This window comes from Rhinolophus hipposideros (genome assembly GCF_964194185.1).
Source record: "Rhinolophus hipposideros genome assembly, chromosome: 12".
In the NCBI taxonomy this organism is placed as follows: domain Eukaryota; kingdom Metazoa; phylum Chordata; class Mammalia; order Chiroptera; family Rhinolophidae; genus Rhinolophus; species Rhinolophus hipposideros.
Genome location: NC_138058.1, coordinates 13437959 through 13510047, shown reverse-complemented (window position 1 = coordinate 13510047; position 72089 = coordinate 13437959). Strand labels below are relative to the sequence as shown.

Below are 72089 nucleotides of genomic sequence, written 5' to 3'. Positions count from 1 at the left end.
TGGATACCTGATCATGGCATTGTACACCAGAAGCTAAACATTAATGAATGCCAACTATAATTTTATATATATATAATGTGATGGTTCAGTGTGAGGTCGGAGGGATAGTGGATGGGGGGAGGGGGGTTCACAGTGTGAGGGATATAAATGATGAACGTCTAACGTCTAAGTATTACCTTGTCTTGTACACCTGAAACTAATAAATAAATAAATTAATTAATTAATTTTAAAAAATGCAGTTCTAAAAACTTGCATGTTTTCTTTGTAATTTATATTCAGCCTACTTTCCAAAAAAAAAAAAAAATAGATTTTAAAAAGTAGTCCAGTTGTAGTACCATCACGCCATACACATAAATATATTGTCTTCTAAGATTTTAGATCTCATGTGAGAAAGTAAACATTCTCTGTCAGCACATCCACACCTGCTTGAAAAGGGAGTGAAGCATCAGCAACTGAGTCAGGACTCTGTCAACCTTCAGTGAAATGTTTTTGTACAGAGACACAATGGAGAGCTACCACTGTGGTGGACGTTCGGCCAAGGAACCAAGCTGGAAATCAAACGTGAGTAAAATCCAAACTTTCCTTCCTGAGTTGTCTGTATCTGGTGATCCCTGTTTTTATGAAGCTGACTCTTTGAAACAGACTAACATCCTCCCAAGCAAAGATAAAGTCTGTAAACAAACTTGAGAATTGATGGCACATTTTCTATGAAGAACAAGATGGGTAAGAATAATTTATCTAAGTGATAGTTTCCGAAACTCACTGGGGAGCAAATCGTATGTTCTGAACAGAGCTTTGCTCAGTTGTCAGGAAGGGGAACTCAGTTTCTGTATAGGAGGGAGGTTAAGAGGAAACTCTGTGTGTACACTTTCGGCCAGGGGACCAAGTTGGATATCAAACGTAAGTAGGATTTTTTTCAACTGATTTTTCTGTTTCTAGTTAACTTACTTTTTGTTCCTTTTTGTGTGTTTTCATTAGATAGATAGATAGATGTCAAGGATAAAACACATTTCATTCCCAGATTAGGTACAGAGGAATGAAAATTGTTCCAGAGAAAGATAGGTGATGATGAATTTTCAAGATTTCCAAATCAAAATAACTTAATTGGGGGAAGGGGTTTGCTACCCTTGTAGGGCAGGTTTTTGTAGAGATGTAGAGTTAAGAGGAACCACTGTGGCTCACTTTTGGCCAAGGGACCAAACTGGAGATAAAACGTAAGTACATTTTTGCTTAATTATTTGTGAGGTTTTTGACCCATTGTATTTGTGCAAGTTTGTGACATTTTGGTTAAATGAGTCATTCCTGGTAAACCAAAAGTAAAATAGCAGAAAATAGCTGTCTTTTAAGCTGAGTAAACAAATTGTTCAATTTGTGAAGAGAGTAGAGTAGGATTTATGAGGAGAATGGGAAGGAAATAGCTAGATATTTCCCTGACTTAGCCTTTCTCATATGAATTGATTTCTGAAGGAGGTTTTTGTTGAGGTGTTAGAACCCTTACTGTGGCTTACTTTCAGCCAGGGGAGCACGATGGAGAACCAAACATAAGCACACTTTTCTAATCCTTTTTCTTATAAAGTCGTGAAATTTGGGGATTTTCATGTTTGGAATGTGAGTTGAGGTCAATTCTGAAAAGAATGAGATTCTTCCAAAAATCAGATGAGTAAGGGATTGAAAATCAGTTCATCTCAAAGAGCAAAGATCTAGTTAGCTGATGTGGCATCTAAATTGCCAGATTTTCTCTGTATCTGTCAATCTAATGAGGTTAGCAGCAAAAGGAAGTTTTTGTTGAGAGCAAAATAATTGAGCTAAATCTGTGAATCACCTTTGGCCAAGGGACACATCTAAAGATGAAATGTAAGTAATTTTTCTCTATTAACTTCTGAAATTTGGGTCTAAATGCCAGTACTGACTTTTAGAGGCTTAAGTATGAGATTTGTGGAGATGAGTAAATGAGAACACTTCAGATTTATCATCAGTTTCAACAGTTAAACTCAGCTCCGAAAATAGATTTGTAGCCAAAGAATTAATCTAAATGAAATGAATCAAAGAGAAAAAAAAGTATAGATAAAAAGGAAATCTTTGCTGCTCTAAAGAACCAAAGTGAATTCATTTCCATTGACTTTTGTCAAATATTGTATCAATTTTTACTCATTATGTATGATACAGAAGAGTAGAGACATGTATTTCTTAGTCTGTTTTCTCTCTTCTGCCTGATAAATTATTTTATAGTGATAAAAATCAATAGGACACACTAACAATCAGTAAGAAGTTAGAAAAGTATACCTGTTTGGCATGTAAAAGATGCAGCTTAATTGAGAATCAGCAACCGTGTCATTTTTACAGTCTAAAATGAGTGATGAACTGTCGGTATTCAGAAATTCTACAGAGATTTCATATCTTGACAGATATCTCCTTTTTAAAAATCTAATTTCTATATTAAACCAGCCTTGAAATGATCTTTTATCATAATGGTGGAAAGATGGCTGTCCCCAAAAGCTCAGATTTAAAGAATTTTTTTTATGTAGAAAAATAAAATAGTTGCATTTTTAAATGCCGCTGGACTTGTAGAAAAGTAGTAAATATTTTAATGTTTATGTTCTTTTATTTACTTCAGTTATTACTTGGCCATGTTTTTATATTGTGAACGAGGCATGGCACAGCTAGCGTGGTCCGTAGACTTTATGACGGTCTTTTCCGCGATCGCATGACTTGCGTGGCGGGGTCTCCACGCTCTTGCTGCAGTGAGTCAGGGCGCTACAGGCCAGGGCAATACTGCATTCGCTCTTCTAACTGCCATGGTCTGCTTTCCTGACACAGTGATACGAATAATGCCACTAACAAAAGAGAATAGAAATGTGGCGGGCACTGAGCTAACAAAGGAAAAACAGGGAGATGCCTGATTTATTAGAGATTTTAGAAATAAAATTCACATTCATTATTATATCCTCAATGAAAATTTACATTAGGCGACTATAAAGAGCTTAAAGCTATTTTTTTTCAGTGATATGGAATTATTTCAACATCTACTCATCAAATGTATTATTTAAGTACATTTAAATAATACATTTAAATAATACATTTTATGTATTATTTAGAGTCAGAAATTCCAACGCAAAGGAAAGAAATATTTATAACTTACAGGGTAAAATTTCCACCAGAAAAAAAATTTAATTTAAGGCCATCTGGCCTCTCAGGTTTCAATCAATTAACTTTTACTGAGTTCACATTAAATAACACTGAGGTATATTAACTGATTAAAGGTAAGATAAATTTTTGTCATGTTTTTAATTTTCAAAAATATAATAGCTTGGGTAGGATTATATTTCGGTTGTATACAATATCAATCATATAAAAATGCCACTAATAAAAACTTAATACAAAAATATTTTCCAATACCTTTATACTGTGATAGAAAATGTTTTATCTGGGTATTTTAATTCCATACCCTCTAAAACAGTTCAGTAATTTGTTGTTTACTTCAACATTTAAGAAAAGTTATTTTTGGTGTGCAGCAATTTCACAGGACTATTTTAGGGCTGTTTAAAAACTCTTTTAAAATTCAAAATTGTTTAAAACTAAACTAAGTTTTTAAAACTATTTAAAAACTATTTTATGGCCTTTGAAGAACTCTTTTAGAGAATTTTAAATGCCATTAAAAGCTAATAAGATGTTTTACAAGAATTTCCACATCAAAGATGTTAATTATTTAATACTTTAATACAGGATGGAAAATTTAAAGCTATCAAGGATTCACCCAGATAGGACTATCTCCATAGACTATTTCTCCTCCTTTCTTTCTAGAATTCACATTATTTTGCTGCCAAGGCTATTTCATAAAATTCTCTGAAAAAAAAAATTAGTAATGAAAGTTAAAAGAGAAGAAAACATCAAAACATAAAATGTTCAGTATGTTATGCTCAACTACTTGGTTAGCATAGAGGTTAGCTTTATAAAAACTGGTTCACTTATCTGTTGTGTTCTCCCAGCAAAGGATTTTTTTAAATTAAATTTATTGGGGTGACAATGGTTAGTAAAATTGCATAGGTTTCCAGTGTACAATTCTAAAATACATCATTTATCACATTGTGTGCTCACCACCCAAAGTCAGTTCTCCTTGATTTGTTGTTTTAACTTTTGCTCTCCTACCTGAGGGCTTGGATGCCCCCACAGAGGGGGATTTCCAGGAGGCCATCTGGCAGTTGCTCACAGTCAGAAATGAAGCAAACCAGTTCCTCCTAGGCAGGTGGTCAAAATTACAGTTGATCCCTCCTGGCCTGACTGAACATTGCCCCATATGGTGACAGCCATCAGACCAGGGCCCAGGTCTCCCTTTGAGGATCTTGTGAGGGGTGGGAGAGTTGCTGGCTTGAACACAGAGGGTGAAGGGGCTGACCCCCACCCAGGCACAGACATTGACTTGGGACCCACTCTACACAATGGTCAGGCCCCAACACTCCCAAAGGGAAAGTCAGCCTGATATCACTGCACAGTACTAAGAGAGGCACAGAGGACATGATCTTCTGAGTAGAGGGGCCAAGACTTGTTCTTGTTTCTAAATTCTGAGAAGGGTGAGTTGAAGTGACCTTTGTTTCTTGGCCTGAAGCACTGAGTTACTGCAGGAAGCTGGGAACACAGTTGAAGGAAAGATAGGTGAGGTCAGAAAAACATACATAAAGCATTTAAGAATGGCTGTAAAGACTTCAAAGAAAAATTTTTAAGAGGTAGGGAGCAGCTAGGGAGAAACTCAAAATCATGGACATTATAGATATGATTCCTGGCCTCCCTAATTGCTACAATTACACGGAATAAGCGAGTTACTCTCCGTATGTTTGTCCCTTATGGGCTCTGCTCTGGGATTGTCTACAAACAATGCACCCAAGTGGAGAACTTCCTTGTTATTTAAACACTATTCTCTGTGCTTCCTTCCTCAGGGTCTCAGGCTAAACCATCTGTCTTCATCTTCCAACCATCTTCAGAGCAGTTAAAAACTGGAAGCGCCTCTGTTGTGTGCTTGCTGAATGGCTTCTACCCCAAGGAAGTCAATGTCAAGTGGAAAGTAGATGGCGTTGTCCAAACCAGTGGCATCCAGAACAGTGCTACAGAGCAGGACAGCAAAGACAGCACTTACAGCCTCAGCAGTACCCTGACACTGTCCAGTTCAGAGTACGAAAGTCATAATGTCTATGCGTGTGAAGTCACCCACGCAAGCCTAACTTCTGCCCTTGCCAAGAGCTTTGATAGGAAAAGCTGTTAGAGAGAGAGGCCTACAAGGCCCCATCATCTGTGCCTTAGTCTTAGCCTTCCCTCTTCCCCTCCTCAGGTCTTGGGCCTGATTCCCAAGAGACCTACCCATACTACAGTACCCCAGCCCCTCTTTCCACCATATCCCCCCCTCACTTTGGCTTTAATCATGCTAATATTTGGGGGGAAGTGAATAAATAAAGTGAATCTTTGCACCTGTGCTTTCTCCTGCCTGAATTAATGGTTGTTGTACATTGGTTTTCCAGTTACCCAGTTTATCATCTAAGGAACTAAATATTGAGTTGCTATAAAATACATCATTATTTATAAAACTCATCATCCTCTCTGTGTGGCTTCAGAGTGAGGGCTGGAATGTAGGCACCATTTTCCTTGTATGGGGTCCTGCTCCCATGCAGCTGGCAGGTGGGCACCATCTTTCCTGTGTTGAGCCCTCCCCTCATGCCCATCTGAATTGGTCTGAGGAGCTCGGCTTTCTTCACTCTCATTACTCATGAAGACATCCCCCCACACACACACACACACAACTCCATATTGCACAAGGCTTTACCAGCGGCGGAACCTTACTGGAGCTGGCAACCAGCAGCAGGCCTCACTGTGTCCTGGCTTTTTGTGGAGCTGCCCCCAACCCAATACTGGTCGCAGCCATCCTTGGTTCACAGTGTGGCCTCTCCCATGCACCTACAGGTCCAGCACAGGCAGCAACCAACTGTGGATCACTTTGTAGCTCCTACCAGGTAGTCCCCGACTGGTCACAGGCAGTGATTAACCTGGGCCTGCAATGGAGCCCCTACCAAGAGGCCCCAGAACCAACATACTTGGAGATTGGCTTCAGATCATAACAGAGCACCACTGAATTAGCCCCACAAGTGGCACACATTAAAGGTGGTCTCAACAGGCACCAGAACCTGCCAGGCAGAATCCTGCTCCATGTGGTAAGCTGCCCACACAGCAGCCCATAAGCTGTGGACGTGGCCAAACCCCACAGCCAGTCAGACTGAGGGTCAATCCCATCTACTTATGTGGCAAAAACAATCAAGGTTCAAATATAACAGAAGAGCACACATGACCCACACAAGGGACACTTTTGGAGCACCCAGTCCAGGAACCAGGGAGACTGTGCCACTGGGCCCCACAGGGCACCTACTATGTTAAGCCACCTGGCAAAACTGGGAGATGTAGTATATCTACCCAATACATCGAAACAAACACAGAGAGGCAGCCAAAATGAGGAAACAAAGAAACACATCCCAAAAGAAAAAACAGGAGAAAACTCCAGAAAGAGAAATAAACAAAATGGAGGTAAGCACCTACCAGAAACAGAGTCCAAACCACTGGTTGTAAGGATGCTCAAGGAACTTAGTGAGAACTTCAACAAACAGATAGCAATCATTTAAAAAATGACATAGAAACCATAAAAAAAAGTCAGAAGTGAAGAATACAATAACTGAAATGAAGAATGCACTAGAAGGAATCACCAGCAGACTAGAGGAAGGCAGAGGATTAAATCATTGATTTGGAAGATAAGGTAGCAGAAAACTCCCAATTGGAACACCAAAAAGACAAAATAATTTTTTAAAAAAACTGAGGATAGTTTAAGAGACCTCTGAGACAACATCAAGTGTAAGAATATTTGCATCACAGAGGTACCAGAAGGAGAAGAGAAAAGCAAGGGATTGAGAATCTATTTGAAGCAATAATGACTGAAAATTTCCCTAACCTGCTGAAGGAAATAGATATATAAGCCCAGGAAGTGCAGAGAGTCCCAAACAAGATGAGCCAAAACAGGCCCACACCAAGACACATAATTAAAATGGCAAAAGTGAAAGACAAAGAGAGAATCCTAAAAGCAGCAAGAGAAAAGCAATTAGTAACTTATAAGGGAGCTCCCATAAGATTATTAACTGATTTCTCTACAGAAACTTTGCAGGGATTGGCAGGAAATATTCAAACTGATTAAAAGTAAGGTTCTTCAACCAAGATTACTCTATCCAGCAAAGCTATCATTTAAAATCAAAAGACAGATAAAGAGCTTCCCAGACAAGAAAAAGCTAAAGGAATTCATCACCACTTACCCAGTATTACAAGGAATTTTAGAGAGACTTCCGTAAGATGGGGAAAAAAGATAAAAATATGAATAATACAATGGTAATAGTTACATATCTATCAATGATTACTTTCAATGTAAATGGCTTAAGTGCTCCAATCAAAAAATAGGGTGGCTGAATGGATAAGAAAACAAAACCTCTTACATATGCTGCCTATAAGAGACTTGCTTCAGGTTGAAAGACATACACAGACAGCAAGTAAAGGGAATAGAAAAACATATTTCATGAAAATGGAAGCCAAAAAAAAGAAAAGAAAAGAAACAAAAAAAGCTGGGTAACAATGCTTATACCAGACAAAGTAAAATTTAAAACAAAGGGTTTTAAAGTGACAAGTCACTTTAAAACAAGTGACAAAGAAGGACCCAGTAATCCCACTTCTGGGTATTTATCTGAAGAAACTCAAAACACTACTTCAAGGGGATGTGTGCATCTATATGTCCATGGCAGCATGTTTACAATGGTCAAGATGTGGAGGCAGCCTGGGTTCCATCAATGGAAGAATGGATAAAGAGGAGGTGGTACATATCTACAATGGAATATTTCTTGGCCATGGAAGGGAATGGGTTCCTGCCATCTGCAGTGGCATGGATGGACCTGGAGGGCACTGTGCTGAGTGGAGTATGTCAGACAGAGAAAGACACATGCAACGTGATTTTGCTTAGATGTGAACTCTAAAGAACAAAATAAACAAACAAACACAACAGAAAGAAGCTCATAGATACAGAGAACATTTTGATGGTTGCCAGATGGGAGGGGGGTTTAGGGATGTAGGCGAAAAAAAGGGAAAAGATTGAGAAGTAGAAATTGGTTGTTACAAAGCAGTTTTGTGGATGTAGACTATCACACAAGGAATATAGTTGAGAATATTGTAATAACTATGTATCATGTCAGATGGTACTACGTTTATTGGAGTGGTAGGTGGGAAGGGGTTGGGGGACAGGGTGGAAACGCTGAAAGGATTAAGAAGTAAAAATTGGTCGTTACAAATCAGTCATGGGGATGTAAAGGAAAGCACAGGTTATATAGTCAATAATATGGTAATAACTACGTGTGGCGCCAGGTGGGTACTAGACTACTCAGGGGAATCACTTCTTAAATCATACAAATGTCTAACCACTATGCTTTACAACTGAAATTAATATAAAATAATATTGAATGTTAACTGTAATTCAAAAATTAGAAAGTGGGAGGAAAGGTGAAGAGGAATAAGAGGTTAAAATTTCCAGGTGTGAAACAAATAAGTCATGGGGATGTAATGTACAGCATGGGGAATATAGTCAATAATATTGTGATAGCGTGGTACAGGGTCAGATGGTTGCCGACTTACAGTGACCACTTCTTTAGGTATATAAATGTTGAACTACTATAATGTACACCTAAAACTGATATAATGTTGTATGTTAGCTATATTTCCTAATAAAAATCTTTAAAAAAACATCATCCTCTGTTCTCCCCCTAACCTCTGTCATCTACAAGATACTCCTCCATGAGACCCATACGTCACCTGTGTTCACACCCCATTCCCATGGTATGAGAGGCTTGCTTCCTTGTTTCTCCTCCTTAGTGGGCCCCAAAGTCCTTTTAAGGTGACAGTTGTACAGTCACATGTCCTGTGATCCAGTTGAGCCTACTTGAGAATTTATCAAAGAGCAAATTTTAAAAGGAAAGAAAGAAAAAGAAACAGCTATAAAGACAGTAATTCCTTGCAACATTATATATAATAATTAAAAATGAAACAAAAACAATCTAGATAAACCAGCAATAAGGAAATGTTTAAGTCCGTTATGGCACTTTGACTTAATGCAATATTATGCCTTCATTATATTTTTAAACATGTACCAAGGGCCTCCTATCTGCCCAAGACCATACTGGGCATTTTACAACCTAATGTAATTATCAATATACTGCAAGGTTATAAGTATTCACCAAAATGTTGGGCAGGTCCTCTAAAGCTGAGAGTTGTTCTCTTTCTATTACCCAGCAATCCCACTCCTAGATGACTGCATCCCCGCCCACCAAAACACTTATGCAAGAATTTTCAGAGTGGCTTTATTTATACAAGCCAAAAAACTAGAAATAATCCAAAAACTCCAAATGCTGAAGGAACAGACCTTCAGGTTAAAGGACAGAATTAACCTGGGCCAGATCTCGGGATCCCATTTAGGAAAGGTTGTCTGTTTGGGAAGTAGAAGGGGAGGGGAGCATACATGAAACCAGCTTTGACTCTTCTCCCTCACTCCTGCATGGGCACCCTGCCCTCCCTCTGGTCTACTCATCCATCCAAAAAACACTACTAGCACCTTGCTCAGTGTATACTCTGAAGGAGGTACAGAAATAACTTACACTGTATCCTTTCCCTCAATAAATTTATAATCCAGTTTTTCTACTTTCTTTCCTTTCGCTTGTCAGTACTGGAGCATTGAAAAGGACAGTCATGGAAAAACAGGATAAGGAAACAGCATTGACGTTCTACCTCCTGAGAATATTCCTTGTTATCAAAACTTTGAAATTTTGCAATTCTGACTAGAGTTCAGAAAGACTCAGTAATATACCTTCAAATGATATAAACTTGCTCACCCATCCTTAGGGGCAAATTCAACAATCAAGGGCACTTCTAATCGGGTTATGAAATCAAAGCAAGGCCCTTGTCATAAAGCAAAGCTCTGAAGTCAGACACAATGTGACCCAGGAAGGGAAGACAGGTGTTGTGGGTTGAATTGTGTCTGTCAAAAAGATATGCTCAAGTGTCCACTCCCAGTCCCTATAAATGTGACCTCATTTGGGAACAGGGTGTTCAGAAATGTAATCAAGTAAGATGAGGTCATACTAGAATGCTGGTGAAGATGTAATTGAAACTGGATTATTCATAAAGTGCTGGTGGGAATGTGAAATGGTACAGTCACTTTGGGAAAAAGTTGTCAGTTTCAGGAAAAAATAAACAAAACACACCTAACCAAATGACCCAGCAATTATACCGCTGGGCACTTATCCCCAAGAAATTAAAAATTATGTTCACACAAAAATCTGTGTGTAATTGTTGAGAGCAGCTTTATGTGTAATAGTCAAAAACTGGAAACAACAAACATGTCCCTGAATAAGTGAATGGCTAAACAAAGTGTGATACATCCATACCATGGAATACTATGTAGCAATAAAAAGAAACAAAGTACTGATGCATGTAACTTGAATGATTCTGAAGTGCATTATACTGAGTGAAAAAAGCCAATCCAACAGGTCACATACCATATTATTTGTATACAACATTCTTGAAATGACAAAATTATAGAAATGGAGAAGAGATTACTGGTTGCCAGAGGTTAGGGATGTGGGGGAAAGGAGAGAGAAGGTGACTATGAAAGGAGTAGCAAAAGGAAAGTCTTGGTGGTAATGGAATAATCTCGTTTCTTGATTGTAGTGGTTGTTCTGTACATGTAAACATGTAATAAAATTGCCTAAAACTATACACACGTTGTACCAATGTCAAATTGCTGGTTTTGATATTGTATTATAATTATGTAAGAAGTAAGCATCAGGGGAAACTAAGTGACGGGCACACCAAACCTCTCTGTTCTGTTTTTGCACCTTGCTGTGAATCTATAATTATTTCAAAACAAAAAGTTAAACAGAAAAAGATAAGGTCATATTGGATTAGGATGGGCCCAAAATTCAGTGACAGGTGTCCTGATGTGAAGAGGGAGATTAGAGGTGCAGAGACAGGCAGTGCCACGTGTCGATGGAGGCAGTGATTGGAGGGAGGCAGCTCCAAGTTTAGGAACGTCGGGGTTGCCGGGAAGCTACCAGAGTTAGGGAAGAGGCAGGGGAGGGCTTCTCCCGCAGAGCCTCAGGAAGGAGCCACCTTGACTTCAGAGTGCTGGCCTCCAACACTGTGAGAGGATTAATTTATGTTGTTTTAGTCCACTCAGTTCATGGTACTTGGTTACCACAACTGAAGCAAGCTAATATAACAGCGATGACAGAGATGAGAGTTCTGTTCTCAACAAATGTCCGTCTACACTAACAAGTTGGCCTCAGCAAGTGTTCATACTCCCCAGAGATGGCTGGCCAAATACCCACAGAGAAATGCGATGCTGTGGGTCTGAGATTTCCATGAATCCAAAAAGTTCAGGGAAACATGTGTTAAAGGTTAAACAGGTAAGAGATCCAGGCTGCTTCTCATGGGACTTCTGGCATACTTTTTTGGCTCTGAAAATGAACTTTGGAGTTAGAAAGCCCCCACTTGACCAGTAACTGGCTGTGTGACTCTGAGAAATTTCCTAACTTCTGTGGGCCTTGCTTTCTCGCCTGTAAGATGCAGCTAATGATGGTAGCTTGATTGGTATAAAGGTATAAAGATTACAAGACCCAGCACATGTAAAGAGCTCAGCACACTGTCTGGTACATATCAAAGCTCAGTGAGGGCTGCCTATTGAATGAGTACACGGTGCTGCCACTGATCTTCAGAATGAGCTAACTCTTTGGCTCCAAAGCCCTCTAGGCCCCACGGTAGATCTAAGGCAAAAATGAGGAAAGAAAAACAAAAAATAAAGAAAAGGAAAAGAGGAGAAATTCAAGAGAAAGGAATGAAAAGGGAAGAGACAAAAGAAAGAATGAGAAAAGGTGTGTCAAAAAAAACTTGGAGGGCTCTGGAATGACCTGCCCCCACCTGTGGCGCGATTGGTACTTTCTCCAGGGCAGAGCTAGAGTGTCAGCACACTTCCAGGCTTACCACGTGTGGAACAGCAATCATTCCTGAGGGCGAGGAGGCCCACACTCACGGCACAGAGCTGGGCACCAACTGTGTGGGAGTAAAAATGTCTGGACATCTTGGAAGCAATATATGGATTATATGTAGACTAAGATATAGTAAGAAAAATTAAAACTTCCTGGTAGTTGGCAGTGGGTTTAAAATAATAATAAATGTTTAACATCACAAGATAGGGGCAGTCCAACTGTTAACCAACCACCTGCACCTGCCACTCTTGTAGGCCACCCACACCATCCCAAGTACCTTTGGGCACACTGTGTGCCCTCTGTGCCCTCTGTAAGGCAAAGGGCTGGATTGGGGACTGTGAAGTCCTTTTCCAGCCCTAATGTCTATATGTCAGAGTGGGATTCTTCAAAATGGGCTATAGTTTTCTATTAGCTTTTTTTCTACAAAAGGAGAATTTTTCAGAATTAACCATGTGTTTTAGAGTTGGTACTAAGACATTTCCCACAAGTCCCTAAGCAACTCAACATTTTAAACATATTATTTTGGAGAAAAGGGAAAGGGAGAAGAAAGGATAAGTAAAGAAATGCTTTTAAAATATCGGGAAATAGAAGATGGAGAGAAAGAAATTAGTAAGAGATGGGGAGACAGAGGAGGAAGAAGTAGAAGCAAAGGATTAATAGAGAATAAGAAGTAAACGAGGAAGGGGAAAGAGGAAGTAGAGACAGCTGTTTGTTTGTTTCTCTTTTTACACTGTGCCTTGTTCCAAATATTGACCATTCCAAGAGCCAGCTCTTCAATTGTGTCCCCAACCTGACATCTCTTTGTTCTTTCTTGAAACCTCAAACCCCAGTGAGCTCATGTTCGTGGGAAGCTTTTTCATCTTTCTGTAGAAGGTACCGCTTGGGCTGGGTACCTGTACAGGGAGAGGAAGAGGAAGGTTGTTACAAAAGTTAACAAGGTGGAACCTAACATTTTACAAAACTAAATTGGTGGCCAGAGTAGCCACTGGAAGACCTCAGGTTTAGTCCTGAAGAAACAGGCCAGGGGCTCTGCATCCTGACCCCACTGGGTGAGCACAGGTGAGTTAGCACCAGGGGTCATTACCATGAGCCTGGGGAGATGCAGTGGACACATGATTGGGCTGTTTTCCCCACATAACTGTTTGTGTATCATTGCCTAAGAAAATATACTCACAAGTCACAATAGCAAGTTACCTGACTTTTGTGCCTCAGTTTTTTTCATATCAAAGGGAGGAGGTCTTACTTATAAGGTTGTTGTATTAAATGAAATAATTCATGTAAAGTATTAGGCACCCAGCTGGCACATATTAAGGGAGGTACAAATGTTGGTCATCATTGTAATGGAAGGAGTAGCTCAATTTGGCTACTGTTAGATTTCCTTCGAGGAGCTTCTTGAACTTATTCTTCAGTCAAATTCTTTCAGCCCCAAAGTATTTAACTCTTGCGTTAACTCCAGCATTATTCATAGTGGCCAAGACATGGAAACAACCAAAGTGTGTTTAAAAAGATGATTGGATAAAGATGTGGTACACATATACAATGGAATATTACTCAGCCATAAGAAAAGATAAAATACTGCCATTTGCAACAACATGGAAGGATCTTGAGATTATCATGCTAACTGCAATAAGTCAGACAGAAAAAATCGAGACCCATATAACTTCACTCACATGTAGAATATAAAACTGAAAGTAACAAGCGAACAAGACAAAAAAAAAACTCATACACATAGACAACAGTTTAGTGGTTACCAGAGGAAGGGTAAAGGGTCAAATATATGGTGATGGAAGGAAAACTGGCTTTGGGTGGTGAACACACTATGCAATATATAAATGATGTATTATAGAATTGTACACTTAAAACCTATATATTTTTTCACTCCAATAAATTTAACATAAATTAATTAATTAATTAATATCTTTCATTAACTTATGTATGTTCCAGACCTGTGCTGTCCAACACAGCAGTCACTAGCCGTACATGGTTATTGAGGTCTTGACATGATGCGAGTTCATACTGAGATGTTCTATAACTGCAAAAAAACGCATCCAATTTTGAAGATTTAGTACAAAAAATATGTATAAAATATCTCATTAATAATTTTCATATTGATGACGTGTTTAGATGGTAATACTTCAGATATACTGGGTTAAATCTAATAGGCTATCAAAGTAAGTTTCACAGGTTTCTTTTTGTTTATTAAAGTTATTGGGGTAACAATGGTTAATAACATTATATAAATTTCAGGTGTACAACTTTATAATACATCTGTATACTCTTGAATTCTATTGTGTGCTTACCACCCAAAGTCTAGTTTCCTTCTGTCATCATAAGGAAAAAACTCATAGACATAGACAACAGACAAAATATATATATATTTTGTCATTTATTTGACCCCCTTTACCCTCTTTGTCCTCCCCCCATCCACCTTACCCTCTAGTAACCACCATTCTATTGTATGTATCTACGAGTTTTCTTTTGTTTGTTTATTTTGTTTGTTAATTTGTTGCTTTTTGGTTGATATCCCATATATGGGTGAAATCATATAGTTCTTGTCCTTCTCCGTCTGACTTATTTCACTTAGTACAGTATTATGCTGTACTTAGCATCATACTATCAAGATCCATCCATGTTGTTGCAAATGGCAATATTTCATCTTTTTATGGCTGAGTAGTATTCCATTGTGTGGTGTGTGTGTGTCACATCTTCTTTATCCTATCATCCATCAAAGGACACTTAGGTTGTTTCCATGTCTTGACTATTATAAATAATGCTGTAATGAACACATTATATATTATATATATATATATATATATATTATGTTATTATATATAATATATATAATGAACACATTATATCTTATATATATATAATCCTGTGTTCATTACAGCATAAATATATATATATATACATATGTATATATGTTTATTTATTTATTTATTCATTCATTCATTTATTTATTTATAAGTTTTTTCAAATTTTGGGGGTAGATACCCAGAAGGGCAATTACTGGATCAATGGTAGCTCTATTCTTAATTTTTTGAGGAAGCTTCATACTGTTTTCCATAGTGACTACAACAATTTACATTCCTACCAGCAGTATATGAGGGTTACTTTTTCTCCGTGTCCTCTCCAACACTTGTTATTTCTTGTCTTTTGATAATAGCCATTCTAATGGGTGTTATGTGGTATTTCATTGGAGTTTTGATTTTCATTTTCCTTATAACTAGTGATGTGCATCTATCTGTTCGCTATCTGTCTATTGGAAAAGTGTCTATTCAGTTCTTCTGCCCATTTTAAAAATCTGATTGTTTAGTTTTCGTGCTGTTGAGTTGTGTAAGTTCTTTATATATGTTGGATATTAGCCCCTTATTGGAGATATCATTTGAGAATATCTTTTCCCATTCAGTTGGTTGCCTATTTGTTTTGTTAATGGTTTCTTTTGCCATACAGAAGTTGTTTAGTTTGATATAGTCCCATTCATGCTTTTTTGCACTTTTTTTTTTTTTTTTTTTTGCTTTTACTTCTCTTTGGGGTCTTTGGGGTCAGATTCACAAGAGCCATCTGAGACCAAAATCCATAAGTTTAGTGTCTCTGTTTTCTTCTATGTGTTTTATAGTTTCAGGCGTTATGTTCAAGTCTTTGTTTCATCTTTGAGTTAATTTTGTGTATGGTGTAAGAGAGTTTCATTCTTTTGAGGCTGTTCAATTTTCCCAACACTGTTTATTGAAGAGAATTTCCTTTCTCCATTCTATATTCTTGGCTCCTGTCAAAAAGTAATTGTCCATATATGCCTAGGTTTATTACTGGACTCCCAATTCTGTCCCATTTGTCTGTGTGTCTCTTTTTCTGCCAATATCATACTGTTTTGATTACTATAGTTTTGTAATATGGTTTGAAGTCAGAGAGTGTGATACTGCCTGCTTTGTTCTTTTTTTTAAGGATTGCATTGGCTATTTGAGGTTCCATACAAATTTTTTTGTTCTATTTCTGTTTTTTTAAAAAAAGTGCTATTGGGATTTTGATGGGGATTGCATTAATCTGTATATTGCTTTAGGTAATATGGACATTTTAACAATGTTAATTCTTCCAGCCTGTGAATGTGGAATATTTTTCCATTTATTTGTGTCTTCTTCAATTTCTTTTAACAATATCTTGCAGTTTTTAGTGTATAGGTCCTTCAACTCCTTTGTTAAGTTTATTCCTAGGTTTATTAGTCTTTTTATTGAAATTGTAACTATGATTGTTTTCTTCATTTCTCTTTCTGAGATTTTGTTGTTAGTATATAGGAATGCAACAGAATTTTGTATATTGATTTCATATCCTGCAACTTTACTGTATTTGTTTAATGTTTCTAATAGTTTTTTTGGAAAGTCTTTAGGGTTTTCTATATCTAGAATCACACCATCTACAAACAGTGATAGTTTTACTTCTTCCTGTCCAAAGATGGGTGAATTTTATTTCTTTTTCCTGCCTAATCTCTCTGGTTAGGTCTTCTAGTACCATGTTAAGTAACAGTGGTGAGAGCAAGCATCCTTGTTCCTGATATTAGAGGAAAAGCTTTTAGTTTTTCACCATTGAATATGATGATAGCTGAGGGTTCGTCAAAAATGGCCTTTATTATGTTGAGGTACTTTCTTCTATACCTATTTTATTGAGTGGTTTTTGTTTGTTTGTTTGTTTGTTTACGATGAATAGATGTTGTATCTTGCTAAATGCTTTTCTGCAGCTATTGAGATGGTCATATGATTTTTACCTTTTATTTTGTTAATGTGGTGTATTACACTGGTAGATTTGCAGATGTTGAACCATCCTTAAATCCCTGGAATGCATCCCACTTGATCATGATGTATGATCCTTTTAATATATTGTTGTATTCAATTTGCTAGTATTTGTTCAGGTTTTTTTGCCTCTATGTTCATCAGAGATATTGGCCTGTAATTTTCTTTTTCTGTGATGTCCTTCTCTGGTTTTAGTATCAGGGGAATGTTGTCATTATAAAATGATAACAATTTTTTGGAAGACCATAATCTATGAATGATGGTAAAATTCACCAGCAAAACCATCTGGTCCTGAACTTTCTTTTTTTTTTTTTTTTTTTTTTGAGGTTTGTTCATTACTGTTTCAATTTCTTTACTAGCAATTGTTCTATTTAAGTTTTCCAATTCTTCATAGTTCCATCCAGGAAGGTGTATACTTCTAAGTATTTTTCCATTTATTCCATGTTATCAAATTTGGTGGCATATAGCCTTTCATAGTATTCTTGTATGATCCTTCATATGGCTACTAGAGAATTTAAAATTATGTATGTGGCACATATTTCTATCATGTATGGCTATTAGAGAATTTAAAATTATGTGTGTGACTCACATATTTATATCATGAAAGGCTGTCTAAACTACAAAATATATCCTGAAAACGGTCCAAAGCTTTACAAAAGGGTTTTGGAACTTGACATTAAGCTGCCCGTGGAGAAATAAAATGAAGTTTTCCTGAACTCATACCCCAAACCTTAGGAAAGATTAGAATAAATATTAATGGAAGGACTTTTTCAGTCCAACTCCCACATTGTACAGATGAGAACACTGGCAGAAAGACGCTGGCTTCAGATTTTCCAGCTACTAAGAGGCTGAGCTTGTGTATCCTGACACTTTGTTATTAATTGCTTTTTACCACTCTATTTCCTTCTAATCACTTACCCTTCAAAAAAGTTTTCTCAACAATATTTCTTATAAGTGTGGGCATATAAGTTATGACAATGTAAATCATAATTGCATAACTTCCCAGGAATATAGGTATACTAGGACTCAAATATTTATGAAACATTTTGTAGATAGAAGGAGGTCGACCTCATATATTTATAACACTCATATATTTACTTGATATGACGTATAATGTAGGTATTTGGAAGAAAATAAGCCACTACTACATACCCTTCACAATGCTAGCAATAGTGGAGAATATAAAGTGGTATGAGGTAAGATCCACGGTTCTTACCATTAATGCTTTTACAACCTAACCAGACAGTCAATTGATATACAAAAAAATTGAACCAGTCCCATAAAAACAAGAGCATCACATAGATGGTGGTCACCGGTGAACTAGATTACAGCACTTTCTATAGAATGGCAGGGGCAAAAGTCTGAACAGAATGAGTTAAAAAGAAAATGGGAGGAAAGAGATTGGAGACAGTGTGCATGGACAATTCTTTCAAGGAAGGAGTTGGAAAAGGGAAGGGGAGAGCGAGGCAGCATCTAAAAGGAGCAGAGAAATGACAGCACTTTTTTAATGCTAATGAAAATGATCCAGTAGAGAAGAAAAACCAGGTCCTGAAAGAGAGAGAAAAGAAATTTGCTGGAGCGGTGTTCATGCGTAGGTGAGACAATGTGGACAGAGCACATCAGTGTTACTAGGAACACTGATGGTTCACTCAGTAAGAGAAGAGAAGGGAGAGCTCACAGGCACGAATGCAGAGGGGTCCACAAATGCACTGGGAATTGCTCATGACTTCTTCGATAAGTGTGCATCACTTAGGTTGTGTAGGTTTAAAAGTTTGAGAAGACTTTGTCGATTGAAGTAAGTAAGTAAAGGCTCTGGGTAGGACTAAACTGAAAGGCCTGGGAAGAAGAATGAAATAAACAAGGGAGTCCCCTTACCATCTGTCCCTTCCTATCCCCTTAGCTCAAACTTTTTCCCTGAGTTCTTAGAGACTGTTGGCATGGAAAAGTACCCACCCCACCCCCAAATGACACCCAAAGACATCACGTGACTTTTCAGAATAAACTGCTTTTCTGATTTCTCCCTACTCTACCATTCTCTCTCCTTCCCATTTCTTCCTCTTGCTCCTTTCCCATTCTCAGATACACGTCTTTCCTTCTCCCTCCCTATCTCCTTCCATCTTCCCTGTCTCTCTCCTTAGTTACTCTCAGCCTTTCTACTCCTCCATTTACTCACCAATCTCTTCTCAGGATTTGAATAGCCCTTACTACATATCTCTCTATATGAAGATTTCATCTCCCAATTCTGGCTGCAACCTTTTGTATCACTGAAACAAGCAAGATTCTCTGTTAGAAAAGGGACGATGGAGAGGAAAGGGGCAGTGGAGTGGGGAAGGCAGAGGAGAGGAGGGTGAGTACTGACATCTGCTAGTATTGTCACCTGTATGGCCACCTTTGATTCTCATACCACCCACTGAGGTATTTCTTATTAACCCTGCTTCATAGATGAGGAAACTGAGGCTAAGAAAAGTTATGTAACATACTTAGGAGTAGAGAGCTCATAAGAGGTAGAACCATGACTTAAACCAAGGTTCTCACGCCCAAACCATCATGTCTTTCCCATAGCTTTGCACATGGCAGGTTCTGTGTAGATATTTAATAATATTGGTTTGTAATAGTAAGAGTTAGGCCTCAATCAATTTTTCTAAGTCTAATAAAAGGGTTGGACTGTATGGTGAATGAGGGTCTTCCCTCTCTGTGAGTCTTTCTCAAGAAAATATGAAAGCTTTTATTTACCATGGGCTCAAAGAGTAAATGAGGAACAACCTCCAACCTATGACAGTCATAAAATGTTGATGGTCAAGGTTGGAAACAAAAAATACATACAGAAGACCTGTAATATTGCTGGTAGCTCAACACATGCCAACTTGTAACAGGTGTTTATAGTAATAGTAATGGATACCATGTCTCAACAGTGACAGAGATCATGTCACCAAATCCTCCAACAACTCCTAGATTGTATTATAAGGAAACTAAGACTTGGAGAGAAAAAAACACGGCATCCAAGGTCATACAATCAGTAAATACCAATATCAGGTTTCAAACTTAGACGGCCTGATCTAGAGCCCTAACTCTAAAACACAGGGTTGTTCCCTTAATAAATACTTTTCATGGTTGCCATTTTCATAGGCAAAGAAGCAATAAATCTTAGAGTGAGAAAGAACCTTAGAAATCATATCTCTCATTAACACACAAGGAGACTGAAGAGCAAAGGTTGAATGGCATTGTCTGGTCACTTAGACACAGAATTGAGATTTGCAGCCAGTGCTCTTCCTAACTGTTATGCTTTCACTAGATGCAATAATGAGCTAATTACAGACATCTCAGGAGAGCAACCATGACCCTTTGCCAAAATAGAGTCAACCAAGCCTAAGACAACTAAGAGTATTGATCTAGTTTGGAAAAATAACTAGCTAGCCAAAGGTCCCTCTTGGTAGCCCAACATCTTCCACCATCACAGTGCTCAGGCCCCAACCATCCCCACCCCAGACTTGTTATTACCAAGTTTCATGGTGATTGACCTGAGAAGATTAAAAAAGTAATGCCACACTTTGAGGAAGAGTCCCAGGGACTAAGATAGCAACTGTTATAGCAACGGTCATACTGCATTAGTCAAGGGGAAGAGTTTTTGGGGAACTGAAAACAGAACCTTGAGCACATCTGCTGGTTTCATTCCCATCCTCCTCCAATAGTCTGGGTGGTGCACTCCACACCCTTTCAGAAGTTTCCGTGGACCCCTGCACCTGGTGCCCATGCCCTCCCAACACCTGACCAAGTCTGTGTCCAGCACTGGAATGGAAGTAACACTAACTCTGACCTTGTTTGATACTATTCCATCTAAACCCACCGACCCATTTCCAGCAATAGGATTCTCTCATTGGAAAACCTCAGCCTAGAATAGTCACCATCCTCTAAGAGGTCTAATATGGTAACAGGACCCATACACACTGCCTGAGAGAAAGAAATAGTGAGCAAGCAGTTTCTTCATGTGGCCCACAGATTACCTCAAATTATTTGAGAGCAGCAAGAAACATTTCATATTAAATAGTTTGAGCATCCCAGAGATAGGAGGTTGGGAAGGATAAGGATGAGATATAATATTTCAGTAAACTTCCTAGTGACAATGACAGAAGCATTCTCTCCTACTGTACTCCCCTTCCATCGATGCACATAGCCATTCACACATCCATTCACCCATCCTTTGGTCCTTACCCAAGTCACAGGATTAGTTCTTTGCTCATCTACACCAAGGAACTGTAACTACTACCAGACAAAACTTGTTTGTATGATTGGATGTATGGATGCCCACCTTCATTCATTACACAGACATTGATTAGCATCTTCATGTACCTAGCTCTGTACTATGTTCTGCAAATAACATTTGCAGAAGGTTATTTGTGAACAAGATAGACCTCTCATTCTCAAGGAGCTCCCTGCCTAGTGTAGAAACAAGTAGGCAGAAATTGTATCATGAAGCAATTGGGTGGGGTATCTAGAAAGCTCTATGGAATCACACAGGAGGGGCACATAACCACTAGTTGGAGGTCAGGGAAAATACCTACCTTCACACTCAAACCTTAGCCAACCTGAGATGTACCTGACAACAAGAGTATCTTCATAAATCACTACAAAGCCATGGGTTAATGAGCTCTGACATAGGGACTCATCACTTACAAACTTATGTACCCTCTCTTTGTCTGAGGTTCTTTGTCTATTATAAAGTAATAGTAATAGAACTATCACTCTGAACATTAAATGAAATATTATATATAATCCACTTAGTACAGGTCATGTCACAGAATATGTGTTCAATCCATGACCTTTTCTTAGTCTTAATTATTAATAGGTTCTTGGATGCCATGGCTGACCTCAATGGATATTCTTCCCACAGTGATTCCACAAGGAAGCCTTTTTAAGTTTGGTCTGAGACCTTCATTGCTTCCAATTTGCAATAATATATCAGTCCTTCTGTTTCTCTCTACTTATTTGACATGTAAGGAGAATGAAAATCTCTCAATCTGAAAGAAGGAGAAACTGAAGTGAAGGTACTATTTGTTGATACAATATCTCCCCTACAGGGCTAAGGATCAAGGATCAAGTTCAGTTCAGTGTATTTCCCCTCATCCCATCCTGCCTGATGCCATAACGGAACGTACATGATGCTGCAGGTTAAAGAAGAAGGTGCAAAGAATAGTGTTTCATAACGAAAGGAAGAAAGAGAGAGAGAGAGAGAGAGAGAGAGAGAGAGAGAGAGAGAGAGAGAGAGAGAAAGAGAGAGAGAAAGAAAGAACATATGTTCGCTTGCCAGTCATCAGCATGTGATTTCAAGTGGTCCAACCATCCAGCTGTCTTCCCAACCAGGACGGTGAACTAAGAGTGGGCTCAGATCCTTGAGGAAAAGAGTCTCTGAAATCTGAGATCTCACAGACTCTTCTTGGACTCCATGACTGAGACCTGTCTTCCCAGCCACTTAGTTGGTTCATGGGCAGGCAAGTGATGGCTCATTTTCTAAAGTCTTCTAATGGCTGGAACTGATTTTATTTTTCTTCCCTTCGCTGTGCAAAAAGACAAATAACAAGGAAAAACTAATATCACAGATAGCGGAGAATAAAAAAACAAATAGATAAATAACTTTGGGAATCAGAATCTATTTGACCCAATGTCTTAACCACTTCTGAACCCACACATATTCCTGGAGTCTTTCATTCCATAGACATTTATGAGCAGCTGGTCTGTGGTCAAGGGGCTGGGAGGTGAACGAGGAAAGGTGCACAGGAAAGAGGAGGAGACAGCACTCCCTGTCCTCACGGGGCGCTGCATGGCCTCCACTCACCTGAGCCCTTTAACATTCTTAATCACCAAACACAAGCTCAAATCTGTTCCCTGGATCTGCATAAAATGAGAAGACCTCTTATCTACTCCCATTCAACTTTCACTGTGCTCTCCCCAGGCTCAAGGATCCACTATATATATATTTTTTTGTTGTCCACCAAAGACTATCTCAACATGAAGAAATTCTGGCTTGAGAATCACCTATCCTATCTGCCCTGACTTCTACGTTGTAGAAATGTTTAAATTTTCTGTCTTAATTTTTAAGAAAGAGAAAATATTCTGTGTGTGTATTCAGCATTTTATTTAACAAAGTAATGTTTATAATTTAATATCACAGTGTGTTCAATTAAAGTAAATTTAAAAGAGGATTCAATCAAAAAGGATAATAAAGAGAGCTGGAAGAAAGATAGAAGATAATAGAGATGGAAATAATAAGGAAGGAGAGAAAAAGACAGAGAAACAGAGAACCTGGGTAGGCTCTGAAGAGAGTTCTAATCAGGTCTTTCCCCTGAGGACCTGAGCTGTGTGGTCTTCTGAAAATTGCCATGTGTTGGGATGTTGATCAGCTGGTCTGCCAGTCACTGTCCCAGAGTCCCACTGCTAGAGGATACAATTCCAAAGGGTCTCCATTGACTATAGTAACCAGAGCAGCCCACCTAAGAATGGAAAGATTTCCTCCTATTACTGCAATAGTAAAGAGAGACACCTCAGTCAAATGGCTAGATATGCCTGAGGCTACAAGTGCTTATGTTAGCTTGTCTTTTCCTCCCTTCTGCCTCTCCACTCTTTTAAGATCGTTAATGCTTGAGGACATAGACAGTGTCTCCTAAATTGTCTGTAAAAAACCAATGTCCTTGAAACAGGAGAAGCTAAATAGACATGTGAAAAATGACACAACCCAACCCTTATTGTCCATGCCCACACATAACACATACACACACAGACACATGCTTCTGTCTAGAGAGTTCCTCACCCCTGCAACTTGCTCTCTCCACCCTCAACCTCAGTTTGGTTTTCTAATATGCATTGTTGCTCAGAAATATTGTAACCCCTAATTTTTATGTTAAAAAAAAAGAAATACACTTCTTTCAATTACTGTATTCTGTAATAAGAGTTAGTAAGTGAAATTAAACACATTCTAACACATGTTTTTACTAAGCCTATCTGATGTGACAGTTGCAAATAATATTTTCATCCATATTGTCAGATTCCTGACACCCTCCAAAATAATGAGGCATGAATGGCTTGTTAAATGTAACAATATCAAATTTCTTAACCCCATAGCTCTTATTAGTTATTTATCTGTGAGTATGTCTGAACGTCAGTGAAAGTTTGACTCTATTTCCAGCTGACCTGAAGAAATCCCAACTCTTCCAAAAGACCATCTGTGAATAATAAGAAACTCTGCTGATGTCACCCAGAGTCCACTCTCTCTTGACTTCCCATATCACCGAATTCATTGTGTATCATCCATCACATATGGATTTGATTTGTGTGAGCCCCAAGTAGCTCTGTCTTTATTGCCCACCGAAATATAAGCTCCCAAAAGGTAGAGCCTTTCGTCAATTGTAAAGAAACTGGCACAGTTTCACTGGGAAACCATGCATCAAAACAACATTTAAGGATTTACGTTGCATCAAAACCATGCATCAAAACAACATTTAAGGATAATAGTAACTGAAGGACCTCTAGAGAGTCACTCTTTATTTCCATGCTTCGGTTTATGATTCCTCTACCATTTTCTAAGGACACGAACTAAAATTTTGCCCCTTGATCTTTATACAGTTTTATACTCATTGCAGTGCTTAGCACTGCCGTGGTTGTACAGGCATTTGTTGAACAAATAAACAAGTGAATGAATAATAAATTGTTGATGATTTGCCAAAAAAATGTATACACATTTTAAGTGATGTTAACACTTTGGTCAATGTGACTCAAGCCGTAGTTCGCTGTAATCAGAAGTGTCTGGATGCTGATGGTAACCACTTTGAGCACCTCTTGTCATTGCAGTAGTCAACCATGACTTGTATTCATCCTCTGTTATCAGTACATATTGAGTATTACAATTAACACAATTTTTTCCTTTCTTAAAATATGTATACATTTTTTGGCACCCTCTGCATGTTTGTAAAACTATTATAGGGGTTGTTTTTCTGTGTCTGTGGTTTGTTTGTTTGTTTGTTATTTTGATGCATCAACTCACAGAGCATGACATGTTACCCCAGTTTACAGATGAAGAAACAGGGCCAGAAAGATGAAAACACTTGCCCAAGTGGAAAAGCCATCTCTCAGGTACCTGTCCGCTGATTTCAAGCCCATTGATCCTTTTGCTCCACACAACTGCCCACCTGAAACAATACCTTTGGATCTAATAGTCCAGGTCTTCTTAGAGAGTGTCGCTACACTTGTAAGCTACTTTCCAACTATGAGCTTCAAAGACTGGTCTTCTTATTCCTTTGCTGCCCTTGTACAGCATGCCTGCTCTATGCTGTCTTCAATTCCAAAGAATGGTTCATGTAAAGATAGAAGATTGTACCTTCTGGAGCCAGTCAGATAGAAATAAGTGTCATTTCTCATGACCCTGCATAATCTAGTCCAACTCCACCAGTACCACTCTTACCCAGCACCATGGCCACTCTCACCACCTCTGTGAGTGCAAGGTGGGCACATCTAACTAGAGCAGAGAGAATAAGTCCACTTGGGGGTAGAATGGTTTGATTAGAGGCAAAAAGTAATTGCTAACAGGAAATAGGTGCATATTTGCACTGAATAACTTAGAATTATTGCTCCTTTACAGCTGGAAAGGAGAGTGTGTGTGTGTGTGTGTGTGTGTGTGTGTGTGTGTGTGTGTGTGGACAAATTTACCAAACAATCTCATTTAGTTATAAGAATAAGATCTCTTTAAAAAAATTTTTGTGAAGTTATTTCTTACATTTGCTCAATATTACTAATCATCAGGGAAATGCAAATAAAAACCACAATGAAATATCACCTCACACCTGTCAGAATGGTTATCATCAATAGATCAACAAACAAAAGTGCTGACGTGGATGGGGAGAAAAGGGAATCCTTGTGCACTGTTGGTGGGATTGAAAATTGGTGCAGCCACTGTGGAAAACAGTATGGAGGCTCCTCAAAAAATTGAAAATAGAATTACCTTATGACCCAGCAATTCCACTCCTGGGTATTTATCCAAAGAAATCCAAAACACTAATTCAAGGAGGTATATGCACCCTTATGTTCATTGAAACACTATTTACAATAGCCAAGATATGGAAGTAACCTGTGTCCATCAATAGATGAATGGATAAAGAAGTGGTCCATATGATTTAATTTATATGTGAAATCTAAAAACAACCAAAAACAAAATCAACAAACAAACAAAACAGAAACAAACTCATAGATACAGAGAAGAAATTGGTGGTCATCAGATGGGAGAGGTTTTGGGGGGATAGGTGAAAAAGGTGAAGGGATTCACAAGTACAAATTGGCAGTTATAAAAATAGTCACAGGGATGTAAAGTACAACGTAGGGAACATAGTCAATAATATGGTAATAGCTATGTATGGTGTCAGATGGGTACTAGAGTTATCAGTGTGATCACTTTGTAAGTTATATAAATGTCTAATCACTACATTGCACACCGGAAACTAATATAATATTGTATGTCAATTGTAATTGAAAAAAAGTAGACGATAAAAGAAAGGATAGAATCACCAAGAATGTTTTTTAACAATTGCCCCAAGTCAGGTCACTGTGAGGAGATATAAGGGCATGGGTGTTATAAGTCTTATCCTCAAGGAGTCTGTGTAAAAAAATAAATAGATAATCCTTCTCCCTTCCAAAAAAAAAAAAAAAAACCCATGGGTACAACCAAAGGAAAATTACAGTAGCCCAAATCAGGCCCTAATGCTCTGAGAAGAGCATACTAAAAGTATTAGAGTGATTGGGATTTGATTTGAATTAATCAAGAAGTTAAGATATAAGAGATGAATTTGTAGACTACTAGGACTGGAAAGAAATGACCAAAAAAGTCAGACTACCCTCTTTAATTTAATAAATAAGGAGACTAAGGCCTAGGAATGTTGGCTGACTTACTCCACACTGTTAGACTAGAAGCCAGGTCTTGAGACTTTCTGTCCAGTTCTCCTTCTTCTACTCTACATTCTCAAGCAAATTTAGGCAAGGAGGCCTTGAGGTGTTGGCACATAGAGTGAGTGAAAAAGGTCTCCAGGCTTTCCTGTGGCGGCAAGAAACACTAGAGGACAAGCTGAGCCATGTTGCTGAGTTAATTTCTAATTCAGGAACGAATGATTGATTGATCCTTAGATTCATTGGCACAAAAATCCACATGCTTTTTGGACTGGTTAGTTTGGACCAGTTTGCATTGAATGGGCTTACAGAGGGTTGAATTGATTTGACAAATAAAATTGAAAGCTGGAACATCACTGAGGGCCACAGCTGTGTTGTGTCTCCTCAGATTCTTCCTCTTTACAAGAAGCCACCTATTCAAGCTGTGAAAGAGCCATCCCTAAGTATACATCACTACCAACAGGGCAAATCACTGATTGGAATCAATTTATTTCTGAAAGGTCAATACCTTTTTAAGGGATATTCATGGGGAATCTTTCTGAAAATGAAGGGTCCATCTGCCAAAACAAAATGTAAATCACCTCCCGAATTATCCATTCACCCAGTTGACTATTGTTATATTGTTTCTAATTGAAGTGATACATGCCTCTACTGGGGCTGAATGAGTCTTGAAAGAACCTGGCATTTGCTAGAGAAGTAGCAAGACAAATCCCTGAAACTCAAAGTCAGATTTCCCAGGGCCTCTCCCTTCCTTTAGATTCACCTCAGGTTGTAGGGGATGAGAAGAAAGATCCACAGAAATTTAAAGGGAAGAGGACTCCATAACCTAAGGTTTTATTGTGCTTTTTTCTCTTTAAAAAAAATTGAAGTCATTCAGAAATCACAACGAATACCCGAGAGGAAGTCCTGCCTCAGAGAAGGATGAAATCTTTACCCAGGGACTGATGTAATATTCAATACAAGTCATAATTCAGCATGAAATTATTCAAAATGTTCAGTCTACATCAATTATTTAAAATGACAACCTACTCAAAGAAATGTTTGGGAAATTCATCCATATATCCATAACCCTAGTGCATGTATTATTTTCATTTCTCACCTCACATCCTTTTCTAATATTTACCTATATATCTTCATACATAGCTACAGGGGAAATTCACACCATGGCCACAATTTTGTTCAACTTCTTCCACTTGTTATTTCACAGCACTTCTCTTTTCTACTTATTATAAATATCATATGATCATTTTGAATGATACACGTCATTCTCTCTTATTGACAGCATATAATTTTCCTTAGCCATTTCCCCATTGTTGAAACCCAGTGTGTGATCTTGACTCTTTCTTACGATGGTCAGCTAGGCTGACACACCACTCTTCTTGAAAGTTTGACTCAGAGATCATCACTGTTAGAATCTGCTCTGTTAGGGGTACATTGCTCCAAGTGCAGTAACTGGTCATGTCCTAACTTAAGCTGTTCAATAAGTATTTCATATGTATTCATTTTGTCTTACTAAAAATATTGCCAGCTTCTTGAGATCTGAGCGAATTTTTCAGCCTCAAGGCTAATCAATAGCTAGCACTCATGAGCAGAAAAAATGGAAGTTACTATTTGACCCTAAGTGAACAAGCAATTTCTGAGTGCCTAATATGTGTTGGATACCTGCTAGCAGTGCCACATTATTTTTTTTTCATTTAATTCCCATAATAATCCCATGAAGGAGATATTATTATTCCTAATTTACAAAGGAGACTAAGACTCAAGATCAGTTTATCTATCATAAAAAAGCCAGAGGAGTTTAATAAATATTAATTTCTTAAAGTCCAGTCTCTTAAAATGTATAATTTTTGAGAGTCCTTAATTTGTCATGGTAATAATCTCCCTGACGTTAAATGAAGTCACCTATTGTTTTCTGTGATCCCAAGCACATACATCAGGATTAGAATTTATTCAAGCTTTTAAGTGGTGGCTGGCATCTGCTTTAGAGAGGGTTGCTGATGTAGAGCAAATGCAATGTCAGGATGGTGGGCTGACGTACTTTAACCAATAAGAATGATTTTCAGTCCCAGCTATTCCTGCTAGAATAATATGGTTCGGAGAATTAAGCAAGATACACACGGTGAATCCCAAAATCTGAGCCCTAGTCTGAAACATGGACACAGAATATTAAAGCTAGGAAGGATCCTTGAGATTACCAAGAATAAGTTTCGTATTTTACAAGTGAAGAAATTAGAGTTCAAATGACAAATGAAAGGTCCCACAGAAACCAGGAAAATGCTGTAATGAGGTGACAGAGCTTCATCATTTCATTAATCTGAACAACAGGTGAAGAAGTAAGGGGGTTTCCATAGTGCCACGTTTCAAAGGCTTCTATTTTAAGTCTAGCGCTGCACCTGCCCTATCCAGATGGGCTTGGTAAAAGAAGAAATGAAAACAGGCTTTTCTCACTACAGGGCTGGCATTAGCGTCCAGGTCACAGGTTGTTTAAGCCACAATGGAAGATGTGCACCCCATGGGGGTGGGGCGCTTTCCTCCTGTTTCCCAATTCAGTTACTACAGAGCTTGTCCCCAAAACACCAAGGGGAAAAGTAGGGCAAAATCAGAGGAAAGAACTCTTTACTCCTCTGGCTCATGCAGAGCCCCCTGCAACTGCTGGTATGCTGATTAAGCAGAAGGAAGAGGAAGCATGAGAAGGTCCAGTCCAGCCATAGGTTAGAAGCAGGGGAGTTAAGAGCCCACGCTCCCTACTCAGAGTGTCCAGAAAAGGGAAATTGTTAGATCTTGGAATAAATTGCCAAGAAAAGCAGAATATTTGAATCATAGTTTCTTCAGTATAATAATAAAAGGGCAGTGGAAAGCTTGTAGACGTTAGACCCAGGCAGACCTGACTTGGAATCCAGCTCTGCCTCTGTCTTGGTTGACAGGCCTTGAGCAAGTACCTAACACTATCAAAACGTCAGTTTCCTCATCCATAATTTTAGGATAATAACACAGCACCTCTTTGAAGATTGTTGTAAGGACAGTGACAACATGAAAGCCCTTCGCGCAGGGTCTGGATAAGATAACTGCCTTTGTTATTTTCATCAACCTACATGTGAACATGGCTTTGCAATTTTCAACGCTTTGACAAGATGTTTCACTACTTTGTTTCTTCATTTCAGAACAGAAGCAATCAATCCTTCCTCCCAGCTCCCCTAATGACACAGAGTCTTCTGGGCATCTTCCTTCTAAGAATCTGCTATTCAAACCCAACGGATCCTGTGAATTTTAATGTAAATCATGTCACTAGACCTCCTTGCTCTATCAAAACCTGATGATTTCAAATCTGTCGTGTGCTGTTGTCAAAATTCACAAACTCTTTTTTTTTTTTAGCAAAAGGTGAAATATACAATGCAGGGCTATGGAATTTGCCAAAATTTGTTAAGTAACCTCAGCAAACTCTCTGTTAGCTGCCTTCCTTAAGGAATATGGGTTGTTCTAGTTAAAATAAATTGAATAGATTTTCAAAGGTCATGACTAAAGTGAAATAAAACCAGTAGATCTGGTTTCCTCTTTTTATTAATATTCTTTCTTTGATAATTTAGAAGGCACTTCAGAATCTCATAACAAATTACGGCAGTACTACGAAGGGACAAAAATGTTGGCCAGTTAAGAATTTGTTTCATGAAATAACAATTTTTTAATGCACTTATACCTTTGCATGTGCAAGAGCTTTATAAATGTAAAGGACTTCACAGTTGTAAGGGGGTCCTGTGATTATGATTATTATCTGCCTCTGATTTCTGAACGAGGGCATTTCTGCTTTTGCCTGCTCCCCTTTTGTAGAATAGCAAACATTGGATGCTCGTTATGCTGACTTTAAAAATGGTGGACTGGAGTCCAAAGATGCACTGGGTCCTTCCTCAGCCACCACCTTCTAACAATCTTGGGCATCACCAGACCTCGGTTTCCCAGTCTGTGATATGAGGGGGCTGGCCCAGCTGATTGTGAAGGACCCTGCCACATCTAAACTGCTAGGATTCCTACATGGAGATATGAAGAATTTTTAAGGGCCTTCCTTTGAACATGATTTGCTATTTATAATGTGGAAATAACCACTTTAATATGAAAAGAGGCCTTGCAGTATTTCTTTTAGGGAAGATTTTTAAAGTTTCACCAAATGAAAAGGCATATGAAGAGAAACTGCTGTAAGAAAGAGAAGAAAGAGAACTGGCCGAAGAGAAACTAGATAACAGCTCCCCCAGAGATGGACTGGGCCCACCTACGACGCCCCCAATGTGTGGGCCTTGTCAGGCCTCCACAGACCTGTAGGAATGTACTGCCTGAAACATGTGCTCACCCACGTAAATGATGGGAATACGCCTATAGGGTCCCAGGATGAGAGAAGGAAACCATCCAGATTATTTGAACAATGTAGTCAGAAGGAAACAAATTAAATCTAGAAATCGCTGAGTATCTTTTTTGAGTGTCAACGTTGGATAAAACTGCCAACCAAGGTAACTAATCTAGTTTTCCCTTCATCTGTGCTGTGGCTGTTGATTGAGAGATTTCTGTCTTCAAATGGTATGCTTTTAAATAGTCAAGTGGCCTAAAATGGAACTAAATCCCAGAAAACCAACACTGGATTTGAAAACAGACTTGTACTTGGCTCTGGTTCTGGTTCTGCTGCTGTGTGATGCTGAGTCACTCAGCCCACCTAAAATAAGCCGCAGCATAAAACTGAGAATAGAAACACCTGCTTCTGTTCTACACAACATTGAGTGATGACCACACAAAACTTGGTCAAGAAAATTTTTGGCAAGCTTATTGTACATAACCTTCTGAAGGACAGCTCCCAGGGAAGAGAGCAGAGTTCATTTTTTGAAAGGCAACATGATACGCCTTCCTACCCTAGCCAGCAAAGTGAAATGAAACTGTTCTCTCCACGTGTGATAGGCTCGCAGACCTGCTCTCCTTAAGGACTCCATGTTGATTATATACTTAGTACTCCGTAATTAGACAGTAGGAACAATTTCCCTCCACTCCCTCTTTCTGGAGAGACACCTGCAATCAAAGTCAGAAACAGAAACTCAAAGTTTCCACTTTACTGTTCAGAGTTTGAGACAAAAAGTGTACAGAATCAGGCTATGAAATAGGAACTAATACCAGACTTGAGGTCTGAAGCTAAGTAGGTTATTTCTGTATTTCTCAGTGTGATAATATCTGTAGAATTTAGTATCTGAAGTTTAGACATTCACAGTAAGCATACATGTATGTATGTCTGTGTCCGTCCTCATTCACCCTCAGGCACTTTTTGTTTGCTGGCTGGAGAGGAGGGATATGTAATAGATGTGTGGAAATAAACTGTAAAATAATCCTCCTATGATTGAAAACATGTGTGAAACACTTAGTTGCCACTGTAAATATGTATAACCTTTGGAAAAGGAATTTAGTAACACATATCAAAAGCCCCTAAAATTCCATTTCCTTGAATTCCTATGTAATTTCAAGAAGTCTAAAAGTCAAACATTAGAAAAATCTTAAATGCCCAACAATAGTAGAAAGAGAAAATCATAGAAAGACAACCCAATGGACTAACTTAAGTCAATTGAGAGGAAGCTTCTGAGGTCTATGTGGCAACACGGAAAACTCAATTGATAAGCATTTGAAAAGTAAGGCGTGGAATTCTGTGTGCCTTATGATTAGCACTATGTAAAAAATATGTGCATATGAACAAAGATTGGAAAGAAAACATAGCCAAAAAGTGCAATTGTGATATTTTTTCCTTTGACATTTTTGTTATTAGAATATCATTTTTCCAATAAGTAATATTCAGGAACAGGAAAAGTGGGGGCGGGGGGGACAACCTTCCAACATGGCATAGTGGAGTCAGAAATAAACCATTGTCTTGTTTCCTGATTCAGATACAGCCAATCCCTCCCAACACCAGCTGTGTGCCAGGCCCCGGGCAGATCTTTCCACAGCCCTGGAGACTCTGCCCCAGCACCCAGAGTAGAGCACCACTACTTAACCAGCAGAACATGAGAGCTAAGTGCTTCCTAATAGTTTGAACTAAATGGTCTGGAAGGTAAAATTTCACCGGTTAGAGCAAATATTTCTCAGGATCTTAAATTATCTTATAGTTCCAAATGATATGTGAACGATAAAAATACTTTTAGCCATTCTGGATTGAGAACTGAAAATACTTTAGATTTAGACAATTGTCTAAATCAACAAGGGTATGTCGGGGGACTGATGCATGCTTTAGTTAAGCCACTTCTCTCCAATTTCTCACATCCATTTGTCTAGTTCCATTCCTGAAAATATTTAAAAAAGCCAAGGTATGTTAATGAAAAACACTAGAGTGCATCAAATATTTTACTGACTTGATTACTAAAAATTTTTCCATTTAATTTTTGGAAAGGTAATATATGCACTTGGTAAAACATTCAAACAGTACAAAGAATAATTGTGGGAAGTAATACTCTCTCTAACACTCCATATCCCCTTGATTAAGAAATTTTTGACAAAGTATTTTAGCTCTAAATTAGGTTTTTTAATAAAAGTGGACTGAAACCAAAAACTGGTGTGTTAGAAAAGACATAACAAGAAGTTAGACTTAGAGATACAAATTGTAAAAGCTCTCCTTGTAGAGAAAAATAATTCTTGAGCTACTTCTAAAACCAAAATGTTTGAAATTCATTTAGAATTATCATTACTATAAAATTTGGATTATAAAAGTGTTAATAATTTTAATTACAGAAAATTATTCAGAAAAATAAGTTCTAGTAATTCAGTAAATACATCAGTCTTTTATTTGGATAAATATTTTGAATCATTTATTTACTCATTGCCATTATTTACACTCTGATATACGCTCAAAATTAGAAATGACCTAATGTGGTTCCTATAGAAAGAGGAACACAGAAAATATACTTTGCCCCATGAAATGAATTTATAGTTAATGAGTATTTGCCACATGTGATCAATGAAAAACAAAATCTACAAGGTTACTTAGAAACACAAGGATTTGTCTTTCCTCCTCAAAACTTTTAAACATACGTATAAAACTCCCTACACACAGCTCATAAAATAGTGATCTATTTTAAGAATTAGAATGCATTGTGGTGAATTTTATTGTACGTGAATTATATATTTATGAAAAAATGAGAATGATTTAATAAAACCCACAAGAATTGTACTTAACAGAAAGGAGCTGATCTGAGGCATCAGCCCAAAAAACACAACACTCAGCTCTGTAAAGTATTTACAAGAATTTCCAATTTGCAGGCATTGTTGGCTTGAGTTCATGCTTATTCAGAGACCCAACTTTTCATATCTGAAAGTTTACTGTGATGAAATCATGTTTATTTTTCACCATAAAAATCGCATCCGTTGCCCTCTTTATCCTTAATAATTGTATTTTGCTTACAGTCTATTTACATGTCACTAAAGCTATCTTTCCCTTTAGGAGGTTTTAACACATTTCCCCAAACAGAAAAGCATAAAGTTGTAAAGCATTCTGTACTTATGTGGGGGGGGAGGGGGAATAAACGCCACAAAAATAAAAGCACAGTCTTTTAAGGAATAAAGAGGAAGAGGATGCTTGGAAAAAACAACTACCTGGAATTACAAGAATAATTATTCTCCCAGCTCACTGGACCTCTCTTGGATTTTCCAACAGTACACACACACACACACATAGCAAACTGATGGGCACACAGCCTGGGTAGGACTCCAGGACCCAGCTCTTACCCCAGAGTTTCTGTACAGGCAGCAGGTTGGCAATGCTCACTGTGGGAGCCCTAGTGGCAGCCCGGGCTGGCTCCTCGTGGAGCTGAAGGTTCCACCAATACCAGAGCCTTGTTACAGTTTTGCAATGTCCACTATTCAGAGCTTGACCCATTCTCCCCCAGGAAAGCTTCCCAACTCCCTAGAACAGTCTCCTGTGATCCCTGAGGACCTGTATGTAGATGTCCACAGAAAACCGTCTGCCTGAAGAGATCATGGAGGAGGTTCAGGCAGGCAAGAATTCTAGCTCAGACCAGCCTGCACCTTCAGCCGTGGGAAAGCTTTGCGTACCCAGGAAAGCAAAGATAAGAGTTAGAGCAGAGATACCAGTCATACACACCTTAACTGCAGATAAATGTGCTCTGGACACTTAAGAATGCAGCCGTAACTACTCCTGGCACTTTTTGAGTTAACTGGCTAGAACTGATCTCCCAGAGTCAGTCACTTTGAGTGAGAGGCCTTGAAGAAACAGCAGAAACTGCAAAATATGGGGCCTTCACTCATCAATTTGAGGTAATTATTTAGGGAAAAACCAAGATGGTTTTAGAGAGCATTTGCCCTTATATGGCACCCAGGGCTGAAAGCTCTAACCAGTAATCACGGACACTTCCATGCAAGTTCCTTCAGGCCAAGCATAACCAATATAGTGAGGCTCCAACTTCAATGGACACACATGGCAAACACCCCAAAGGGACAAGTAAGGACCCTCGAGTTCCGGTGGTGCTTGGCTGTCTCATGAGTCCTGGCAAGAGCTTGTCTAAAACGGAAGGAAGAGCAGCTCTGAAACCAGACTGATAGAGACAAACCTCTGAGGCCTTGGAAGAGCAGAGAACGCAACATCTCCCCTAGGCTCCCCCGCGGCAATGGCCTCGGGAATTTCCAGCCTGTCAGCCACGGCTGGGGAGGCCTTGGTGTGCTGGCCTGGAGCGCCCCCTGCTGGCCTGTGAAGAGAGCACACCCAGCCCTTGGACAGACGCTGCCTAAAGTCTGGAGCTTAATGAGACCCAGCATCTAAAACAGTTGACTGCATCATATTCATTCTCATATATATATTATTGTCATGCGGGGCGGCCTGCGGGGTCTCAGCTCCCGCTCCCCACATAAGAACGCAGGACACGGTAAGGCCAAAAAGGAACACCCACGGAGCCATAAGTAGGGGAGTCATATCATTATATTCTCACCAGCGGCATCCGCCTCTCTGCAATCCGCTCGCTCTTGCTAGCCCCCATTTCTTCTGCTGGTGTAGCCACAGCCGTTATATTAGTGGCCAATGGCTTACGGGTTACAGCTGACGGCCAACTAGCCACAGCTGCTGGTCATCTGATCACAGTTGATGGCCATTTACTACCCGAGCCAGCACCTTTCTCTTGTGAGGCCGAGAGCCTGGAAACTGTTTTTTGGGGCTTTGTCCCCACAATTATCTTTGTAAAATTTTATTTGGCATCTCCCCGGCACGCACTCACCATTTTTAATTTTGATAATATTGTTCTGGTTCTTCAGAAAATACAGAAAAACATACATAATCCTACCAGCAAAAACAACTACTAATACTTTTAACATCATTTAATAAGCACAATTTTTACCTAGTCGAGATCATGCTGTGTGGTGGTCATTGCTTATCTACTATTAGATCCATTTCTTGCCCTTGGCTCCATTACCAACTGACTTTTGTCTCGTTGGCAAAATGTTGGAGAATGGTAAGAAGAGTTAAGCCAAGGTATTTGTCCCTCTTTGCTTTGGGGAGGGATTTTCCAGCGGTGGCTGCATCTCCTCCGTGGTTCTAGTTTCCACCAAGGGCCCTGTATTTTGGTAACACCACTACCTTCTTCAGCCCTGAGAGTGGAGGGGCTTCCTGCTAATTGCTCGTGTCTGAGTTGCCTCAACATAATGACTGGTTTCTCCACCCTTCTGTCACCTGTGAACCATTTCCCATAATAAATTCCCTTTGTTTGAAATACCTAAAATGGTTTACTTTCCTGACTAGACTACGCATGATACATGTGACATCAATAACTTTTGATTAATTTATCACTCAATATTACTCTATAAAGGGTTTGCCTGTATCTTAGTTCTGTCCAAGCCTTTAATGGCCGCATGGTTACATCTTGTTACATCACACCTTAATTGACTCACATCATTCATGTTTCCAATGTTTGCTAAAATTTGACACTGGTATGAACATCTTTGTGCATACATTTATACCCACACTTCTAAGTATTTGCTTAGACGAGTCTTAGAACTGACTTAAAAGTAATGATTCATTTTAAGATTCTTGGTAAATATTGCCCAAAAGATCCCCAGACAGAAAGGTTAGACCAGTTTACAATCCCACCAAAGGTTTAGAAGAGCTTGTCTCACCATGCCTTCTGCAACTCTGATTACCACATTAATTTGTTTGCTAATTTTATAGGCAAAAAAATAAAAAAGAGCATCTGGTTGTTACTGTTTTAATTTAGATGTTTTCTTTATATTGTTAGTGAGATAGGACATTTTTCAGGTGTTTATTAGCTGTATGCATTTCCTCTGGTAAATTATTTTACTGGACAGTCCTTGGTGATTCTTATTGACTAGTGTATCATTCAGGGTTCTTAGATGCAAATAACAGAAGTTGGCTTTGGCTAAATTAAGCAGAAATGGGATTTACTGAAAGCATATCATTCAGCTCCAAAGTGGATGGGAAGGCTGGAAAATTAGATTCAGGAAATAGATGGAACCAAGGAAACCTGGTAAACTGGAAATATTGTTAAGACCCCATCCTAAAATGGTCTGAATAAGATGCCACTATTGATATGCCACCCACCATTGAATACTGGATGCCACCGGCAGAACATTAAACTCTTCTTACATCTTTGTCATTCCTTGTAATAACTTGCAAACTCTGCACGAATTCCTTCCTTCATCAAGAAGTAGTCTATTTCTCCACCTCTTTAAGTCTGAGCCAGCATTTTGACTTGCTTTGAATGGCATTGTAGAATTTCTGAGGATGCCTGGAAGCTTCCACAAAAATGCTCCTTCTGAGAATCCAGCCGCCATGCTGTGAGGAAGCCCAAGATAGGCTATGGAGACAGGTCCGGGCATCGCCCCCAGACATCCCAGCCTCGGCCATGTTTCCCCTGCTGAATTCACATGTAACAGAGATGAGCCATCCCCACCAAGTTCTGCTTAATTGGCAGGACTTGAGCAAATTAATGGTGGTGGTGGTTGTTTAAAGCCACTAAATTTTGGGGTGGTTTGTCATGCAGCAACAGATAACCAAGACACTTCTTTAAGATTCAAACCCTGGACAGGAACAGCCAATCCGCCGAGCCTTGCCAGAGCCAGAATTATTTGTTAGCCATACACCACTCCTCCAAGCTAGCAGTATCCACCAAGTCCTCACTAACCCCTGTCTTTGCACATTCTGTTCCCTTCATGCAATGCTTCTTTCCACCTCACTCGTCTCCCACCCACCACTGCCTCTCTGGTGGTCTTTTACTCTTCTTTCAATTTTCAACAACTAGAGCAACCATTAAGAATGTCACTAAAATATATACAGTTAAAAAAAAAAAACAGGAATTAGAATGGTATGCTAAGATATTTATTTAAATCAAAAGAAGGTAGTAAAGAAGGAAGAAAGGAACAAGAAAAAAGACAGGAGACAATGCAAACAACATCTATTTATATATTCATAAAGAAAAACTTGTAAATGAATGTTCATAGCAGCATTATTCATGAAAAGTGAAAATAATCCAAATGTCCATCAACTAATGAATGGATAAATACAATGTGGCACATACATACAACAAAATAGTATTTGGCAATAAAAAAAAGAGTGACGTACCGATACATGCTACATGGATGAACCTTAAAAACATGCTAAGTAAAAGAAGATACAATAATAAATGATTCAATTCATATGAAATGTCCAGAAGAGGCAAATCTATATAAATAGAAAGTAAATTCATGATTGCCTAGGACTGGAGGATGGAGGTGGAAGGCAATGGGAAAAAAAATAGGAAATAATTGCTAATGAACATGGGGTTTCTCTTTGAGTTGATGAAAATGTTCTAGAATTCATTATGGTGATGATTGTACTGTGAATATACTAAAAGCCACTGAATTGTACACTTTAAGTGGGTGAACTGTACGGTATGTGAATTATATCTCAATAAAGCTGATAGAAAATTTTAATTAAAAGTTTAAATATTCAGGTAAATGACCACTTACTCTACAAGGCTTTCCCTGACTTCCCCAAGCAGAATACACACACACACACACACACACACATACCCTCAAGTAAACCTATATGGCACTTCACAGGGGCATATAAAATTATTGTAACAATTTCTTCTTTCAGCAAATTCTAGAACAAATGTTCGCAAGCCATTTTAGGAAAACTTCCATTATGAAAAATATCACATATATAAAAGTAGAGAAGAGTGAACCTCCATGCCCTGTACCTGTGACTCAGCTCATGGTTTCCCATCCACTGCCCACCCCACCCCAATTATTTTCAGCAAGTCATTTTGCACATCCAATGCTCTTAATACTAGGGGCCAATGAACCTAGAAAACATAAGTCCACAGCAGTCTAACAGTAAGTTGATATTTATTAAGTGTTTAATGTGCCAATAACTTTTTCTAAGCACTTGGAATGAATTAACTCAATTTAATCCCTGAAATAATCCTAAAAGGTAATGTTATTATACCCACTTTACCCTAAGGAAATCAAGGCTTAGAGGTGAAATAACTTCTCCAAAAGCTAGTAAGTGGAAAAACGGAATTTCAAACCGAGGTTACTATCTTAGTCATATTTACCTCTCCCTCAAAAAATAATTCAACAAAAATAATCACTTAAATTAGAACCCGAAAGGTGTTCTCCTTCCTGGACTTAAGACCACTTATAAGGTCAAGAAGATCATCTGCTTGAAATACGGATGGTCTCAGTCAAAACTAGGGCTACTGAGGGGACCTCCCCGGGGAGCCCTGCATTTGACTTAACTCTCTGTGGGATCTAAGAACCATCCAAGGCCACCAGAGGACCCCAAGCTTGCTCCAGGAAATCAAGAGCCTTTAAAAAGCCAGAATACTGACAGTATCATAGTCCCTCCTGACTTCTAGAACTTTCTCTCCAATATGGCAGCCACTCACCAGTGTGCCTACTGAGCACTTGAAACATGGCTAGTTCAAAGTGAGATGTGCCGAAATAAAAAATACACTGTATTTTGAATAGTACCAGGAAAACAATGTAAAATATTAATTACATGTTAAAATAGTAATATTTTAGACACGTTGGGTTAAATATTTTATTAAAATCAATCTCACGTTTCTTTGTACCTTTTCAGTGGCTAAAGGAGGCACATTTAAAATTACGTATGTGGCTCCCGTTTCCACTGGGCAGTGCTGTTCCTGATTATACCTGTGCTGTCCAGGAGGCCAGCTCCCTGTAGGCTCTCACCTTGTCAATGCTTCTGAGGGGTTTGCAAAGAAATGGGGCAGCACTATTGGCACAGAGGAACCCTGACCAAGTGTAGCTTAAATTCAGAGATCAGAGCTCTGGAACCTCCAGAACTCATCCGTGACTGGACATGGGCCTAACCCTCCACCAAGAACAGCTTCTGAAATGATGAGAATACTTCTCCTATTTGAAACTTGGGTTGGCATACCCCCGGACATGGGTACTCCCTCAAAATGTAGCTCTGTCACCAGGGAGTTTTTCAGGGATTGTGGTGCCACTGGGACGAGGATGACAGGGATGCAGCCACTTCCGTCCGGAGATGGAACTGCTTCCTCTTCCACTACTGCTGAGCAGAGACGTTCTTAAGTCCAACATCAGAGAATGGGTTTCAAAACTCAATTTATTTCATTCATCAGTCTGCACTATCCCCAGAACACTGGGGTTGCCTTTCCAAGGAAGCCCTCTGCCTCTCTGCATTCCACCTCCAGCCCCTGCCCACACTAACCATCACATGTCCATCCCTCTCGAAGCACCATTACAGATGTTTATTTGCTAGTCAACTTGGGCACATGTGAATGCTAGGCTATGCTGGCATGTTTTGCTGTCCTACAGTACAACTTAGTCACTCAGAAAAGCAAAGGCACTGAACCTAGGTCAAAAACAGCATCTGATTACTGGGTTAGTGAAGAGTGAAGGCTGATGAAATCCTAAATCCGGCTGCATCAGCTGCTAGGTGAGACAGGAAGTGAGCTAAGCCAGGCATGTGAGGAGAAGTCATGAGAGGCGGTTGTCATGGCACCAGTGAAGCCTTTGAAGTCTGGAGCCACATCATTAGGTAACTGGCCTGAGTCCTCACCTGTGGCTGAGGGCCCCCGTGTACAGCAAGTGCTCAACACCCATTAGTCAAAGGGAAACGAAGAGTTGGTTACAGAATGCTCAGGTCCTCTGGATCCTGGGGTCAGCATATCCTGAGAAAGAAAAACACAGCCCCCTGACAGCAGGAACTGGCCCCGCTCTAGTCAAGCCCTGGAGTTGCTACAAGCTGGCCTGGCCACTCCAGTGACACTGCTGTGTTCTCCTGTGGAACATAAACAATGTCACAGAACACTATCAGACAAGGCCACTCTGTGACTGTGATGCAGACAAAAACCAGACGCTCGGTAAAACATCTCCACACAGACAAAACATGACCATTGTCCAAACCACACAAAGGACCAGACATCCCCCACTCGGGTTAATAAGTGGCTGCTGCTGCTTTACCCAGCCGGGCTTTAGCCTCACTCCATCCTTCTCACCTGCTCGGTAAAAATCAGGATAACCCAACACAGAATTCTCCCGCTTCCTGACCACGTCCAATTCAGAGCAAAGCCCAGCTTCTCTGATCCCTCCTCCAAAGCCCCAGACATAAGCTCGAATCCTGCAAGTCCTCACACCCTCTGATTGGGACGTCCTGCAGCTCCCCGTGGCATGTAAGTTCCCTCATTCAACGGGTCAATAAACCTAACTGTTCAACTCTGTGTTCCTGAAGGGTCTTTGGCTACAGGGAACTAACAACCCTTGGCCATAAACATCCCTCCCTAGGCTATGGTTGCCACTGTGCCTAAATCCCCAGGCCTGGGAAGGGGGAAAAAGCAAATGAGCACAGGAGAAGTTGGTGGTGGCAGACAGGATGACTTCTACACAGGGCACTTCCGGTAGCCAACGCTAGGCTGTGCAAGGTTCTATCCCTTCCTCCCACTGAAGCAAGCCCATCAGAAAACAGAAATTAACATGAAAGGATTACCCATGAGCCTACACACACATATAAAATAAACCATTTCACTAACTTCAATACTTTAACCAATTATTTGTGACTCAAAGTACAAGTGATGGACAATTACGGAACACAATGGACTCAGGCCTACAACCTGGAATTAGGAGGGAGCCCGCAGCCTGAGAAGTCTGGCCTGCTTTCCAGCGGTGGCCTGAACAAGTCACTTAAACTAAGCTGTTTCTCACTCTGCTAATTAAGAGAATGCCATCGAGACAACAGGCCCAAGGCCCAGAACAGCACCTGGCACACAGGACACAATGCCAGCTAGGACCCTATAGCCAGTCGCTGAAAACCACTTTTCACACCTCACAGCCCACCTCCCTTGCCCGCTGTGCTGACAATTCCTCCACGAGGCTCCATGGCATCCTTGTCCCCCTGTCTTGCCCAACAGGCTGGAAGCATCTGGCTAGAGCACAGGTACTTACTTATGTCTCACCCCACCTCCCACCGGCCCCCTAGGAATTGGCACATCATGGGGACTCAGGAAAAGTCTGATGAGTGAAAAGTATAAAAACTTTGTATGAGCTATATATAGCTGAAACCAAAATTGTTTAGGTTTTATTCACGTCCGAGTGATTTTTCCTTTGATACTTCCCAGAAATGTGGCAGTTTAATGGAGGTGATAACCATTGCTGAACACCAGACTGACTTACAGCTTTGCCCTCTGCCAGTCAAATTGATCATGAGCCGATAAACTTTTTCCATCCAACTTATCACCCACAAACCACATTTAATAACAATTTTATGGAAGAAACTTTAATCAGAATTTACCTCACGAACAAACAGCTGTATATGTGCCTAAACCATAGCAAGTGTTTTGTTTTCTTCAAGAAAAGAAACACCTCACGTTAGCACTGAAAGGAACTGCAGTTGGGTGGCAGGTGTGAATGTGCCTGTGAAACCCGCTGGGAATTTACATGTGATGTAGAGCTTGCAGGTGTTTTTCAGAAACCCAGTTTAACTTTGTTGTTTCTCTTGATTCCTGAATTTATGTAATCCATGTCACAAGAGCTTTAAAGGAGCATTTCAAACATCAGTTCTCAAGTTTTCTCAGCTAAGACCTAGTGCCCATTTTGTGCAAAAACTACCCATCACCCAGACCAAAATAGTCTGGAAGAAAAAGCACTCCTAACAATAGGTTTCCTAACAATGTGTGCGACTATTTTTAAAAAGCACCTTGAGAGTGAAGAAAAAGAGAAGGAATTCAGCAAGAAAAAGTCTCTTCCATGCTCAGTCCTGATTAACTCTTATTCTGCAACTTAATTTAGCAGGAATTTAGATGCCAGCAAGTTTGGCAGCTCTAATCCAAGCTTCAAAACAGAGGGCAAGCCTAGTAAAATGACTGTTCCAAGGATTGTGCAAAGCCAGCTCGAGGGAGATTACGGTTCTCAGCATAAACACCTTCACAATAGGATGGATTCCTGAATCCCTTCTAGAATTAGCACCGAGCTGATCACAGCCTTTCCTTTCTCTGTCTATGAAGCTTTCTGAACAATTCACTGCTCATTAGGCATCCTGTGACAACTGCAGAGTGGAGGGAATAAAGAGGCAATTCAGGTCACCCATGTTACTGCTTGTCAGCTTCCATGACTAAAGGTTTGACTAACATAAAACTTGGGAATAATTCGTGACTTTTGTTCAGCTGTGTTATCCTCCACTGACAAAGAAAATTAATGTTTTGTTTGACATTTGTTTGCCAAAGGTCCATAGAATAAAACTGACGTCAAACTCTCAGAAATATGTACCTACTCTTTGGATCAAGAGTTCTTGAGTAAATTCCACCCCTCCTCAGAAATCCAATGTAAACGTGGTGAGCAAAATTGGTTCTAATTTACCGCAAAATTGCTGCAAATTCTGTAGGAAAGACAAAGAGTAAAAATGGCACCATACTGTTTTATTTCAACTCTTAAAACAATATAAAGAGGTGACAACTTCTGATACTGAGCCATGCAGGGAATAACAAAGAAATGGATAAAATATTAACAACAAAAAAGACAATCATGTAAGTGTTTCACATTTCACAGCAGTGCTTTGGCAGTACTGGCAAGTATTTCTGGCTGAGTGCTACCAATAGCAGGGGTGTCTGAATGAACCCCCTGATCACAGAAGAAGCCCCCCATTTTCTTCCTGATAGTTTACACTCTGAGTCACTACACTCACACCACACTGCTGCACTCACCAGACTTGTAAACCTCATCTTAAAATACGTAACTAGGTATTGTGCATGTTCACAACAAAAACTAAAAACCAAACTACAGAGTGGTAGAAAAGTAAACCTAATGTTTCCAGTAAGGCATCAGGGGATCACAGCTGGCTGGGCCTTTCACTTTACCAATTTAAAGAAAAGATCCAATTTACATTATTCAGCAAACTCAATATTCAGAAGCTTAACCAGCAGGCTCAAGTTAAAAGTTTAAAAGACAGTTCCCTTCTTTTTTTTTTTTTTTGGTAAATGTTTCATATAAAACATGAAATCCAGTTCTATTTTATATAAAAGACAACTGAGTAATTTTAATAGTAAAAATATATATGTTTATATTTCTCTTTTTTAAAAAAAAGACATTTAGTAACAATACTTCAGAAGACTGGATTTAACTCCCCAACCCCTAATCCTGCCAGCTGCCCCCTGGCACAGATACATTAAGGCAAAGGCTCCTGGAGAGGCATATCCACCTCGGCTGTGGGCCGGGGACTCAAGTTGAACACACTCCACTCCTGTAAGGTCAACAGAATGGCTTCTTCTCCTTTATGTTCACGGAGCCATCTTGCATCCCGAAGTAGACTCTTTCGGCCATGTTGATAAACAGCCCTGTGTCCACCACACCTACAGGACAAAGGACGGAAGGAAGCATTCAGTTCCAGCTTCCCAAGGCAAGAGAAAAAACAAGGATCACAGGGCAGGTAGGAGCAACTACCATTAGCAACACTGGACAAATGAAGAGAGATTTTTATTTCTTCTTACAATTCATTTCTCCCCTGCCATCTTGGCTTTCTTTCTATGCCCATGTGTGCTAAACTTTTTCCTGCCTCAGGGCATTTGCTCATGCTTCTACCGTTGTCTGGACTAGTCATCTTTGAAAGCTTCAAGGGGCGAGTTATTTTCTGTCCTTCAGATAGCAGATGCCAAGTCATCTTTTCAGAAAGGTCCTCCATGACTGCTCTACGTAACCTGCACTCCCAGTTATTCTCAATCACACTGTCAGCCATAGAAGTTTTGCCCACAGAGCCCAAGAAGATATTTGCAATGTGTATACCCAACAAAGGACCCCCATCAAAATATATACACAACTCTCTAAATCAGTAAGACAGACAACCTACTGGAAAAATGGGTAAAAGACTTAGTGGGTATCCAAAAGAGGCTATCCAAAATGGTTAATAAACATAAAAAAAAATGGTGCTCAAACTAGTCAAAAGGAAATGCCAATTAAAACCATGAGACACCGCTACACACTCAGCAGAAAGAGGATAATGAACTCTGACGAGGATGAAAGGACACTCCTACACATTGACAATGGGAATAAACTGGCAAAACCACTTTGGAAAATGCTTGTTAATACATCTTTTAATACCGAACATACTCATACCTAGTGATTCAGCAACTCTAAGTATATAAGCAACTGTTAGGCATACATATGGTTATCAAGAGTCATGTACAAGAATGTTCATAGCAGTACTTTTCCTAATAGCTAAAAACTGGAAACACCCAAATGCCCATCAAAAGTAGAACGGATATACAAGCTTTTTCCCACATACATAAATAGGATGGAATACTATTCAGCAATGAGAATTAACCACAACTGCAAAGGAACCTTTACTGAAAATATTTACATACACAGTTAACCCTTAAATAACTTGGGGGTTTAGGGCACTGATCTCCCTTGCAGTTGAAAACGGCATGTAAGGACAACCCTCCGCATATGCAGATTCCCAACCGTGGAGTTGACTCTTAAGCAACAGGTTTGAACTGCACAGGCCAACTGAAAAATCTGCGTATAAGTGGACCTGCGCAGTTCAAACCCCATGTTGTTCAAGGGTCAACTGTATACACACATACCACAATGAGATAATATTGTTCAACTATCAGAACAAAGCTTGATGGACTCTGTGTAGGGAAAGGGGCACCTGCACACATAGACGGGTAAACTGGTGCAACCCATGGAGGGCTACTTAACACCATCGGGCAACATCAGATACACTTATCCTCTGATCTATGAACTCCCTTGTAGCAAAGGAGTGCAAACAAACATCTGCTAGTGGAGAGCCCGTTAAATACATGATGTGATAGCCATAAAATGGAATGCCTTGCAGTTATCTTGAAAAGAAAAAGGAAGTTCTTTTGTGACCCATTATGTACTAGTCTCCAAGACAGGAAAAACTAGAAGCAAAGTGTGTATGTAGGGTGCTGCCGCTTGTGTAAAAAGGGCTGGAGTCGGGAGAGTTAATTTGTTTACGAAAGACCAACTCAAGGACACAGAGGTGGTAACACTGGCTGCCTCCAGACAAAGTTGGCAGGGTGGAAGGAAGACACTTCACTGTTAACTCTTGTAATATTAAACTATGTAAATCCAAAAGGATAAATAAAATGAAAACTTCCAAAGACAGCCCCCAATACATAGACAACAAAAAAAATAATTTGTTGACAATAAAAAGCCATCTGGTAGAGGAAACATGTGCTGAAACAAAGGTCCCTGGCACCAAACTGTGCCAACGTAACTGGAGCTTCCCAAAGAGAAGCAAAGTGGCCACTCAAGACCCATCCTTTTCAAAAATTCTGTAAGAGGAGGTGACAGCTTCCACCCAATCCAACAGAAAGTCAAACCAGGTTCAGAAAAGGTTCCAAAGAAAGAGCAACCTCTCCTTAGGTTACTGAGATGGAGGGAGTGACTGACCCACCCACCCCCACTCCCCCAAATAGTGGAAAGGACAGAGGTGGCTCAATGTGAACATGGGGAAAAGAACCCCAACAGCTTTGACCCTTCTACAGAGTGTCTGCTCTGGGCGTAACCCAATGGGACACCCAAGGGAGTGCACCAATTCAGCTGTCCCAACTGTCCTCACATTCATGAATGTACATGGGACAAGGGCAGGGTGACAGGGATATTCAGGGAAACTTGCCCTGCTTCTGCTCCCTTGCTCTTGGTCCAGCAGCAAGTGTTATAATGGGCCAAATCGGGAGGAGAAAAAACAAATCTCACTGATGACCCTGGTGGCACTCTACTAGATGATTTAATATCTAGCCTCTCTTTTTTTTCATTTTCTTCACTTTAAGTTCTTAATAAAACTCTGAATTTCTCTAGGATGTAACTTGTATTTATTGAGGTGGAGAACAAAGTATGAAACAAATTTTCTCACGAAGGACTCTCAATGTCTCAATAAGCTAAGGAAGGTCTGAGCAGGAGCAACAGAGCTACCTAGTGGGCACTGCAAGAAATCCACCTACAGAGAAAGAGTTCCAACCCTGGGGAGCTGTTTCCTTGGGGGGGGGAGGGTCTACATTATCATTAATGCAAATCCCCTCATTTTATTAAGTGTGCGAACTGTGTGTTCTCTTCCTCCTGCCTCCTAGGCTCTTCAGTTCTTCCACTAAAAGGTAACACTAAGTGAGAGAATAAGCATAATTTAACTCATCTTTTTGATTTGAGAAATCTGGTAAAAGGGGCGGCTGTTTAGCTCAGTTGGTTAGAGCATGGTGCTAGTAACACCAAGATTGCCGGTTTGATCTCCACATGGGCCACTGTGAGCTGCGCCCTCATTAAAAACAAAAATAAATTTAAAAAAAAAAAAAAAGAAAGAAATCTGGTAAAAGATTGTCAATGGAAGACTAAAATTGCAAACTAAAGCAAGGTTGGAATAATTAGCTCTTTACCACATGGCATATATTCATACCATTTTCCTTCCCAAACAGCATGGATAACTTAGAGTCTAGCATATTTAATCAGTGGTGATGACAGTATCCTTTCTTCCTAGGGATCTATTCATTCAACAAACACTGTTTTAACTCATTTAATCCTCCCAACAATCCTATGCGGTAGGTACTAGAATTAGCCTGTTACAGAGGAAGAAACTGAGACACAGAATAGTAACTAACTGCAGAAAGGTCACACTGAGAGCAAGGCTGGCTTAGGATCCTTACTTATGCAGTCTGCCCCAGGACCCACTCTTAGCCACTGCAATCTGCTAACCTGACCTTTCCTGCCCCATTAGCCAGTTCTGGCCCAAGAACAGTCCATGTCATGGAACATTCCCCTTTAGAATCTTAGCCTCTCAATAGCATAAAACTGATGCTTCTCACCTCTACCACCTCCTTTTAATCCCCTTATGAACTCTTAATACCTCCTCTGCCCACCCAGCCTTCCTCCAGGGCCCCAGGGTGCTGGTACAAGCTGCATTAGAGGCGCACCATGGCTCCAAATGTTCATGCCATTCCACTTTTCTTCAACCTGGCTCTGGAAGAAGTAAGGACTAAAAGCTCAGGGTCTAGAGCACCTTAGGGCTCCCGTCTTAGTGCTGCGGTCCTTGGGCAAATCCTCTATTCTTCCTCAATCTGTCCTGTCTACAACTATGGAATCAAACTGGGGACTCAAAGGAGACATGTTTGAACACGTAGTGCAGTATCCAGATTACACCCTGCTGAGGCATAGATCCAAAGCCACCTCTCTTCCATGGAACTTCCCCACACTCCCCCAAGGAAGAACTTCTGTGCCCTCTAGACTCCTGGTACTCCTCCTCTAGCAGAATTTGGCACATCCCATCGTATTTGTGGGCAGGGTTTCCATGCAGCCACACACAGCCTTCCCATGTTTACATCTCCATGTTTACATCTCCGTGTAAACATCTTCCCATGTTTACTCTCCGTGGGGACAGAGTCCACATTCTCTAGATGGAGCACCTCCTGTGACACGTGGCACAGTATCTCGCCTGTGGTCTGGAGCTAATGCATGAGGGTGAACTGAGTTCTTTTTCCCTGCGGCCTAAGGAAGGGTCCTGGAAGGAAAGGCTCTATGCACAGAGTGAATGCCACCCACACTACCTGGGATCATTTTGATAGCTGTGTTTACTTCACTCCATTTGTGCACCCGGTCAAACTTCCAGTCCAGGATAAAATTCCCGTTATCTGTCACCACGGGACCCTAGAAGATAATTTTCCATATTTACCGCAGAAGTAGATACAGGTCGGTAGAGAGGGTCAGGAAAGTGGAGGTGATAACTGAAGACAAGTATCCTAATTAACTTGCTAGGCCAATACTCCCGCCTCCTGCTTTCTAGAAGGCAGGGCTGTGAAGCAGTGATGAGCAAGAGCTGTGGAGTCGGGATCTGAGTCCTGCTGCCACAGGAGTATAGACCTCAGAGGAGCCATTAACTTCTGTGAGCCTCAGATTCCTCAACTGCAAAAAGGGGATGATAATAATACCCATACATACTTATCAGGCAGCTTATGTATAAACCATATGGGTAAGCATTTACCACAGCGAGTGCTCACAGTGAGAGATCAACAACTCTTAGCTATCATTACACTGAAAATCTACAGCAGCAGAACAGGCTACCAACGTGGCACAATATTCTCACAGCTTCACATTAAGTACCATAAATAATGTAAAATAAACCAATGGCCATTTCACCCATCAATAAAGTAGTCCCACCAGAAAGACAGGAAGCAGACAGAGATGGGTTCGGAGGTCAAACAGGAAGGGGGTAGTTTTAGTTAATTAATGCAGAATTCCTCAACAGCTTTGGGCCTAGAAAGCATTTAGGACGCAAACTGCTGACAGAACACTACAGTCAAAGGCCAGGAAACCGGGAGTCCCCTGCAGACTGGGGGAGGAGGGGTGGGAGCCCAGTTAGAGCCCCTGAAGGTGGGACGCTGAGACTGTGTGTGGAACAACCCCAGCTATGACAGAACCGCCAATCATCCCCCTGCGTCAGAGCTCTGCACAACCACGGGATTAGGACGGTGGTTTTAAAAAGTCACAAAACACCAGGAAGAAGACACATCCAAATAAAAATGTATCCAGGAAGAATTCTTTTCTATTATTTCCCAAGCTTTTTATATAGTTATAACTATAGTTTTTAGATCATTACTCTTTCCTGTTTATTTATTTTTGGGTAAGAAAAATAAAAGTTCCGTATGACCCACTTTAGAAGCTGAAGAGAAACATTTGGATTAAGTGTCTGAAGTATATTCCTGGCGAGGGGTTCACATCCCCCAAGAAATTCTACTTCTTGCCAATTTAACCACAGAATCAGAAAAGAGGAGGGAAAAAGAAAATTATACCATGAAACCTGAAAAGCTTTCTGCCGCAGGGGGTTTAGCAGACGTTAGGAGGGTGGCCCTGACTTCAGGTACCAAGGTTAGGTCACCTGAGGAGTGGCAGGCCCCCGCGGGGCAGAGAGGAAGACGCACTCCCCCATTTGTACTGAGGACGTGCACTGCATCAGTGTCGTCTTACCTACATGAGTTTGAATATAGAAATAAAGCCAGAGCTCTGGAAAGAAATAAACCAATTTAAAATAAATACATAAAAGCCAACTGCCTGGTCTAGGCACAGAGGACTTAACAGAAATGGAAAGAACAGCACGCTGAGAACCTGTGGGCACTAGAGAGCAGTTAGGACCCCAAATGTTGACACAATCTTGAGAACCTGGAATGCCCTCTAGAAACCTCCCAGCCACTTACTGCCTTGTTGACAGCCATTCGAAGGTCAATCAGGCCCCCAAACTTCTGAGTCACGGCTCGGCTCACTGGGACATAAGCCATCGGGATGACCTCGATGGGGATTCCCTTATGCCAATGATCCCCAAGGTTCTCTGAATCTTTCCTGGAAAGAGTCAAAAAAGATAATAAACGTATATAAGCTCAATGGCACAGATAAACACCAAACTGAGGAACTCCGTGGCAGAAGGGCAAGGGAAGCAAGCGCGGATAAGTATACACAGGCTTTAAATGTACTGGCGATGTTTTAGAAAAAGGTATTTGAAGTAAATATGACAAAAATGTCCAAGTTGGATATCACTAGCTTTGTGGGTAAACAGGTCTTTATCATTTGTGTTCTTACTATAGCTGTATGTCACAAGTAAATACATGTTTTTCTTTTTTAATGAACATGGTCAGCACAAGAGCCTTCTAGCAGCCTCCTGGAGGAGAATCTGAGAGCCTCTGGTCAAAGATTGCTCACACCAGAAGTCACACGTGACCCTCGAGGAAGCAGGACGTGCTGAGTCACTGCCCGTGGGCAGGGCTGCACAAGACACAAGCTGTTCCCTCCTAGTTCCAGTGGACACAAAACAGCAGCACCTACCTTCGGCACGAAAGCAGAACATAAACCCTCCAAGACACTGCCCTAAATCCAAGCCATGAGTCTCAGAAAGTTAGACAGTCCCCCCACTTCTCTATTTCCTCCTCTATAAAGTGGGGATGAGGCCTGGGGGCCCATCTACCTCTTTGGTGGACCGTTCAGAACACTGAACACGCACTGTACCTGAAATCGGCAATCACAATGAAGCTACTTGCATAGCCAGCCACAATCTTTTCCTGGGTTAGGCAGCCTCTGGGGATGGAAGAAAAGGAACACAGACAAACACTCCATTTGGGAACTAAGGGGAGAGACAGGAAACCCAAATCCACTCAATTCTGGCACTTAAAGAAAACCTTAATTTTTAATTCCTGGGACATACCCAACCCCATCGTACTGTGCAATGAATTGCACTGCGTCCCACCACAATTCTAAGGTTGCAGCCCTAACCCCTAATGTGTCTGTATATGGAGACGGGACCTCTAAGGAAGTACTTATGGTTAAATGAGGTCATAAGGGTGGAGCCCTCGTCTGACAGGATTAAAGTGCTCATGACAAGAGACAGCAGAGAGCTCCCTTACTCTCTCTCTCTCCATCATGTGAGGACACAGTGAAAAAGCAGCCATCTGCAAGCAGAGCCTCCAGAATGGGGAGAAATTTCTGTTGTCAAAGCCTCCCAGTCTATGGTATTTTGTGACGGCAGCCTGAGCTAAGACAAGCTGATTCTAGTGAACGGACAATGGAAACACTAGCCTGTGTCTGGGAGAAACCTAGAAACAGGACAATGGTTCCCAGTGAGGCCAGGCAGACTGCAATCTAAGTCTGCACCTAAGATGCATCCTCGAGGAAGGCCTGTCTTTAGGGAAAAGTCATCTGCATGACACGAATGGCAGGGTCTATAACTTGAGAAGTAAGGACAAGCTTTGAACAACCTGGGCTATCAGCTACTTGACAGGCAGGGTGATGAAGTGGAGAGAGCACAATGAGCTTTTAAACAAATTCTGTGTCATTTCATAGGCTGCTTGATTGTAAGAACCTCCTTCAACTCACCTTTCCCTACCCCCAAAATCAACACCCAATAAATGTTTTCTAAATGAATGACTACATCACTAATTGCTCACAGGGGTATGAGCAGCTTTAAAGCAAAGACCACAGGCTGGTGCCCACAGACCTAATATCCTAGCCCCAATGTTTGGTTTAGCCTGCACCATTTTAAAGCTTGAATCAGCAAAAGAATGCAGACGCAGAGAACCCATTAAGATGAATAATTTCACTGAAGAGGCCCAGGTTCCTAGTCACCAGATTGCAACTAATGACCAGAAATGCCAATTTGGCTCCACAGCCATATCTATCAACATCCTAGTAGGACAAATTCAGGTACATCTCTGTGGTAATTTGTTTATTCCATAATCCATTGTGCTCTGCTAAGGATGACTCGGAAGATACTCTTTAGCAAGAAAGTGTCCAGACACTCACCCACCGCCCTTGATGAGATTGAGGTCAGCATCGACTTCGTCAGCACCGTCGATGGCGAGGTCGATCTGCGTCGTCGGAGGGGGGAGGAAAGACGCAAACACCGTAAGAGCCTTTGGCGGGGAGGCGCTGCGCAAAGCCTGAACACGCAACAGCTCATCCGAGCCTTGGCAGCCCTATTAGCCAGGCACGTTTACTCGCCTCTGACCGATCAAGAAACCGAAGCTCTGAGAGGTTCAACTGTTCCACTAGAGTCACCGGGAATCAAACATGCGCCCTGGGAACCACGCCGGGGTCCAGCTCTTACACTCCCTTTTCTCACTGACGGCCTTCTCTGTGCACAAGCTGGAATTATTGAGATCATACAATCTCAATGTGGGTGACATCACCCTCAAGTACATCACCCCCAAGTACACCCGCAGTATACCTGTGGTATTAAAATTTCATGGGGAGAAAGAGAGGAAGCAATAGAAAAAAAGGCTGAAAAGCCAGATTCTGAAGCCTCTATGCTCATGTAGTAAAAACAGGCAATTTTGAGTGGACAGAGAAGAACCCATGAAGAGTTATAAAGCTGACCCACATTTGCTGTGATCTGGGATTGGACGTTATCTGAGGCAGCTGGCTGTGATCCCACCACAGCGTCTGTCTGGGATCGCTCACTCTTATTATTAGGAAGCTCCACCGTCACCCCAAAAGTGGTCAAGTGGCAAATAAGTTCATTCATCTTTTAAAATTCGAAGTCATGGAAGCTATGTATTTCTCATCACTCCTGGTATTCTGTATGGACAACATGGGAGCTTCAAGCATGGATTTTTAAAATAGTAGTACAGAAAACCTCAGGGAGCAAATTAAGTTCAAGCTGCAGTCAGAAGCTGCTTGGTGTGGCTGGTGTGGGGAACCCTGGCTTCCTTTTACACATCTGTCCTTTACCTGAAGTTACAGCCTGGATTGCTCCTCCTCTACTCTCCACTAACCCCATGGCCAGGCTTCGCCTTGGAAACTCTCCAGGGCCTGGAAGATGGCAACCCTTCTTGTCAGGGTGGCAGGCCCACCTTCAGCTCAAGCCACTCTCCTGATTCTGCCCACAGAATTCTCCCAACGAGCCCTTCCTGTGGTTCTTAGTAACCCCTCTCGGCCCACGTGTACCATAATGACTAGGTAACTAGACCATCATCTAGCCCCAACCACCAGCCTGGTTTTGGAGCTGCCATAACCCCACCCCCCTCTTCCGGTCCAGCCTTGCCATCTCCCCTGTATCCCATGGCACTAATGCATTCCACTATCGTCATAATCACTGAGCCAGTCTAGGTACTGTCCACATATACCCATGTGCCTGCCTGGAACTGCTCCTGTGGTTCCCATCTACCCCTTTGGAATGTTCTCTCCTGCCCTTACCACCCAGCCTCAATAGCTCCGCTCCAACATGACCTCTTCCCACAAAACCCTTCCAAGTAGCATCACTCTAGAGCTAGAAGCACCCGATTCATACCCAGGCTCTGCCACTTACAAAAAGCCTTAGACAAGTGGCTTGCCCTCTCTATGCCTTTTTCACATCTGTAAAATGGGATAACAATGGTACCCGCCCTAACGCCACTGGAGATTAAGTAGTTTACCACAGGTACTGCTCTAAGCACACCCCTGGGGTGCAGTAAGGGCTCAGTAAATGCTAGCTAGGAGCATGCGACTCACCCTCATCAACTTCAGTCTCCTCTGGATGCCCATGTGTTTAACTATCTTTACCATAAAATTTCATCTTAATCTGTCTTCAGATGTCCACTGCTGCCTCCGATGATTACTTCTTTTCTCTACTGGGTGGTAAACTCCAGCAGCTCACTCTCATTCCTCTGTCCAAGGACCAATGGAGGCCCTGGGCTCATCCAATCCCCCTTCACTCCACTGAACTTGAGCCCTCATGGTTAAACCACAAGGAACGTACTGGAAACCAACCACCTCTCCACTTGTGACCTCAGCTGGAATACTCAAGGTCTCAGGAGAAAAGCTAATATGATTAACTGACCTTTCTCCTCGAGTTGACAAGATATCCAGAGCCCAGGAACAAACGAAAGCCTTAAAAAAGGAGACAGAGCAGCCGGACTCTCTTACCTCTGGGTGTTGGTCCAGGTCACTGAGCGTTAAGCCGTACTGCAGGATGAGCTGACGGGCCTACGGAGGACAGGAGAAAGCACCCCTCATCATTTACCCTGAGCGCTGGCAAGGACTTTCAGAATTCTCTTGGATTTAAGTGCCACATTGAGTCCTGACCAAGGCTCCCTCCCAAATCCCAATGTGGCTCACCAAGAGGTAGGAGACCTAGGCCCGTGAATGGTAAGAGGTAAGTTAAGTCATCCTGGGAGCCAGAAGGCGCAAGCAGCCCACAGTGAAGACTCAGTCCCCACGCTCAGCTAAGAGCTCCTCTCCAGGACGTGCTCTTTAAGATAATGCCATGGCCTCCTAAAGCTCCTGGTAATGCAGTGTCTAAAAGAAACTTCATAAAATGAGAACCAAATCTACCACTAGAAAAGTTTTTTAAAACAAGGCAACAGAGTGAAAAAAGACTGAGGAAGATCACCAGGAATTGTTCTGGAGTGATTTCCAAACTATACTGTGGGATAAAGACAAACAGAACATATACCGCGTTTCCCCGAAAGTAAGACCACGTCTTACAGTAAGTTTTGCTCCTAAAGATGCATTGGGGCTTATGTTCAGGGGATGTCTTATTAAAAATCAGGCTAGGGCTTACTTTCCGATTAGGTCTTATTTGGGGGGAAACACGGTTTACACTCAGAAAAGTACATCCAGGAGGATTTGGGGAGCAGCTAAGTGAGGAGCTTGGCAAATTGAGAGCACCGGACTGGGAAAGATTTAGGGTGTTTGAGGAAAAAGTCAGCACCACTGCCTTTATAGACATGCCTGCCACGTGGTTAACCTTTGAAACAGGCTGACCATAGAGGAGAGCAGGGGTTACAACCACCACCTGGCCCTGAGCAGGGTTCAGAGCTGGAATTAAAAAATGAACCTTCACCACCCAAGTGCATATGACAAGGATTTGTGTTCATGTCTTTGTTTACAAGATGCAGAGGAACCAAAGGATGGAAACTTTTTTCAAAGGCATGTCCTGCAAATGTCTTCTGCTTACAGTGAAAAGCTCCTGAGATTAAGAATCAGAAGGTCTGGGTTCAAACCTTAAGTGAAGATTGTGACCCCTGGCAAATTTTCTCATCTATAAAGAGATGGGGATGGATGACATGACCCATGTAAATCTTCAAATCCCAAATCCTAAACCACTAAAAATAAAATACAAAGACTTTGGAATCTGTATTACGTGGTCTTTATTTGGATCCTGATTCAAACAAACTGTAAAAAATATTTTAAAGGGTAAGACAAGAGGGGAAAATTGAACCCTGCATTTTTATTTGATGCTGTTAAAGATTATTGTTATATTTTTTTAGTATTGTTGAGATGTTTAAAAGTTTCCTATTTTTCTGAGAGACATAATAAAATATATACAATGAAATTGTATGACTAGGATTTGTTTCAAAATAACCAACGTAGGGGCGAATAGGGTACAGATGAAACAAAGCTGGCCGTGAATTGTGAATTAATAATTGTTCAAACTGGGTGACGGGTAGGTGGAAGTTCATTACGTTGTTCTTTATCCTTTTTGAAGTTTGAAATTTTCCACAATAAAGGGATTATTTTGAAGTGCCAAGATTTCTCCAAAAGTGGTACTGGAGAAACCATCCTAATTCCGGAACTTGAGGCTATAAAAACATTGGGAAGAGCTGGAGGGCAGCCTCCGAGAAGACCCCCAATGATCCCCTCCTCTTGGTATTCATGCCTTTGGGTAACCCCTACCCACAATGTCCCAGGGCTGGTCTGTTGTGACCAATGGCACACAGCAGGGGAGATGGCACAACACTTCAGCTTACATGGAATGCCCCGGGGGTAGGGGTAAGGGGTATGGCACGCTCCAGCATCCTTCCCTCTCTTACCACACACTCCGGGGGAAACCAGCTGCTTTGTCCTGAAGACACTAAGACAGCCCTGGGCACAGGCCCTCTCTACCTGTGAGGAACTGAGGTCCACAAACACACCGACTGAGCTGGAAAGCAGGTCCTTCAGCCAGGCTGAGTCTTGAAATGACTGCAGCCCCGACCAACAGCTTAAAGGCAACCTCAGAAGAGACCCAAAGCCAGACCCACCCAATGGAAGCATTCCAGATTCCTGACTCTTGGAAACAACGAAATAATAAATGTTTGTTGTTTGAAACTTGTTCCACAGCAACAAATATCTAATACAAATGGTGTTAGAAAAATAGTAAGAACTGCACATAGTTCAGTATGATATCCTACCATGCAAATAAAAATGTTTGATGTACTATGATTTCCTATTAATTTTATATACTTTAGAAACAGTACTCAACTATTGGAATATATTACACAAAAAGTGGATGTCAGGAAGCTGTTCTATCATGATTCCTATGGAAAAAGTCCTATATAAATATACCATTTAAATTGAACACTTCTTAAGCTCAAAGCACCACTTGACAGTGCTCTGCTTAATGGGGGTGTCCCACGGGCCATGCAGGCTGTAATCAAAGGATAAGAGAGCCTGGTACCCCACAGCGCCCCTACACACCCAGTGAAGTCATACTCACACATGGCATGAGCTTCACCCTTCCGGTTAGGGCTTAAACTGTGTTTCCCTAAAAAGTGTAGAAGTTCTAAGCCCCAGGACCTTAGCGTGTGATCTTATTTGGAGATAGTCTTCACAGAGATAACCAAGTTAAAATGAAATCGTTAGGGTGAGCCCTAATCCAATGACTGGCGTCCTTGTAAGGGGAAATGTGGACACAGACGCACACAGGAGAGGGCCATGTGAACACGAAGGCAGAAATCAGAGTGATGCGCCCACAAGCCCAGCAACCCCCCGGAAGCTGGGCGGGAGGCACAGAGCACGGTCTCCCTCACAGCCTCCAAAGGAACCAACCCTGCCAAGTCCCTGAGCTCGGACTACTAGCCTCCGCAACTGGGAGACAATAAACGTCACCACTCAGCATGTGGTTCCGTGTTTGGGCAGCCCCAGGAAAATACACTGAATTCAACACGACAACCTTACGGGGACATCAACCCATCACTGGCTCAGTGGGCAAGACTGGAGCCTCAAGAGCTCAACTGGGATCAACATCTACTGGACACCAGACACTCCAAGCTCACAAGCTGGGGGGTCCCCGGAGGTGTAGAGCAAACACCTCTTCCAGCTCTCCAGAGGAAGTGCAGGGAGCAGAAAGGCTACTGATTAGCTTGTGCTTATGAAAAAGACAGGAAGTAACGCCTTCTCACTGCACTCCCACAGCTGGCGCCCCCAAATGCCCCCTGTGATTAAGGGGATGGCATGTAGGGCTGGCAGTCCTTCTGTTTTTCATAAATTTTACAATAAAATCTGAAAACATTTTTCCCTTCTACCACCTGAAGGCCAGTGGGAACAGCAAACAACTGTTTGGGGCTTAGACCAGATCTGACCTTCAAATTGTTTTCCCCTCTTCCACAAGCCTCACTTTAAGAGGAAAATCTATACCAATCCTTTAAATCCCTGTAAGTTTACTTGTTTAAAACATAGGGCACGAAATAGTTTGATTTCCTTTCAATTATTCAGGAGACTGAATCTCGCTAAACGTAACACAAAATAAGTTTGGGTTTGAGGGGGGAAGAAAACAAACACAAAAAAGCAATTGAACAAGTGAATGTTTAAAAGCCTCGTGAACTGTGGACTCCTCCACCTAATTAACTGGCATCAGGCAGTACTTTCCCGTCTGGGGACACTGTAGTTAATTACCACCATAAACCATAGGTGGCTAAAAAGATAAAGCTATCTTAAAAACAGAAGGGTCAAATTTCCAAATACAAATAGCAACATGAACACCTGTATTTAGCTCAGCTCTTTCCCCAAAGCCTCTAAGAAGGTAACAAAGGAATTCTTCTTAAAGGCATAAAGCAGAAAAAGGAGAAAACAGCAACCAACTTTTAAAAGCTGGCCCACTGATGCACAATGGTGAATGCAGAAGTAAAAGAGCCTAAGCCAGTATTGAGAAAAGCCAAGAAGCAGACAAAAAAACAACAGAGAACTTCCCAAAAGGTTCAGGACTCAAAGGCATTGTGAACTTCAGGAAGCGGACATGACGGTGGGGGTGAAAAAGGGAAGGCTGGCTGAAAGGCTGTTTAAGAACTTGTTATGTAGCTCCACTCCAGGTCCTTCTCTGCTACTCCCGCAGCAGAGAATAGACATGGGCTGGGCTGCCAGGCCCAGCTGAAGACAGGGAGTACTCCAAAAGTGAGCTGTTACTGTGTAGCAGCTACTCAAAACCCCAGTAGCTTAAAAGAGCAAATATTTATTAATTCTCATGATTCCCTGGACTGACTGGAAGTGGCTGGGCTGGGTGGTGTACAATGGCCTCGCTCACATGCCTGGGCCCACTCAGCCACTCACCGGGCTTGTTCACGGGGTGGCGGAACGGTTTCAGCAGCGAGAGAGTCCAAGCCCCAACGCAGAAGCACTTTTTTAAGCCTCTGCTGGAATGCCATTTAGTCACACTCCATTGACAAACAAGTCAACAGTCACAGTCAGAGAGATTCTGCAAAATGCTGTGGCCACTTTTTCATTTACCACGAGTACTACACTGAAAACGGAAATTAAGAGCAAGTTTATATCCAGAACGACAGATGTCTTCTAGCCTTCTTACCTACTTGGCTCGCAGGACAGGGCAGCAGCCACGCATACCCTCCCAAGAGGGAACTGGGACGTCTTCTCTGGGAAATCTGACCAGCCCAAGGAAAGACAAACGATCTGACATCAGGAGTTCAGGAGTTCCTTGAGATAAGGGCTTGGCAGACAAGCTTTGAGCAAAGACCACCCTCACCCTGAGAGCTAGTTTCCATTCAGCTTCTTAGCCCACCCATCTTCAAAATGAGCAGACAGCTAAGGAATGCCAGAATACGCAGGAATATAATTTTTAAAAGACCGAAGTATATGGTGATGAAAGGAGAACTGACTCTGGGTGGTGAACACATGGGATTTATAGATGATGTAATACAGAATTGCACACCTGAAATCTATGTAATTTTACTAACAATTATCACCCCAATAAATTTAAATAATAAAAAATAATAAATAATAAAAAGACATTCATACATCACCCAACAGAAATACAAAAAAAAAAAAAAAAAAAAGACCGAAGTAATCTAACAATATTTTGACAGTGCTGGTTGCTACATGACCGTGTTGTCAAAACTCAGAATTATATACTAAAAAGGGTAAGTTTTACTGTATGTAAATTATACCTCCAACAACATATTAAAAACTTAAAGGAAACAGATATATAAGGAGGAGAACTCTTAAAAACAAAATTATCATTGACATCCTCAGGAGCTAAGATATGAATTTGAAAAAATTGAACCCATAAGGACAAAAAACAAACAAAACAAAACAAAAAAACAACTTTCAGAGAACATAAAGTTCCTGTTTGAAATTAAACATATGAGAGCAAAGGATGCTCAGTAGAAGGGTTAGAAAAAGACAAAGCTGAAAAGCCAGAAGGACAAAACAATCCACAAGCACCAAGGACACAAGGGTCTTATAAAGAAAGACCAGAGAAAACAGAGGAAAGAAAATCAAAAGAATTAGTATGAAAAAAATCCCCAAAATTGAAGAGTCAGAGTTTGCAGAATGAAAGTGCACAGCTCAGAGGACAAAACAAAGCCATACCAAGACACACATGGTGAAATTTCAGAAGGCTGGAGACAAAGAAAAGACAATATAAGGGTATAAGGTTTCAGAGGGAATAATAAAATAGGTTTCATACAGAGGATCAAGAATCAGAACAGCTTCAAGATCCTCGACTGCAGACTGAAAACCAGAAAATAGAGAAATGCCTTCAAAATTCCAAGAAATTATTTAACAGAATTCTCTGCTGAATCAAGTAACTGACTTCAGAGAGAGGCTGGAATAAAGACATTTTCAGACATCCAAAGTGTCAACAAATTTGCAGCCCCTACAGTTGAGCTATCTAGAGGATGTTTACCAAAACTGAAGAAAACAAAAGTGTGTGGGGGAAGAGTGGGGAGTGAGGAGAGACAGGACCAAGAATCAGGCCGATCCAAAACAGGAGGAAGAGAAGGAAGTTTCCTGGCTGCGAAGGGAGACCCCAGACAACAGCCCAGTGCAGCTCCTGCAGCACCTCCAACCCCAACCACCCAGAGAGACCTGGCCCAGAAGCTGAAATGGAGGGAGTGGAATACCCACCGCGTCGGGAGGGGGGAGAATGTCCCATCTGGGTAAGAGTTTGGAGTTGAATTAGTAAGGAGTACACAGACAACCAAGCGAATGGAAAAACAAAGGCAACATTTACTTAACCTCTGGGAAAAGAAAACAATGGGCAGGTACAGAGGAGTAATCGTAGCACACTACACAGTTCAGCTGTAGTCTGGATGGTCACAATTCTGCAAACACTGAGTACAGCCTCACCAAAAACTCTACTGGAGACTGGGAGAGAAGGGTGTGTGAGAACCATGAGACCAAGGAGCTCAAAGATAACCAAATGCTATCTTGCATTCATCCACTCAGTGCAGAATTATTACCTAAAGTTGAAAAAAAATTAAATACCAAGAAAAGTATGTCATTTTGAGGTACTCCCAATCAGCTAAAGGAGTTTAAAAGTATGTCCATCTAAAGAGCAAGAATGGTGGTGGTCATGAGTGGGGGGTAAGTGGAGTGTTGTTGTTTTGTTTTGTTTAATAAAAAGACTTGAATTATTTGATTTTTCAATCCATGTGTATGTACAGTCATGTGTCATTTAACTATTCTGAGAAATGTGTTGTCAGGAGATGTCATCGCTGTAGCCCATCGGAGATGGCACTTACCCAAACCTAGCTGGTATGGCTACTACTGCAATTGTATGTGCTATGCTTTTATAAAACTAAAAGCACCACAAACATGTGAGTAATGCACTGTGCTATGACGTTACGATGGCTACAATCTCACTAGGCGACAAGAATTTTTCAGCTCTATTATAATCTCATGTGACCACTGTCATATATACGGCCCGTCGTTATGCGGCGTATGACTGTATAGCTTTAATTAAAAATAGACACAAATATACGATAATTTATTAAATAAGAAACAAAAATACTAGATGATCAGGTCACTTGGAAAAATGAGACACTTAGCTTTTCAAAAGACCAAGAAAACCTATACAACTACAGAAAATCCAGATTTTAAAAGCATCGCCTCAGGACAGCAGGACTTCCAAGGCAAAGAGGCAAGGTACAACCACTCATTTTTTAGCCCGAAGTAGGAATTATGGTATTGTTTTCAGTCCCCTGGGTGCCCACCGACCTTGCTGGGGGTCCCCAAGAGATTTCACGTCAAGGAAGCTCGGGCAGCAGGCGCTACCTTACTTCCTGTCCTCCTGGAATCCCTCCTCCGCACCCCACTCTGACAGGCTCAGGAGAAACCTGTCGGCCCCTTCACCACAGCTGCCTGCAGGCTGCCAGCACCCAGCCTCCAGGACTGGAAGTTTCCTAACAGCTCACGGCCCAAAAGTAAGTGCACAGAGTCACAGCAGCCCCAACCACCCACAGTTCCAACCGTTTCCTCGCTCACAGCACCACCGCGATGGATCCAGTGAGGTCACACACACCCCTCTCCACAATGGCCACGTGCCGCACAGGATGGCTCTCTCTAGGCATCTCTCTTCCTCCCCTTCCCGAAGTCCACTCTTCACTTATGTTTCCCTGTATGTAACTGGCTCCACGGCTTTCCTCCACCAGCCCTACTATTTCATGGTTTGTACTGGCATTACTAACACATTGCTCAATGCCCTTTACCTCAATGTTTTCATCTATAAATGGAAATAATGTTCCTTAAGATAAAGACCATGTGCTCATTCATCTCTACATACCCCATAGTGCCTAATGCAAGATACACGAAAACATTCACGAGTGACTAAATGAATGACCACGCATAAATGCAAACCCGCACTTCGGAGGAGCAATCCTCAGTGAATAAACGGTGCACCCGCTCCTGGCTCTCTCGCCTAGAATAACCTGGTGCACAACCCACAGCCACACACCTCCATATCCTCAAGGACCCAGAAGATTCAGCAGAAACTGCCATGACACAGAAAGGAAAGGACATACCTGGAAGGAAGTGGGAATACAGACGAGTTTCAGATTCTCTTCTTTCACTTTTTCAGCTGTGGAGATAAAAGCTGTGTTTGGTGGATTTTCACTGTCCTCACTTTATTTTTCTTGTTATGTACACATTTGCTCAAATCCAACAGAAAAGGAAAGGTCTACCTGCCACTGACAGCTGCCTGTCATTTTGTGTCCCCAGCCTTGGTGAAAAGTTGGTGAACACGTCACACATCACAAGACAGAGACACCAGCAAGCCTGAGGAAGTAAGTAACTACAGAAAGAACGACGTCGGTGTTTGCTGTTATGATGTGCCTGGCAATATTCAAAGAGCTTTGTGTATATGAACTCCTTTAATCGTAACAACACAAAAGTAAGTTACAATTATTATCCCCATTTTACAGATGAGGAAACTGAGGCACAGAGAGGGAAGGTAACTGGGTAGTTATACATCTAACAAGTGGCAGGCCTGGAATACGATCCCAGGCAGTCTAGTTTCACAGTCTTGACTACTTACCTATGTTGCCATTTACAGGGAAAAGTCAGAACTCAACTTTTACGTTTAGTAAAAATATATAATCATTTGTAGACCACAGAGTGTTGTTAAAGAGGGTTTATTGATTCATTTTGGATTGATATCTTTTGGGGAAACTTGATTTTTTAAAAAGCCTTAAGGAAAACACTCTCTCGTTAAAATTTAAGTCTTTTTAATCACTGGGTATACCTCTTGTGAGGTTTACATGCCACTATTATGAAATCCACAGTGATTCCTGTTCCTTAAAATCCTGCACACACTCAGCGCTGAGGCAGAAAGGTGTACAACACTAAGGCCCCTGTTGGGTCAATGAGAAGGCTTCCAGAAGCCATCACGCCAGCAGCACAACCACTCCTTACAGACAAAGCGTTGCTGGACTTTGTCTCGCAAGCAATACCTCTTGGCAACTGTTAGAGGTCAGCATTCAGGCAAGCCTCTCCCCAGGCTTTGTTCTTACAAACAAGAGCAGGGCAGTGAAACCTGTTGAGCAGCCACAGAGGCTGATAATTCCTGAGTCTTTCGGAAGCACAGACACCCTATGGTGACCAGCCACCAACACATTCACTCCAGGGTCAAGCCTGTACTGACCTTGATTCATTTGCCTGAGATTGCTGGGAACCTACAGGCTTCAGAGGGCTTGCCTCAGGGTCCCTGCCAACGAACATCCAGACACAGACACACATACACAGAGAGACACACACGTGCACACACAACCACTGATGATGATTAGCTCCCCAAGCAGCCCCTCCCCAGCTCCACACTGCTGGATCCAAGCAGGGCAGGTGCCACACCTGTGCCCCACTTCCTCCACCTTCGACCTCCCCGCCCCCATCACCCCACACAAAACATGCAGCAGACATCCCAAGAACATACCTATTTGCTGCACAGCGTGGACAATTGTAGAACCACTTCCAATCCCCAGCACTTGGTTATTCTGCCAAAAAGGGGGGAGGGCGAGAGAAAAGAAAACTTATTAATACCATATTTCATTCCCTCTTCAGTCCACTTCCTAGAGCTATAAAATTATTACCAACATTAATTCATCAACTTGGGTGCAAGGCAGGTACGGGGCGCATTTTACAGAAACACAGGCACTGAACCTCAGAGCTGTACTTTACTACAGCACCCAGGGGCAATTTATCAGCACAGCCCTCCTTTCATCTCTGACACTGACATCGCCATTTCCTTCTGTTAAAAAGATAAAGTGAGGTGTATCAAAAATGTTAAGAGTTTATCTGAGTAAAGATTGATTCAAATTGGACAGCATCCAATCTAGCAGATAGAAAGGAACTCCAAGGAACTGTACAAACTGATACTTTTATAGCCAAGAGGGAACAGAAACAAGGAAGTCAACTAGACAAAAAAAAAAAAAAACAACCAGGTCAGTTATTACAAGGTTACTTTCCTTTACGGGACGGGACACCAGGGTCTATCAGGCAGATTACCTAACTAGTACTGATCAGGGGATTCCTGATTGAGTGGTTTAAGATTCCGTTTTCTGGGAGATTCAAAACTGTAATTAAGTCATGTCTGGGTTTGGTGACATGGGGCTTAGCATAAGTGACTATCTTGGGCCTGTTGTCTAATATTTAATACTTGCTACATCCTATCAGACAAAAGGCTTGGGTCTCTTACAACCAACAGCAACTTAAATCAGCCTCCCAAAATGGCCTGCAGTTGAGCACTGAAAGGTCCCCGAGCAACCCCTGGGCTCAACCCCCCACCCAGAAAGGAAAGGCCATAAACAACAGAGCGTAGGTGTGCCCGGAGAACAGAAAGCAGAGGCTTCTGGCTTCAGTGCTTTTTCACAAATGCTTACCATCTAGATGGCAGGGGGCTGCCCATGGCACCTTCATGTTGGTGGCACCACAGGCAACCTAACCCAGGAGGGACATATCAAGCCCACTCTCTAGAGCTCCCCCAAGGTCAGCAGACGAGAGGAAGGTCTGAAGTAACCTCAAAATAGCAAATTACATCAGCACCTGTGTAGTTATACCAACGAGTCCCCATCTCACCTAAGCCTGCCTCAGAGAACAAGGGCAGAGGGCAAAGGCTAGTTAGGACATGAGAAAAAGTCTTCACCTGCAATGGAACATACAGACCTACAGCACTTCTAAGTACAGAGGACAAGAAACAGGCATCGCGCTACTGAGCCTGCCTATTAAGAAAGGGGGAAAGCACCTACAAGGAAACCAGGGGCAGAGCAGGGGCGCGGCCGAGGGCAGTTAGACCACAAACAGGACAAGGTCAGGGTGCGCGCACTCAGGAAACAACGCGGAGCTCAGTTACTACGCAACTTCCTGGGAGCACTCTGCTGCCAGGCTACTGCAAAACAGCTAAAACACCAAAAACAAAACGTTAATAGAAGTCAAATTTCACAGTAACCCCTTGTGACTTCAAGACCCATCATCCCCACTTCAGAGATGCACTCAACACTGTAAGGAAAACGTGGAGACTTAGAAATGAGCAAGAGACATGACTGGTGCCCATTCCATGGGATGCTGGAGTCCACAGGTGCTTTACTATCTGGTCCTACAGGTGAGTGCCTTTGCCTTGGGCCATTTTACAACTCTGTAGAGACAGACTCGAACCTGCAGAAAACTACTAACCAAATAATTCTTGTCCACAGAAATGTGAATTAATTGTATTTTGTGGGCTCCAGCTGATTATTACCCTATAGATTTTGGACACCTATTTTAACATTTTTTGGACTGCATATAAATGTATGGTTCTTTGATTTTTCCTATGAACAGGTTATAACATCTTTTCCAGTTCCCTCCTTAATTTAATGACTTAAGTAAAGTCTTTGATATGTGTTTACATATGTATAAGTGTCATGATTTTACTTTTTTAAAATCACCTTTTAACAATATCAATTATCCCCCTACACAACCTTACTTCAAATAAGCAACTTCACTCAGGAAATTCAATTTGCTGAAACATCATTTCATTTCAAATGTCTCAATAGTTCTAGCAACTGATTATGAACTCCTTTGGCAAGGGAAGTCCATAGTGAGACTTTCTTTGTAGGAGGAAAAAAAGTTCTGGATGCCCCTCAGGACAAACTGAGGGCTAGAGCCAACACCCCTCACTCCCCACACGAAGGCCAAAGGAATACCCAAGGCTAGCCCCTGCCCACCCCTCCTCAAAATGAGACAGCATCGCAAACTAGAAAGGACTAGAAAGAAGGACCAACAGGTAGAGGGAGTTACGTTGAAAAAAAAGTTCAAATGCTAATGTCCCTGCTTCCAGTTGGGTCTCTCCTACCTGCAGGGGCTTCGCCTCAGTCTCTGTATGCCTGACCTGATGGAAATCACTTACTAGCTCATCATTCCCAAGTCACCAAACACACCAAGGGGCCTTACAACAGAGTTCGTGCTTGGCCAGGACTCCACCTGTGATGATACCGTCAAGAAGGCAATGCATCCAATAGGCACTTAGCTCCCTGGGAAAACCTCTCAACAGCAAGGTCTTCAAGACGAGTCAATGGTACTTCACAACAAAAAGCATGCAAAATAGCTGAATATCAGAAAATGCAAATCTTCAAGTAACGAAAAAATAAGTATCTTGACTTATCAATGCCTAGGTAGGCTCCACCTCACCTGACGCTGGGAGCTCTAGCTATACAGAAACTTAACTGTCAGATTCCTCATTACCACGTTCAGCTGTGCACTCATGTCACCCAGCAGGCAGGTGACACACAGATGAACTAGTTAGACAAGCTCTGTGCAAAGCACCTCCCTTGGCTTTTGTTGGAGCCCAAGAATTGCAGGGAACTGCCAGGCCCAAAGCTCTTCAACCATGTGATTTATTCCTGGAATTGACTGGCCCGGGAATCAGCATCCTAGCCAAAGCCAAACAGGTGGCCAAAGGCTGACTGTGAGGTGGCCCAACAGCAGAAGGCTGCCACGCTGGCTGTGGGGGCAGAGGAGGCCTCCTCATGGGCAACACTAAACCACATGTCACGTGTCGTATGTGCCACATCAGCACTTCACGCACCTCGTTCAGGGGGGTAACCGTGGAAATACTTCAAGCGACCACACTGGAACCTCAACGGGCTAAGGACCTGGACCTACACCCCAGGGCTCCACCCACCAATAATCCCAGAACCTCCATATTTGCATCCATATTCCACCCAATTCACTGAACATTTACTAGGTGGGCCCTACTTTGACCAACACTGAATGAAGGTAAGGTTAAACTATTCTCCAGGAGCTTACCCTTGGGAGGCTGGGAGAGACACACACACAGAGATGATCAGAATGTAAGACACCTGCGGAAGGGGCCGGAGAGGTATAAAATGCTGCAGAATCGAAAAGAATTTGTCCTCCCCTTATGAGGCTAAGGAAAACTGAAAGGAAGAAATAGCCTTTAAACCAAACCCTGAAGGACATATATAAGTTTAACAGGTAAAGGCAGAGGACAAGAAAGAGCATTCTAGGTGGAGGGTAGTGATGTTAAAACACGCACTATATGCCAGGAGCCTGACTTTTCCAAATTTCTGGTACAAGGCGGAGAAAGGAGCACAAAAGGAAACAAGACTGTGGGTTTAGGGACAGGAACCAGAGCCTCTCATCCGTGTGTCCTCTCCACAGGACTTAGTACCGAGCTTGCAAGAGATGCTCCGAGTGTGTGTGTTACGCAGAGTTTAGGATGAGGCCACCAGAAGGCCACTGTGACAAGAACACGAGAGCATCAGAAGATGAGAATGCACCACCTGGGAGGGCAACAGAGGGGCCAAGATAAAAGCAACCACTCTCCTCTGGCCCTGGGAACAGCCTAAACTGGGGAAGTTGGTAGGTCAAAGGGAAGGGTCAGCTCTAAGAACATTCCAAAGACGGACCAACAGGACCCAGCATATAACCTACCTCTATACACTTACACAAGCGAGTAAACAATTTCAAGTCACAAAGTGCTAGAGGAAAACATGGCCTTAGACGGGGCACAGGGTACCCCTTGGACAGGGCAGCTAAATAAGCCGTGACAATCAAGCACATGAATCTGCCCAATCAATGTGTGGATTTGAATTAGTCATCCTGCTTACAAAGCATCGGACCTGACTCCCCTCCCACTCCTCCCTTTGGCCACATTTCTGGCAACCACACCAACGGCCTGACACTGCTAGGCACTCAATAAATACCTGGCCAACATATGATATGAATAAATCAATGCTAACGAGCAATAAATACAAACTTCAAATAGTGTTGGCATCTCAGGAAACAAGTTTGGTAGGAAAAGTGGATGCAACTGAGATTGGGGTGAGGTGCCCCAAAAGGCCGATAGAGATCTCCTTGGGATCACCTGGTAACTTACTGGAATAATGTGGCTGCAATCCAGGGTTTTGAGGCTCTAGCCTGAGGTGGGGGGGCTTGCAGATTTTTATTTAACCAAATACATAATTATAAAACAAAAGTTAAGGATACATGTGCCACCAAATATTAATGTAACTGGTATAGGGACAGAGTCTAGAGAGTTTCCAGGATCTCGACCTCACGTGGAAAGGTGCTGGCTCGGGTAGTAGATGGCCATCAGCTGTAACCAGTTAGCCATTAGCCACTAATATAACCGCCGTTACTAGGCTAGGGGACTGGTTAGTTGGCAGACAAACGGACTGCGGATTTCGGATGACATGGTTAGCAAGCATGGTTAGCAAGTGGGGACTGCAGCTAGCAAGTGGGGTTATTAGCAAGCGTGGATAGCGGGTTGTGGATCCTGTGTATCCTACTTCCTGTGTCTCAACCAGCCGCCATCGAGAATATAATGGTATGACTCCCCTATCTATGGCTCTGTGGGTGCCGGGATCAGGAGCTGAGACCCTGTATGACACTAGGTTAACGGGAAAACTAAGATATGAGGCTTTTCTAATTGTATCGATTTCATTTACCTGTCCATTAGCTATTCACTGTATCCAGGCACTTTGAAATTTCAGTGTCATGCAGGGTCTCTGGTCCCACTCCTCGCCTAAAAACGCAGGACATGGTGAGGCCAAAAAGGACCACCCACGGAGCCATAGGTAGGGGAGTCACACCGCTATATTCTCGCTGGCGGCTGGGTTGGAGATACAGGAAGCAGGAGCCACAGGATCCGCAACCTGCCATCCACTTCTCTGCCAACCAACCCACCCCTCGCTAACTGCAATCCGCGCTTGCTAGGTCAGCCACGGCAGTTATATCAGTGGCCAACTAGTCACAGCTGATGGCCATCTAATAACCCAGCCAGCACCTTTCCACCTAAGGCCGAGAGCCGGGAAACTGCTCTCTGGGACTCTGTCCCCAGATTCAGTTTACTGTCCCAATCTTGCAGTTGAGGCACTGAAGCCCAAAAGTAGATCCGGATTACACATTTTACACACTTTCTGTGAATTCCCACAGAAAGTCTTACTGCTAAGCAGACTCGGAACAAGCCAGAACAGGGCGGCCGTGCAACTGGTGGAAGGGCACTGTAACAGGAGTCACTCACTTCGGGTGCCCTGGCCGGTCCTTCTCACAGAACATGCTGCCACAGTTTACCACATGGGCCCCTCACGCTTAACCAGGCTGCTTGGGGAGCAAACAGCATCTATCCATGCAAAATAACTTTGCAAGCTAATGCATTATCAACTGTAAGAAAAACAAACTATCATGACAGAAAAGGGACTCTGATACCATTTTCTAAGAAGTAGAAAAGAAAGACACAAAGCCAGTAAAGCCAAAGAAACCCCGCCTAAGGGCAGAGATACTGTACTTGGCTCCCACACTGCTCTAATTAAGGTAATTAAGTTGACTGGCAACAGCAAACCCACTCAGGTCAAAAGACTCCCCTAACGACAGCATCACACCCACCGCTTAACAAACAAGTGGGGCCACGACCGCACCGAGTAACAGCTACACAACTGGGCACCTACACCCTGAGGAACAGCATCCTGCAGACCTCAGGTACCCGCCCGCCCTTCCCGTCTTTCCCCTTCCCTCTGGCGAGCACGCTCAGCTTTCAGCGCAAGCGACCACGGCCTTGGGGTGAAATTTCAAAGCCATTTTCAGACAGCTCTCCAGCGGCTTCCCAGGAAAGCGAAGACAAGCCCTCTCAGCCGCCCCAGAAGGCGTCGGTTTCCATTTGTTGATAAGGAAACCTCAGGGCAAGTCCCTTCCATTCCCACTCAGCATCAGACAACCCCAGGCTCCACGGTGCAAACTATGATCCGGCCAGACAAGGAGTCTCTAGAAAGCTCAATTTAGGGGACTCGCCTCCAGTCGATCCCGCCTCTAACTGGCCTTGAAGGAGCCGGGAACAAGGGGGTCTCACCCGGGTCAAGTGCGCGCTCCCTCCGCTCCCACGCAGCCCACGCCCCTGCAGGAACCGGGCGACCGCGGCAGTGCCCAGAGCGCGCGACACGAACCCATCACGCCGAGTGCAGGCGCCCCACGCCCTCAACTGCTCACCCTCACGTGGTTCTTCACTGCCAAGTGGCCCGCCAGCTTCTTGGCCTCCTCGGCCTTGGACATCGTGGAGGGGTCCAGGCACACGCTGCTGGCTTTCCCGCTGCTGGTGTGTGTTCGGCCAGCACCGCCGCTAGTCCCGGACTGGGCGCACCCAGGCGGCTGCACGTGGGAGCCTGGGACGCCCCAACTGTTCCCGCCTCTGCCCGAGGCCGCGCCCCCGGCCCGCCCGGGCAGTGGGGCCAGGACCCGCCCGTAGAGGGTGCTGAAGGGCCCAGGACGCTGCATCCCGACGCCTGACTCCAGCCTCTGCCACAGTCCCGCCCCCGGTTCTTCCGGAAGTCTCATCGTTTATGCACAAGACCTGCGCCGGCGCGGGCCTTGCTGGGAAATGTAGTTCGACGGCTTCGGTAGTCCGAAGCTGCGCCCGTCTGGACTACCAGCCCCACAATGCTCTGCGACCTGTACGCAAAACGCGGGCGACGGGCTTTGGCGCGTAGGCCAGTATGGCGGGAGTAACCCAGGTTGGGTGTATCTTAGAGGTTTTTCTATCTGCCCATGCTTCGGAGGAGAGGGTGTTAGACCTGACCCTGTTGTTTTTCCCAGCAATAAGAATGTGGCAGTGGGCGAGACCTCAGGGCAGTCGCTCTTTTGGAGACGTCCTTTTGGGAGTGACTTCTCTAGACTCACTCCCAAGGCAAACGCATGTGGGATCCCTGCGCCCGCTGACGTCTGTCCTAGACCTGGGAAGGCCCAGGACTACAAGTTTAGAACCGCCAGCCCTAGACGTTGCCCTGCACTTTGCGGTATTGGATGGTGTGCGTTGTCCAAATCAAGCCTGGTCCCTCAGAGACCCCACAGTCCTAATTGACTAACAAGCACTTTGACTGAACTTAAAAGTTTTCTCTTCCTCTCTACCTGTAAGGTGTATGGCTGTAGGGAATAGTAAAGACTGGACAATTTTTATTGTCGCTCTATTACAAGAGAGGAGGCTGATGCTGACCCCAACTATACCTACTGTGGGGACAGAGCCAGGAGTACAGTTTCCAGGCTCTCGGCCTCACATAGAAAGGTGCTGGCTCGGGTAGTAAATGGCCATCACTTGTGACTGGATGGCCATCAGCTGCGGCTAGCTGGCCGTCAGCTGTAACCAGTGAGCCAGTGGCCACTAATACAACTGCTGTGGCTACGCTAGCAGAAAATGGGGGCTAGCAAGAAGAGGGTGTTGGCAAGTGTGGACTGCAGTTAGCACGGCAGAGTGCGGGTTGCAGATCGTGTGGCTCCTGCTTCCTGTTTCTCCAACCCAGCGGCCAGCGAGACCATAGTGGTATGACTCCCCTACCTATGGCTCCGTGGGTGTTCCTTTTTG

General features: G+C 42.0%; 2 protein-coding genes across 3 annotated transcripts in view; one reads left to right on the top strand and one right to left on the bottom strand.

The window, feature by feature from the left end:
* The window catches only part of LOC308506095 (immunoglobulin kappa light chain-like), a gene marked incomplete at its 5' end in the record, with an annotated part of 19724 nt that extends 14268 nt beyond the window's left edge, over nucleotides 1-5456 (top strand). The window contains 2 exons of the mRNA XM_081069014.1: nucleotides 531-561; nucleotides 4932-5456. Of these exons, the coding sequence (XP_080925140.1) occupies nucleotides 531-561; nucleotides 4932-5254 (354 nt within the window). The 3' untranslated portion in view covers nucleotides 5255-5456. The remainder of the gene's footprint in view (nucleotides 1-530; nucleotides 562-4931) is intronic.
* A 38237-nt stretch (nucleotides 5457-43693) lies between these two features.
* RPIA (ribose 5-phosphate isomerase A) lies at nucleotides 43694-71071 on the bottom strand. 2 transcript variants are annotated; one of them, XM_081069012.1, is made up of 9 exons: nucleotides 70724-71048; nucleotides 64179-64239; nucleotides 62776-62831; nucleotides 54686-54745; nucleotides 52586-52650; nucleotides 51296-51364; nucleotides 50494-50635; nucleotides 48850-48949; nucleotides 43694-44643 (listed from the first exon to the last, which is right to left on the bottom strand). In XM_081069012.1, exons 1-9 carry the CDS (start codon nucleotides 71006-71008, stop codon nucleotides 44543-44545), a joined length of 939 nt encoding a protein of 312 aa, XP_080925138.1. In that variant the 5' UTR covers nucleotides 71009-71048; the 3' UTR covers nucleotides 43694-44542. The 2 variants fall into 2 exon arrangements, with proteins under 2 accessions (XP_080925138.1, XP_080925139.1); XM_081069013.1 differs by lacking the exon at nucleotides 48850-48949 and having other exon boundaries at nucleotides 43700-44643; nucleotides 70724-71071.
* Between the last annotated feature and the right edge of the window lie 1018 nt (nucleotides 71072-72089).

Bases quoted from the DNA above. Each gene is read 5' to 3' on its own strand.
- RPIA (XM_081069012.1), bottom strand. From the start codon at position 71,008: ATGCAGCGTCCTGGGCCCTTCAGCACCCTCTACGGGCGGGTCCTGGCC. The intron at 52,651-54,685 runs GTAAGAGAGTCC...CCGACGACGCAG, and splicing joins ACCTGGACCAACACCCAGAG to ATCGACCTCGCCATCGACGG. The intron at 51,365-52,585 runs GTGAGTGTCTGG...TTCCATCCCCAG, and splicing joins AATCTCATCAAGGGCGGTGG to AGGCTGCCTAACCCAGGAAA.